Source organism: Castor canadensis, chromosome 11, assembly GCF_047511655.1.
Source record: "Castor canadensis chromosome 11, mCasCan1.hap1v2, whole genome shotgun sequence".
Lineage (NCBI taxonomy): Eukaryota > Metazoa > Chordata > Mammalia > Rodentia > Castoridae > Castor > Castor canadensis.
In genome coordinates this window covers 69,621,338-69,693,426 of record NC_133396.1, presented here as the reverse complement: position 1 = coordinate 69,693,426, position 72,089 = coordinate 69,621,338, and the positions used below count along the sequence as shown (strand labels likewise).

The 72,089-nt window shown below is 36.7% G+C and overlaps 4 pseudogenes; 3 read left to right on the top strand and 1 right to left on the bottom strand.

The window, feature by feature from the left end:
- Nucleotides 1-30,049: 30,049 nt before the first annotated feature.
- On the bottom strand, nucleotides 30,050-36,607 carry LOC109679714 (WW domain-containing adapter protein with coiled-coil pseudogene; annotated as a pseudogene).
- Nucleotides 36,608-44,913: 8,306 nt separating this feature from the next.
- Nucleotides 44,914-46,116, top strand: LOC109679715 (syndecan-1 pseudogene; annotated as a pseudogene).
- A 20,267-nt stretch (nucleotides 46,117-66,383) lies between these two features.
- On the top strand, nucleotides 66,384-68,425 carry LOC109679716 (survival motor neuron protein-like; annotated as a pseudogene).
- Nucleotides 68,426-68,474: 49 nt separating this feature from the next.
- The window catches only part of LOC109679717 (histone-binding protein RBBP7 pseudogene), a 12,912-nt pseudogene continuing 9,297 nt past the window's right edge, over nucleotides 68,475-72,089 (top strand).

Below are 72,089 nucleotides of genomic sequence, written 5' to 3'. Positions count from 1 at the left end.
GAACTCTGATCAAAGTCAAAATCACACATTTTGAGGAGCTAAAACTAATTTTGTCTTACAGTGATAGTATCACCAGCTGGATATGCAAGTCTGTACTTGACACACACATTTACATTTTTCTTTCTACTTAAGCTTTGTTATCAGTCCATTACCTTTGTAAAGAATGGTCAAATCCATTAACTTGGCCTACTCACATAGAATAATTCACATAAAAACTAGCAAGACAAAATGTGTACATATCTTAAAAATTGTAGTGAAATGGATAATATAGCTCAAAAAGAATGACCTAGGCCCTTCTGTTTTTCAATAAATAAATTTTGTAATTTGTTTTGTTGTGTAAAATGAACAGATCATTAGATGTAAAAGTGATTTACTAACGATTTATCTATCATCTATCTATTATTTTTCTGTGCAGCTATCAGCTCTCAACCTAGTATTATTTATCTTATATTCCTGTTTATGAGAATACTGCTGGTAGATATCCCTTAGTTCTCATCATTCTTTGGAAATTGCTCTTGTTGGAAGAAGCATCCTCAGGTAACAGTGTCTTCCTATCTCACTGTGACCTGGACCTAATAACTGACCTAACTGGGGTGAAATTCCTTGCCTACTTTCTCCTATTTGAGATAGTTTTCTTGGCTGATTTCTGATTCAGATTCCCTTATAAGACTATCTAAAGTCATCATTGGAAATTTGATCTCAGTGTTCCCAGAGAAGTCAACATGAGACAGAGGCCAGGCTTTTCACTGTAGACTCAAACCTAAACATAATAAACCTAGTCTGTAAGTTTTTACTGACTATCTGCAAGTGACCATTTAAGAGTCATATCCTTGTGCCTAAGGAAAAAAGTCACTAGTACATGCTTTCTCTGTCTCTCTGTCTCTCTCTTTGTCTCTGTCTGACGCTATCTCTCTCTCATTGTGTGTACATATTAGCTAAATACTTTAAGAAAACATATAATTTAGCAGTCATAAATAGAATAGTGCTGAATATTTCTTCCTGAATACCAGTGTAACTACTACCATAAAATTAAAGATACTTTAATGTTTTGATTAATTTTATTTTAACAAGAAAGCATAGATTCATTTTTTAGCATATGCCATCACAATCGAATTTCTCCTTTTAAAACTCTCTTGGATGATGGCATAGTGATATTCAGGCATATTTAATAGGAAAAGGTAAATTTCATCTTCTCAACTTTGTTAATAACTTTTCTTTGAGCACTCTAGATTCTATTTGGCTGGCTCAGTGAAAGGGTGGCAAGTTTTAACATTATGAACAGAAAGTCTTCATTTTAGTTGTGTAAAAATTGCAAATTAAAACACATACTCTTTGACAAACTCCAGGGTATTCCAGTGAGTCTTTAATGTTTCTACTGACTAGATAATTTCAAGTTTTATGCTATACATGAGGCAGTATTATCACTTTCTAATGTAAACCAAACTCATACGTATTAAATTCTGGGAAATCCAGGGAAAGACTTAATGTTTTCTACACCTTGATGTACAATAGGATAGTATATAGTATTTAAGAGTCTCATCAGTTTTGGGGAGAATTCAGCTAACAAGCATACTGACCTTTCTGCTTCCTTTCTCTCCTCCTCCAGTCAAGCATAAATCAGATTAAGGTAATGTGAAGACACTCCTTCACTCTTTCAGCATAAAATCCATACTAGAGACACTCAGAAGATTGCTGAATAGGGCAATTTAAAAATCTGATAATTGAAGACAGCATAACTTGAAGGTAAATGTACAAGAAGATCCCTTTTTCTCTCCTTTCTCTAGGACTGGAAGGAAGCTAACTGTGAGAAAAGACAGGCAGCTACTAGAAGAAAAAGTAGGGGAGGTATGGTGGACAGAGGGAGATAAGTGGACTAAGGAGGGAGGAAGAATGATGTATGACCTAGAGGGAAGAGCATGCTTTGTGAATCTCCAAGGTTTGTCCATAAGCAATGGTAAGGACGCTGATAGCAAAGAGAGACAAATCAATGCTGATTACTTATGTATTCCCAAAGTGTCTTTAGAGAATTTTAATATATATCTCAAACCCAAACTGACATCTTTTTCTTACATTCTTCCAGATTCTGTGGTTTTAACTTAACCTGAAGAAAATCTATTTGGGATACTGGCTGTACTTTCCTTATCCCACCCATGATAGTGATTTGTAGTCTTACCAGTCAATTCCGTAAGTTTACCTATCTGGTTAATTTAAAGTGGTAAGACATACAAATCCATTCACCTTGAAAGTTATAAACAGGACACTGGAAAGGAAGGAATGTTAGAGCTGAGTCTTCAAGTGGACTCACACTTTTCTAATTCTACAAATGATAAAAAACATTCACCACTGGCAGAAGCACAAGCATAAACAAAGAGAGATCAGAAAGTGTTTTCAGAAATGTCACTGACTGCACCTGCAAGAAAAACAAAATTGTTATCTAATCCTAGGAAGAAACCAAAATTATAGTTTTTGACATTATGATAATTACATATATTTCCAATGACTGAACCCTGGGGATATAAGCAACCCTAGACCAGTCCCTACACTATTTTCATCTAGGGCTCTATGAGAGGAGCCTAGCTTACAATCAGGACCAGGACAAATCAAATGAGTTAGCACAGGTATCAGCTACAAGGAATAGGATAAATTCACTTTATGAGGAGATGGGTATGGAGCACGGCAGCAGAGTGACCACTTGTCACCATTCCTGGGTTGTTTCTAGAGGCATTTGTGTTCCACATGCCCAGATGGTACAAATGCCAATATGGTACTCATTGAGTGGTTGGGATAGGACGGGAAGAGTCTTTGGGAAGTTCAGCTCTAGAATAGCCCTGCTTCTCTGGCTTCTCATCCTCCATCTGTCCCTTTGCAGTTATGTACTTTCACCATAGTGTTTATTTTTCACTGCAATTCTTCTAATTTTACTCTGGCTTTTCCAAGTTATTTCCTCCATTTCTCCTCATAGTATCTTCATAAAAATTACCTCAAGTTGAATGTTAGTTCATTTAAAATATTGTTCACAGTTTTCATCTTCTCTGGCAACACTTTTCTGGAAACAAGTTTTGCTACTGTTTCCTTCCTCCTCCTTCTTTGCCCGTGCCTCCTCCCTTTCTCTATCCTCCTCCATACCTGTCCTCCTCCTCCTCCTGTTTTTACTTATAGCAGCTTTACACAGATACTTCCTCAGTTCCTCATTTGTTTCTCAGGCATTCAAACTTCCTGTTAATAGCACTGAATTTTAGTTTGTTGATTTAATACTTCATGTACTTAAAGGAGGGTTTACATGTAATTTTATGGAATATTTAACAATACATTTTGTAATACTGAGTAATAACCAGGGGAAAATAAATGTCTTAACCTGTTAGTCATATTTCTTTGCTATCTTTCTACTTTCAGTTAGATATGAAAACAAATCTGAAAAACAATCTCACTAAACTTAATCACTTAGCTGCTTAATTTAGAATGTGGAGTAGTTTTTAATGATGTCAGAACAGATTATTAGGAAATAATAAACATAAGAGTTTGAAGAAAGTATATTTCTGACATATTGGGAATATAATTAATTTCAGAAACAATTTTGTTTTAAGTCACTGTATATAATTTGCCTCACAAATTCCTTTTTTTCCTGGAAGGCTGTTTATAGGTAGACATTTGGTAATACTCCCTTGGATGGAGAAGATCCAGCAGTGACAAGATTAAATGATAATTTAACTTGCGCAAATGATAATTTAGCATTGACAAGTTTAAATTACTTCAGTAAGTTAAACTTAGCAATATATCATATCTTTTTTTTCTATGGGTTCCTACTCTGGTCCACTCCAGAGTAGGAAGCCATATTTTCTTTCCTATCATTTATCCATAAAATATGAACTAACTTCCCAAAAATCAAGCAGCATAATTGCATGTAACTAAAAGGCCATTGTGGCTTCACCCAGACTAGAATACAATGAAGGAAGTGAAGTGATTTGGACTATCAAATGACACAAACAAAAAAGAGACAAGTTCAAAAACACAGTCTCTTGCCACTCTAGAAATAAACTTTAAGAAATCCAGGTACTGTGGACCAAGGATCTGGATTAAAGTTCATTTTACCATTGAATTGTTTAACATGAGCAGAAGCAAAGAAAGGAGCATATCCCAAATTCTTGCCCATCTCCTAAGTGGGTTGGGATTTAAAACCAGAAAGAAGTGTTTATGGACTCTGATAAGAAGTGACCAACAGGTAATAGACACACTTTTGTTATCATGGACTTTATCATGCAACCCCTTCACAATTAAAGAGACAAAATTTACATATATGATCCTGCTTTTATTTTCATTTGACAATGCAATCAATATTAATGCAGGTAGACTTTTATTTAGAATAGTAGGACAGCTCTCTCTGTAAGAAGATCGACTGCTAGAGTGGATTAAAATTTTTCAGGGAAATTCTCTGCTCATTTATATTAAAGTAGAAGAATTTGATTTTCCTTCCAACAGCAATTGCTGTTTATCCAGATTGTGTTCCTAAAGGGTATCCTAACAATATCATTCACTATATGCCATTCATTTGTTATGAAACACTTATCCAGCTTAATTTTATAGCTTATTTCCTATGGTCTCAAACAATATTTCCATTTCAAATTATCACAAATGATATTTTAGTAACATTTTATTCACAAATGGTAAACTACAAACTGATCTTTTATTCAAACTGTAAATCTATTTTCTTTTTCTTTCAAAAATATTACTATTTACAAACCAATTTCATAAATATACAAGTCTTTTTATGTTCCTTAGTCTTCATCCTTCAAAAATCTGAATGATGCTGAAATTGAGCAATCTCAATATTTATGTCAATATCACTCTCAAATTTTCATCTCCAGACCTTCAAATTTTAGAGAAAAATATACATTTGAATATAGGACCAAGATATAGGATTCCATAAAGTAATCTAACCTGGAGACAACACAAGTAAATTGAAGAAATCAAATAATTCTAAAATGAGGAAAAAGAAAGTTACATTTTTCTGATGTTCCTGTGTTTTGTCTAGTTTTTTATTTCCAATATGACATTTTGAAATAGTAACTACATTTATTTTTCTTTGTTTTTCAGGGGAGGTGGGTTGGAGGGAGCTGGAAACTAAAGAACACATAAGCACAGTTGTCATGGTGGAGGGTCTATGGGGAAAAGACCTGTGTTTCACATTCCAAACTTGAGCCTCAGAAGTAAAAGGTTCCATCTACCATTAACCCTGTCAGAAAACATGCTGAGATTAGGGAGAGTCACAGAGTAAGTTGGTAACCCAAAAAGTACACTTTAGGAAATGAAGCTTCATTATTCCCTGCTTTTCTGTATAATTTCCCAGTTTTGTAGTATCCTACTCCTTGGCCCCTGGTAGAGTCTCAGTAAATATCTGCTAAGTACATGAATAAGGTCTTCATTTCAGACACTGTGAAAGAGATTAGCTCTTGATAATTAATATGGAAAGCCGAGGTTAATCTTGATACCTTTTTCTAGGTGTGCTGCATTTGCGTGAGTATGTCATGGAGCCAGGGCAACCTGGCTATGAAACCCTGATAGGCATTATTCTGATAGGATAATGGGGGATTGCTACACCAGGGCACAGAGAAGACAGGGCAGAAGTAGAGCAGAATCATGTTGCTTTAGGTTTATATACTTCTTCAACTCCAGCTACAATTAGGTGTGCAGGATTGATGACTAGCTCACCATCAAACAGCATATCTCACTTGCCCACTACCTTAACAGAATCATCCTGAGAGGACCCAGAGAAAAAGGAATGATTCACATATGATAGGTAGCACAGTTGGAGGCATTGGCTATAAGTGGAAAATAACTTGTATTACTGCCAAATGCCAGTGGATAGTAATTGCCTGATTATCAATAACATATGGCAATGGGCCACCCTTTCCATTTTGGGTTTGGACTAATCTGATCCACAAAGCCCTCAAGCAGGGCATTTTTATTATCATGTCCTTATCACATAAGTTTGGTCTATACACATTTAGGGTAAAAATGTGCCAAACCCCCAGTGGTTTACATGAACCATTTGCATCAAACCAGGGCATCGTGCAATGTCTTTGTATGCCATTCTGAAATTATTTCCTCAACCCATGGTTATTGTCTCTTGAAGGGTGTGTTCCCTCTGATGGTTTGAGAAACACAGTTTGAGAATATTTTTGTCTATGTGTGATCTTGCATTTCCAATGGATGTGAAGTCTCTGGGGACTTGTTTTCTTTTGGACTCATGGGAAACCAGGAAGGAAAAACCATAGAGGAAACCAATAGAAGTTTGACAAACCCACATTCTTTTAATAGGTAACATGTAGCAAGTGGCCTTGTCTAACATGAATTTTCCTTCTCTGGTGGGGACTTATTTACTACCTCTAATGAATATCCAGTATGCTGGAAGCAGCAACTAAAGATGACTATATGCACCTTAGCTAAGAAAAAAAATCAAGGAAATATTTGTTGTCTTGGACCAATGGTTTAGATACACACTTACCAACATGGATGAATCCTTAGAAAAGTCTTGCTTCAAAACTTATGAGGTACACAACGAAGCAAAATTTACAGAGGCATCAATAAAAATATCCATACATAATAATAATTTGCCTGCCAAGAGTACAGTCTAATGAAAATATATGTTAAATACACAGAAATTATTGCTTTTATATAGGGAGAGGATAATGGGGGATTGCTACAAAATCAAATTAGTGAAAAGAAAGAAAAATTAAAAAGAGTGGAAAAATGAGCTAGAGATGAGAGGAGGGGGAAAGGGAGGAAAGAAGAGCGATTAAAGATTAAACACATTCTTTGCATAGAGTCCAGTGATTACAAGACATTATGAATTTTGAAAAATGTTTGTCTCAGTCCACACATCTGATACTCAAGGGAAAAACTCAATAGAATACAATTTGTTTTAATTAAAAAGACCCAGAGTAACAAGGAAGTAATAAGTAGGGTGGGGAGTGGGTATGGCCTCAGAGAAGTAGGCAATATTCTGCTCATGTAGGCTGTGATAACAAATTTGAAATCTATCTACTGTGATCTACTAATGATTATTTTATATATGGAAAAATGTTATCACACTTTGCCTAGATTGTAACGCTCTGGTGCTGTGTAAAAATAGACAGCAGAGAACAAAGTTAAAAAATGAAAGAACAACCATGAACCATTCATTTCCCTGAGGAGATTAACACTGGCACCAGGATTGTTGTACATGGGGTGCAGTGGGTGAAAGTGATACTGTTACAAACAGACCAACACATGTCCATCACACCCCATCATTTTCTCTTTAAATTCCAAAGATCCTGTAACGACATCCTTGGCACCTCAGAATTTTAACAATATCTACCACTCTTCACTAACTCTTATGAAATATTATCCTTTCCAAATACAATCCTTCTAAACAGTATTCTTTCTGAAATATTATCTGCTTCTTCTCTTATCTTCAGGCCTTTTCCCAAGTTGCTCTTGAGCTGGGGGGAAAACCTCCCTCCTCTTTTTTCCGTGATTGCTCACATTCATCTAAAATCCCTTCTTCTGCAAATTCCTCATAAACTGTCCTTACATCATGAACACTTTAGTTCAATGTTAGTATGTGATTTCCATTATAAAAATGCTTTTCTATTGATGTGCCTTTGTTGTGTGTATTACTTACCTGTGTGATTTAATAACTAGATTATATGATAAGCAAATATAACAGCTTTATATAATCATTGTATAGCAGAGCACCTTAATCCTGGAAGTTCTTAAATAAATATTTAATTTTGGTTATAAAAATTAATAACCAATTTTTTTATTTAAACTTGCATATCTCCTTTGGATTTTTTTAAATAAGCAGAACAATGGCAATACATAAATATGTTTATACATTTATGTTATGATTTCTATAAAAAATACAATATTTTAACATGGTAAGAGGTATAACCATATACTTAATCATTTATTTATTCATTAGTAATAATATCTGTGTACTCATAGCTATACAAGTGGTTCTGTCAAACATTCAAAGAAAATTCCATTTCATTCATTTTGGCCCACATTTTTATTATTTCTCTCCTTCTGCCTGTTTTGGATTTCACTTGTTCTTCTTTTTCTAGGAGTGTGAGATGTAGCATTAGGTCATTTATTTGAGATCTTTCTGTCCTTTTAATATATGCACTCATGGCTATAAACTTTCCTCTGAGGAATGCGTTTGCTGTGCTCCATAGCTTCTGATAGATTGTATTTGCATTCTCATTGAATTCCAGGAACTTTTTGATTTCCTCTCTTATTTCTTCTATGACCCACTGATGGTTGAGCAATGTGTTGTTCAGCCTCAAATTATTTGTGTAATTTGTTCTGCTGCTTGTGTTGTTGAGTTCTAGTTTTATTTCATCATGATCAGATAGAATGCAGTGGGTATTTCAAGTTTTCTTATATTCATTGAGACTTGCTTTGTGCCCTAAGATTTTAGAGAAAGTTCCATGGGCTGCTGAGAAAAATGTATATTTTGCTGTTGCAGGATGAAATATTCTGTAGACATCAATTAAGTCCATTTGATCTATGGTGTCATTTAGGCCTATGATTTCTTTGTTTGGATAACCTATCTATTGGTGATAGAGGAGTATTAAAATCTCCCACTGCCACTATGTTGGGGTATATATGTGCTTTTAAGTCCTTTAGTGTATGTTTGGTGATGTTGGGTGCACTGACATTGGGTGCACATATGTGGATAATTGTTATTTCCTTTTGATGTGTTGTCCCTTTTATTAGTATGACATCTTCTACTCATTTGTCTCATTTGACCAATGTAAGTTTGAAGTCTACTTTGTCTGATATAAGAATTGATACCCCTGCCTGGTTTCAGGGGCTATAAGCTTGGTAAATCTTCTTTCAGCCTTTCACCCTAAGCCAGTGCTTATTTCTGTTAACAAGGTGGGACTCTCTCTGGAAAAAAATTTGGAGGCCACTTAAAAAGCTAGACATTGATCTACCATTTGATCCAGCAATACCACTCTTGGGGATATACCCAAAAGACTGTGACACAGGTTACTCCAGAGGCACCTACACACCCATGTTTATTGTGGCACAACTCACAATAGCCAAGTTGTGGAAACAGCTAAGATGCCCCACCACTGACGAATGGATTAAGAAAATGTGGTATCTATACACAATGGAATTTTATGCAGCCATGAAGATGAATGAAATGTTATCATTCGCTGGTAAATGGATGGAATTGGAGAACATCATTCTGAGTGAGGTTAGCCTGGCCCAAAAGACCAAAAATCGTATGTTCTCCCTCATATGTGGACACTAGATCAAGAGCAAACACAACAATGGGATTGGACTTTGAGCACATGATAAAAGCGAGAGCATGCAAGGGAGGGGTGAGGATAGGTAAGAAATCTAAAAAATTAGCTAGCATTTATTGCCCTTAACGCAGAGAAACTAAAGCAGATAACTTAAAAGTAACTGAGGCCAATAGGAAAAGGGGACCAGGAACTAGAGAAAAGGTGAGATCAAAAAGAATTAATCTAGAAGGTAACACACATGCACAGGAAATTAATGTGAGTCAACTCCCTGTATAGCTATCCTTATCTCAACCAGCAAAAACCCTTGTTCCTTCCTATTATGCTTATACTCTCTCTACAACAAAATTAGAAATAAGGGCAAAATAGTTTCTGCTGGGTATTGAGGGGGTAGGGGGGAGAGGGAGGAGGCAGAGTGGGTGGTAAGGGAGGGGGTGGGGGCAGGGAGGAGAAATGACCCAAGCCTTGTATGCACATATGAATAATAAAATAAAATAAATAAAACAGCAGAAATTTCTGCAAAAAAAAGAAAGGTGGGTCTCTTGTAAGCAACAGACTATTGGATTTCCTTTATAACCCAGTTTGCCAAATGGTGTCTTTTGATGGTGTAGATGAGGCCATTGGCATTCAGTGTTAATGCAATGCCCATCAAAATTCCAATGACACTCATCAAAGAGATTGAAAAATCTACCCTAAAGTTCATTCAGAAACAAGACTGAGAATAGCAAAGGCAATACTGAGCAAAGAGGCCAAAATCATGTGTTCTCTCACATATGCAGATTATAGACCTAAAACAAATGCATTAATGTTATTGAACATGGGTCACACACTAAGGGGAGACTGCACATAGGAGGGATAAGGAAAGGGAAGGAAACCTAAAACTTTAATATAGTTGACATGTTCAGTGTATAGGAGTGAATATAATAATCTTAAACTGGCAGAGGCCACTTTGGGAAGGGGACTGGAAAGTAGTGAAGAGGTCTGGTAGAGATGAACCAATATGAGTTGTAATACACATAATCATGGATACAATACAAGAGATCTCCCTGTAGAGCTATCATTATCTCAAACTAGCAAAACTGCTATGCTTTTCTTTACATATTTTATGTTTTTTTTCAACAAAATTTGAGAACAAGAGGGTGCAACAAGTTCTGCCCAGAGGTGAGGAGGGAGAGGGAATTGTCCCAAATAATGTATGCACATGTAAGTAAATGTAAAAATGATAAAATAAAATTTTTAAAAACTTAAAATTTCTATTGTCATGGGATAGCATTTCTGAGAGTCCAGAAGACACACAAGTTCTAATAAAACTCATACTGATCTTAGAATAATGATAAATCCATGCCCTAATTCCCACAAAAAGGTTACAATTGAAACAGAAACCATGGCTAGTGAAGTTGCTCAAGTGTTAGAATACTTGCCTAATAAGTGTGAGGCCCTAAGTTCAAACCCCAGTACTGCAAAAAATTGTGACAAGAAGGAAACCACATTTATCCTTATTTATTGACTTATCTATTACCATATACTTCCCTTTTATCATAAAACTCAACAAAATGAGTGCTGTGCTACTAGAGTAGCCCAAGCTGTTACAGTAGATATATATAGAGGTTCAAACTTCATTCAGGAAATTGTTATTCCTCACTCACGTAAATTCCAGCTGGTTGTGAGTGTGATCAGGGATGGCATCAGACATACTGATGCAGACTGGACCAGAGAGTGCAATGTTCTGATGTTGTCCAGCCACTAGGTGGGGGATGAAACCAGCTGAAGGATGCCACAGGAGGCTCTGTGTGTCAGCCCTGGTGATTAAGCTCCTGTTAACCTGGTGACAAAAAGGTTCACAGGCCTGATAGATTCTCCAGTTATTGACACAGATATTCTTTGAGAAGCATGGAAATAAAAGTAACAAAAACAAAATGTAGATAAAGGATTTAATAAATACAAAATGTTAAGATCAATTTGTACTTTTATTCAACTTGTATTAAAAAAAGCAATTCAACAAGTTAAATATGATCAATCAAAAAAAGCAAATTCTGTTCAAATAGACATGAAAAAATCATGGGGAATTGATAAATTAATTTTGTGAAAGTAAATAAATTCAAAATGTTTCTCTAAATCCATATTCAAGGTATTAAAAATATGGTTTAATACATTTCCATATTTCTGTATTGTTACAGTTATGACAGATTTGATAGCACTCAAAGCAAAACTTAAAGTAAATTGTGAGGACTTAGCATATTTAGAGTGCTAACTGTATTATATCTATATGCTCACTTAAACCATTCAAAGATAGGGTAATATTATATCAAAAAAGAAACAGAAAAGATGAGATGATAACTGCTACAACAAATCATGAGAGAGTGTTACAGTGCAGACTCTTCAGTGTTAAACTACTGAGATGTCACTTGGAGATGCTCTGCTGCATTTCTCTGTTTTCTTCTGAGTTCCATTTTGACTAATGTTCATTAACTTTTCTCCCACTTGACTGAGTCTTTCCTCTTCTGTATACAGTATGCTGTATGGACAATGAATGCTTCACTGTATTGGCATATATTTTCACATTTCTATTTGTTTTTGTTTGTTTATTTATATATTTTGCAGCTCTGGGGCTTGAATTCAGGGCCTTATGCTTGCTAGTTGGGTGTTCTACCACTTGAGCCACTCAGCCAGCCCTATTTTGCATTGGGTATTTTTTGAGAAAGGGTCTCAGGAACTATTTGACTGGGGCTAGCTTCAAACCATGATCTTCCTGATCTTTGTCTCCTTAGTAACTGAGATTGTAGGCATGATCCACTGGTGCCCACCTCTATTTGCTTTTAAAAATAAAGCTCTGTTAAAGTGATCTATTTATTCATGCAGAGTCTACATTTCCCACAATGCCCTTAAAAATTTCAGTAGTTGTTCGAAGTATTGTTCATATAATTCCAAATTTTCAGTTGTCTGTTTTTTTAATTGACTGTTTCCATCCATGCCCACAGGTGTACATCTTTTTCTATATTTTGTATACATTATTTCTATTTCATATGACAAATTGTATGTGGAAGGATTGTACAGACAAAAGCAGTGAAATTTATATCCAGGATGTCAGACAATGGGCACCTATATTTGGGTGAGTCTAGTCTGTCATTGAGAAGTGTTAGGCATTGTTTCAGTTTTAAATTCAAGTTAATCACCTGCTTCAAATATTTGAAGGATGTGATTACTTTTCCTGCAGCAGAGCTTGAGTTCTGAGCACCTGTGAGGTTATGGAGACCTTTATGACTTATAACTCCATCTCCAGCTTTCCAAACTCTTGGGATATTTATTTCTATTTTATCTTTTGTTTACATAATTTGTGTACCTGTGTGTTCTTGAGCTCAGCAATCCTGCCTCAGGCTCTCACCACTCACCACGTGGCCCTGACTCAAGGATTCATTTCTCTGAACAATTCAGCCCTGCCTCAGCCATTGGGTGCTCACTGGAGCACATGTGTGAAGTCCTGTGGTCCTTCAGAGATTTCACTTAGACTTTCAGCAAGCCATTCATCCACACTTGGGGAAGACTATAAAAACCAAGAGCCTCTATTTCAACCTGTCTCCCCTGCCCCCGTCTTTGATTTGCTTTCGTGTGTACTTGTCAGCCCATGGGAAAGTATTGGAGGACAAAATTGGATGCAACATAGGACTGAAGCTATACAGGACATTTGTTATTTTGGCATGCATAATTACAAAAAAATTCAGTTTAAATAAAACATTAATTTTATTTGTGACACTTTTTCCCCTACAGTCATGCTACCATAGATGAAAGCAATCATGACCTCATCACAGGGAAGACATTGGAACTGTTGTGAGGTTAGTGTGTGAGATCTTAGGATTCTGAGCACTTTCATGGTTTTGTAAAACTATGATTTCATAGTGAAGCTTGAGTTTTGGACCCAAGGCCCAAATACCTGGGATTCTATGTGCCAAGTCCAGCTCCTTGTCCCTATATGCCAAGTAAAGAGGCATGGTTGAAGTCAGAGAAAGGAGATTTATTACATGGCTTGGGACATGCAATGGGAAGAGAAAGAGTAAGCACTCAACCCATCTTTAGTCATTTTCAGGGTATAGACATGAGCTACAGGTTTAAGTGGACTAAAGTACTGGACACAGTGGACAAGATGTGTACATAGTTAAATAGTTACAGGCACAGATGTGGTCCAATTGGTCATTATCTCAGTCCTTGTTCTGGAAGAAGCTCCAGAGTTGTTATCTGGAGAGTGATCCATTCTGAGAAGGCTCTACTCTTTGGGGGAGTTTTGTTTCCTTGTCATGAAGACGTTATCACTTTTGTCTTTCCTAGGATGCAAGTTGATTGCAAAATGACTGCAGAGAGAATGGTTTAGAGCAATGACAAACAAAAAATGAAGGAAAAATTCCATGCTTTTCTCATGGTTTTAATTAATTCATGGGCCTAAGTAAGGAGTCTTTGCTTTTCAACAAAAGCAGGCAAGCCCCTCTTAGGATAGCTTATTCTGCCTATTGTCTACCTAAATTAAAGTGACAGTATGTATAAGATTTTTAAAGTTTACTTATTCACCATTTATATTTTAAATTAGTTGAAGAATACCTATGGACACACATAAAAGATAAAAGATCTCAGTAAGAAATTTGCTTAATTAAGTGACCTTGAGATAGGAATTTAGCTAAATGGGCAATAAGAATGAAAATTAGTAATTTTAGAAGTCTAGATAAAACACATAAATTTAGATATATCAATTTATCCTATTGTGTATAAGCTACAAAACTGAGCTTTTATCTATGTCTTCAAAGTGGCTACTAATTCTCTTATTTTTGAAATATCTGAAATTATTAACCATTCATGCTTACAGAAAGTGATTTTACATTTGATAATGGAATTTGAAATCACTTATTGCCATGCTAAATATGCTTGCATCATAAACTGAATATTTAAAGTACAGACTACTAAAGTTTTTAAATCCAAATAAGCAACTTTCTATTTTGGGACAAGTGCACAATTTTCTAAAATTAACTGAAATATTATTATCTTCATGTCTGGTGCCAAGAATCATATCTACTGTTCCATCTTTCCTAATACTATTGTACAAACGTGAACACACACTATAATTTAAAGAAGATGGTGATAACTATTCTAAGTCCTTAGGTTAAAAATCACTGAATAGCACCCACTTAAGATTGTCATAGGAATTCCAGCCTTAAGATTATTTAAAATAATACATATACAAATTTATATTCTTACTTTCCAGCACAGACATAAACAGGAGACTCATCAATTTAGGGACCAGTAAATGAAGCTTAAGTCACACCAAGTGGCTTCAGTATTCCCCAGGAAATTTTGTCTGTTCATGTGCAGAATCAGAGACAGTCAATATGCCAGCATCACTTAAAAGTGATTTCAAACTGTTTTTGGGGGGAAAATATCAAGGACATGAAGCTACTCTTGTATCACATCCCCTTGTCATTTCACCAGAATAAATCCTACTTAGATACAGTTGCAATTTGCCCCAACATATTTTTCACTCCACCAATAACTGATAGAAGACAAAGTCCCTAAAAACTTCAACTGCCAAGTTTTAAAAAAAAAATGACTGAGTGATCATATCCTCATTACTGCTTAGAATTAATGCATCAAATGAAAATTCAAGGACTGGGTGCAAAGATGGCAGATGAGAATTGTGTAGGTGGATGGTGGAGTAGAGACACCCAAGACTTTCTTGAGTCTCCATAAGTGTGAAACAAAACATCAGGTGCATGACTGTGATAAGTGAGTGTTGTTTAATGACTTAGAAGTGCAACAGTAAAGAATAGCTAGGTAGAGATGAGGAGAAATACAGAAATAGTGAGCTTTAGACTTGTAAAGGAGTTGACCTTAAAATCACATGCTAGTGAAAATGGTAAGTAAGGTGTGTTTGGGGGTACACCTCAGTGGGGCTTTAAGCCAAAGAGAAAAGAAAACTCTAGTGATAGACATAGGCACAGAATATGGCACCCTACAAAAATATAGTTTAAGATGGAATATCTGTGATCCATGCAACAGATACCAGAGAAGGGTCCCTCTACACTTCCTAGCTTGCACACTGGTGTGGTAGTAGGGTATCATCTTAAGAGAAGTGTCATTGTCAAACCTCTTGGCAGAAACTCCTGCATATTTATATGGACAATCTCTACAGGGCCCCTTCTCTACTGGTTAAGTGAGCAATCACACCAAGAATGGGTGTGTCCCAAGGAATTGCTTGTGACCTGGACACAGAACTGGGAACACAGGTGTACTTGGAGGGAAGTTTGTGCTAAGTTGAGGAAGTAAGCAAAGCATGCTTATACCTGGGGAACACAGCCTAGGAAAAGGAGCTGTGTGTTAATGTGTGGGGTGTGGGAAGACAGAGAGCAGGGGATTCACGTTCACTCTGTCCATGCCTTGCTCCTCAAGCACAGATTGCTTTGGTCAGACTAATTTCTGCACTCTCAGAGCCCCAGAAACACTTGGTGGAAACATAGCCTACTAGACCATTTCACAAACCCATGCCTGCACTGGCTTAACACCTCTGGTGTGAGAGGATGTGCAACTGGGTGGACCACTGGATCCACTGGCAGGAGCAGCTTGAGGGTGATTCTTGCACATTGCAGGGACTGTAAGTAGGAAGTGTTGGTAGGAATTCAGCCTAGGAGGTGTCATAGTAGCATGCACCCCAGCAGGAAAGGCGGTGCAGGCTCAGCTTGAAAAAAAACCTTTCAGGTCTAAAGTGTTTGGTCTTCAGACAGAAATGGACTCAAAACCCCTTCACCCTCATACCAAATTAACAGAAAAAAGAAAAGGAAAAACCCCATGAAGCCTGTCGAACTTCTAACTCCTCAGCAAGGAATAAATTTTAATGGACTTTTTTTGTTTTGTTTTCTATTTTGTTTATAATAGTCTTGATTCTTCAGTATTTGTTTGTGTTTTCCCTCACTATTATTTTCTATGTCTTTGTCTCATGTACTGTTCCTCTCTGTTCTCTTGCTTCCCTCTTTTTTCCTTTTTCCACTGTACTTGTTTTTATTGCATAGTTATTAATAACCTTACCTTTAATAGTGTTTAAGCTTCTAGTTTATCCTATAAGTGTTCTAGCTCCTTTCTTTTCTATCTTTATTTGGGGTATAGTTGATATTTCCAATTGTTTTGTATGTTTTTATCACAGTTATAAATCTAGTTTGTTTGGAATTGTTGTTAGTGAGGTCTGCTTTGTCTTCTGAATAGTAGTAGAGACTAAAATCTTAAAAGAAGCAGCCCACAGAGAAGACCCCACACACAAAACAGCAAGAGATATTGAGATCAATACATACAAAAATCTTAATGTAAAAAAACAAAAGAATATGAAAACGTAGACAAAATGATTCCTCCCAAAGTTCGTAATTCCTCAATAACTGAACATAAAGATACTGAAATGGCTTAAATGCTGGATGAGCAATAGAAAAATCTTCTTTAAAAGATGATCAATCATCTCAAAGATGATTGAAATAGCAGATGAGTGAAATCTGGAAATCAATTTAAGACATGGATGAAAAATTCACTAACTTGGAAAGAAATTCAATCAAGAGATAGAAATACTTGGAAAATAATGGAAATCTTGGAAATGAAAAAGCTCAATAAATCTAATAAAAAATTGAGTGAAAATCATCACCAGTAGACTAGATCACGGAGAAAACAGAATATCAGTAATTGTCGACAAAGTCAAAAAATTATGACATTCAGTTAGCAATAAAGAAAAAGAAAACACATTCATGATACAATGTTCAAGAACTCAAAGACACAATTGAGAGACCAAACCTACTAATCCTTTTGGTACAAGGAGCTAAAATACAAAGTAAAGACAAAGAAAACCGACATAGATACCTGCTTACCCATGTTTTTTACTGCATCTTTCACAATAGCCATGTTATGGAATCAGCCTAGGTGCCCATCAACAAATGAATGGATAAATAAAATTTGGTATTATGCACAATGGAATTTTATTCAGCTGTAAAGAGAAATGAAATTATGTTATTTATAGGAAAGTGGAAGGAACTGGAGAGCATCATATTAAGTGTGATATGTCATTTGCAGAAAGATAATTATTTTATATCTTCTCACATGTAGAATTTAGAATAATAAAAAGAATACGAAAGTACAAAGGGGACTATTAGATATGCAAAGGCAAATGATAATAGAGGAGTTATGTATGATCAAAGTACATGATATGCATGTATGTGAATGCCATAAAGAAATCAATGGTAATGATTTGTACAAGGCATTGTACAAACAGTATGTGCTAATCAAAACAATTTATGGATTTGTGTATGTATTTATTTTTAAGTGAAGAAGACTGACAGAAATATTAAAAATTTTAATGATGACTTTAGAAGCTAAAAACTAAAAAGTGGGAAAAAAGATGTAGCAAAAGCTTACTTTTCTCATAATTCTCAAAAAGATAACATGGTGTGATAAAATCAAGTTTATAGACATCATAAATAGTCATTTTAAAAATTAGGAAAAGAAACAAAGGGATGCATTCAGGATAAAAAATTAAAAGTTCTTTATCTTCATTTCCAAAACAACATCATTTACATTGTTTAAATGTTTGTTTGATCCATGTTATTTGTGGGAATAACTCTTGCTGACCTTGCTGAAGGAGATGATGGAGAATAATAAGGATGAAAAAAATGAAAGAGTTAAATGGGAAATACCTGGCAGTCTCTTTTACAGGTGCCCAGGTCAACAAAGAAAATAGATAATAAGGTAGTGATTAACCTGCTATGAAAAAAAAAACTTAAACTGATTTCTATAATCAATAAATGAGGTCTTTCCATTGGTTACTCTGTCTTAACCTGTGTATAACATGATGAACTGCACAACACAAACTCTTCTTATAGGACAACAGATAGGTGAGGGTGGTTTATTATCTCATATGACTCTGGCCAAGAAAAGCAGATCAACCTATTGGGCCTCAAACTCTTGCTTGGTGACAACTGGGTATTAACTTTATGTGGCTGACAAATACTTTTGAAATTAGCTCCATTACACTTATCCAGGAATGGGACATTTATTGAAGTTTGAAATACATCTTCTACCAGAGCTATTCCCCTTTTCAGGAAGATCACTTCTTGAAATCTTGGTCAGTAAGTAAACATGAGGTCCTGGAAGGAATGCTTGAATTGTTTAATAACCAAGCATACATACTTTAATAGCTTGAAGTGCAGTTCACATTTACACTAAACAAAGGAAGTCTCTGTGTTCTTATAGATGAACCAAGGAGGAGCATTCAGAAAGTTCCATTCACTGTCATGGCAGATGTTAAGTGTTGCATAGAACTAAACACAGCCAGCATCTTATTGTCATAGGATAGGTACCAAGGCATTAATGAATGCACTCAAAATTCAGGTGCCAGAATTTGATAGTATTAAGAAAAGGGAACTTTAAGAGGTGATTAGGCCATGTTGATTCCCTTGTGAATGAGAATAAGTGCTTTAACAATGGCTTGACAGAGGAAATTATGTCCTCCTGGCACTTCTTTCTGCCATGTGACAAGGAACTCCTTTCCTCTAAAGAACATAGCATTCATGTACCATTCTGGAAGCAGACACTTCACACTCACCAGTCACTGAACCTGCTAGTGCCCTAATCTTTAGATTTTCCAGACTCTAGAATTATGAAATTTTTCTATTCTTTGTAGATTACCTAGTCTGTTGTAATTGTAGTACAAAATGAACTAATGTCAAAAGAGATCAAGAATTGGCTTCACTTTTCCCAATCATCTTCCAGTGTTTGAATATTTTTCTCAAAGTCTAAGACACAGTCAATTGTTAACAATCCATTTTATTAGGAAGTACTCACTGGTAGAAAGAACAGGCATGGCTGATGAAAAAAAAATGTGGCATGGGTGACAGTTCTCCCTTACTACATTTGAGGACACCTAGCATCTCAATAGATAAGCAGATGCAGTTACTGTGTTAAGAGTTCATAAAACAAATCAAAGACAGTATATTTTACAAAATTCTTCAAGTTCCAAGGGTATATCTTTAGCAGCCCATACCTTGCTTTTGGTATTTTCTGGTGTTACCACCTTCCTCTTTTTCTTTTCCTTTTTCTGGAAAATGAGGAGCATCTTCTTCCAAAATTATCTTTAGGTCTGGTACATGCCTTTCCTGATCACCTTGGGAAGGACTTAAGCCTTATCTGATTGTCAATACTCTCTTGAGTTCAATAAGGTCCTATAATCATTAAGTTGTACCCATATCAAAATTTGCAATTCAAAAGAGTGCTCTCATGAACAGGTGTCTAAACTCTGAAGCAAAATATCACCTATGACAGAATAATGGTGACATACACATTTAAATTTAATTAGTAAATAAACAATAACAGCTCCTCCAGCTAGGTCAGCACTCCTCCTGTGTTTGGGCTACAAACCATGGTACCTGACCCTATGAGTGTGAATGGGACCTGAGGGAAAAATATAGGAAAGTATTTTAGGGTTTTCTCTACAAACATCTCACTGACCTCAATTCTTAAGCCAAGAAAACTGGGAACAAATATGCCTTGGTGAAAGACAGTTGTTTTCAGCCTATATTAAGCTTTACTCAAGGGGTCTAGCCAGAATTATCCTGCCTTAAACCTCTTTATAATGGGAAGAACAGGGCTGATGGAGTGGCTCAACTGGTAGAGCACCTGCCTAGCAAACATGAAGCCCTGAGTTCAAATTCCAGTACACTATTTATATATATATATATATAATGAGAGGAATACCAGGCTTGCTTATTTGGTCCTGCTGGGATTAGGCATCCATCACTGCAGAAAGCACATGTCATTCAGGTTTACCATCTACCAATCAAGCATCTCACATCACAATTTCATCAGTACTACTGGTTTAATTCTCTATTTGGTAAAATCCACTTTTGCTTGGATATCACTTTCTACAGCCTCTAATAGCAGCATGCATTTCCTTCCAGATATCTATATCCCTTTTCAGGAGTTCCTTGAAACTTGAATTCATTGGAACTTCAAGGAGGTAGTGTCTGCAGACATTTGTTCTATAGGATCTACAGAAAGTGAATAACCATGGAGATTTAAGATACTGTTTGTTTTGCTCAGAGTGACTATTTACTCTTTTACCTTTTTCATTAGTTTGCTAACAGTAATTGTCAGGTGAGATGTGTTTGTACAACAATTACTAAGAGAAAGGAGAAACAATATTCAAGTAGTCTAAAATGAGTCCTCTGGACACTAGACATTAGGGAAAACTCACTGAAGCATAAGCAGTTGCAAGTATGTAGGTTTCTCAAATTCCCATAAAATTCTATGGTAATGCAGGCAGGTTTTGAGCTCTGAGTGCTACTTTTGTTGTTGCATATTTAAGACATACAAGATTGCAAAATAACCAGTTATTTCCCTTGGAGTCCAAGCTTTCTGATTGCAGCAATATGAAATGGGTGGACTTTATTCCCTATGGATATTCTGCCTCCTTGAAATTCTCTTGATTCAATACTAATCCTTCTCCTGGACAGAGCAAACACTAAGAGCTAAGTCTTGAAGCTGAGGGTCCACAGCAGCCTAGTGTCTCCCAGTTCTGGTATTCAGCCTCAATATTTCATCAGTTACTTTCCATAAATTAGAGCTGACTTTTGTGAAACACATCAGGCTAGTCACTTTTTGAAGGGGAATATGGTGGGAGTCAGTTTTGGACAACTACAATTTACCTTTCACATTGCAATGACAATCCTCTGTTTTGAAATTGTCTTCCAATATTGATTAAATCACAAGCTTTCATTTTCTCCTGGAAAACCTTCCTCTTGGAACACGCTTTTGTCAAATATCCTGAGCTAGTCTCCTTTACTTGACTCAAAGCATGGCTTTTACCCATGTTCTGTTGAGTTTTTCTCTCCTGAAATTTTATTTAAATTCCACAATATTTTGAGTCTGAGAGATTAAAGTCAATCTTAAACACTTCTTTCATGTTATTTGAACGTGAAATAGAATCTGTGTATTCAAGCACATATGTACACACACACAATTTTTACATTCAAATTCCTTTAATGAAGACTAAGCCTAATAGGATATGTTGGTAACTGTAATAACTTCTGTGATAGAATGTTCTTAAATGTAAATAAGTAGTATTTATTATTTGAAAGAAGACACATTGTTTATATTGCACCTGAATTACAGTTTCTCACTTCTTCATCTATACAGAGGCTGCAAAACACCATGAATTTCAATACTGTGAGAAAACAATCATGTCTAAAGTCATGTCATTATTATTGGCTCCTCACTGAGTCAGAATCATTTTCAGCAAATCTCTTCATCTACTTTTCTGAACCTATGTTGATCTGCTTTCCTCGTAGAGCAAAACACCATGGCTTAATTCTTCCTCCTCTAACATGTTATCTCTTGATCAATGCTTAGACTATGATATTTTATCTACCAGAACTATTTTTTTACAACACATGACTCCTTCTCATAAGACCACAAGTATTAACAGCCTCTCCAGAAAAAAATTTACTACTGTCCTTCATAAAGTAGCCTTGCTTCACTATCATATTCCATTTCTTCATAATAACCAACAATTTGTAAAGATAGTAGATATTTTCTTTATGGACCTTTTGAATTGTAAATGAAGAATATGACTTTTAAAGCAGTGACCAACTTTGAGTCCTAATGCACAATTTAAATAGGGAATGTGAGGAAAAGGCACAAATATAAGAAATGAATTAAAAGGGCAATTAATGGGTGTGAAGATTTTTGTTTTGTAACATGGGAAGACATGAAGCATATGATGGGCCAAGAGAAGAGGCTGTGAACTTGAGTGAGTTCTACTGAGTGGTTATTATGTGCAGAGTACTGAACAGTTCAAATGCTTTATCTGCATTCCGGATGTAACCTACTCATTTCTCTAGTAACTCTGGGAGGCAGCTGATGCCCAATTTCACATAGAAAAACAGAGTATCCAAGGTCACAAAGCTAACAGATGATACAGCTAGAAATTGAACACAGGTGGCCTGTCACAATTGCTTTAACCACTATTCCATGTTGTTTCTCAAAAGATATTAGGGTAATGAACCAAGAACCTAGCTGAGATTGGAGAGAATGAGATGAAAAGAAAGAGATTTTAAAAGAGGCTAATGTTCACAAATATACTTATTTCTGAAAACTGGAGGGAAGGCAACATCTACAAAACATTTATTTAGTTCCAACCGCATATCAATGAAGTTTTGAAAATAAATTAATAATTAAAAGAGAAAATGCCAGACCACAGAGACTCCTTTTCCTTTGTCTCAGACAAGAAGTGTATTATTAATGGCATAGAGAAATTTTTCTGCGGGTCATTCTTAAGTATGATGGGGCATCAGGAGCAAGTTTCAAGTACAAGTGAAAGAGAGACAAGGACCCCATGCTGAGAGAGTGTAAGGTGATCTTCAGGAGAGGTAGGACTGATGGAATTAGTTTGCAGGATTGCTACCCAGGGTTATCTTGCAATCTGTGGCTAAAGACAACAGAAACATGACTGATTACCTGAAAAACAAAGGTTAAATTAAAGATATGTCCTCATTAGCACAGTCTGTGGAACAGATGATTTTACAACAAACAATAGCCCCTTACTATCACAAGATGTGTCCTTTCCTATTCAAATATGTTAGAAAAAGCAGCTTAACAGTTTTTTGTAAAGTTGAAGGAAGAAGAAAATTTTGGTTTGACCTGCTAGTCCCTTGCCCTCTGAGTTATTAAATGAGCAGTAAGTCTATCAAATACTGATTTTCTGAAGAGCAACAGTAGTCCTGAGGACCCTCTAAATTGACATGTAATTTTCAAGGTTGGTTCTTTTCTCTTAAATATTCTAGGATAATTCCAGATTCATCACTTTTAAAGACATTAAAAGGGTACATAGTTTATTTTCAGTTTGTATATCATTGTTGGGAGTAGATATTGGTTGAACTTGTATTAGAGACACTAGGAATATTCATTCATATATTTTATGTTCTTTCCCAGATTTCATATTTATGCTACAGTTTCATCAAGCACATTTTTTTTGTATTGTTTGAACTCAGGACCTGCACCTTGAGCCACTCCACCAGCCTTTCTTGTGTTGGATATTTTTGAGATATGGTCTCATGGAACTCTTTGCCAGGCTGGATTCAAACCATGATTCTTCTGACCTCTGGATTTTCCTAATTTCTAGGATTACAGGCATGGGTCATCAGCCCCTGTCCACATTTTGATTTTTTTAAAGACGAATTATGCTAAATGCAAAGTGTACATGTTACCTCTTTTATATGTTCCAGTTTTTACTTTCTTGCTCAATCAAAATGAGTTATGTGGGTGGTGGGGAAGGTCTATGTCTGCAATTCCAGCTTCATGGGAGATATAGGTAAGAGGATTGCATCCAAGACCAGTCCTGAGCAAAAAGCATGAGACCCTATCTGAAAAATAACTAAAGCAAGAAGAGTGGGAGATACGGATCAAGTGGTAGAGTACTTGGCCCTGAATTCAAACCCCAGAACAGCAAAATAATAGTCTTGTGCCTGAAGACACTGAGTGGGTACATATCAATGAAAAAATAACCTAGCTAATTATAATCTCTCATCCCCATCAATGGTCTGAGTCCCAAACAGAAATTTCTCTTCTACAATCACATTTTCTCTGTGTTTCTCTTTCCACTTCCTTCCTTCCTTTTCTTCCTTTCTCTTCCTTGCATACACCCTGTGTGATTACTTACCCTTTTTGTGTAAATTGCTCAAGTAGTTTTGGCAAGTGAGTCATGAAAAACTGTGTTTCCTCTGCAAATCACCTTCAAGCTGCCTCCTTGCACACTGGGCTGTCTAAGCCAGCAAAGAGAGAACTTCAGTGTAAGATGTTTTAGGTCATATTCATAGGTTGACCTCTGCATGAGGCGCTCATCAAAGGAGCAGTTTTATTTACATGTTAGTCTCCCCACTAGAAGTGAGTTTTTTATAGAAAACATTTATTGATTATTATTATTTTTAATTTATATTTCCTCATACCCTGATGATCCCGTTTCTTTTCTCTGCCAGCTCAGATTTTTGGCTCGTGGCCACATCACTCCAGTGTCAATCTGTATGCCCTCACCAAAAGCAGCTGCACTCTGCATATTTTTACCAATGGTCTGAGGCAATTTAAGCTTTTGCTATTATATCAGCACATTTTTTCCAGCTTGTACCCATTACCTACTATCAAAACCAGTTCCACATTCTTAGTTATTTATTACAGCAGCATCCTAGTTTCTAGAACCATGTATTTAAAAAATATAAGAAATAAGAATGGCAGATTACCAAAGTGAAATTTCTGTGCTGCAAATCTGTAGTGCTTCTGGAAATAATTAAATTGGTTTGTTCTTTCTTTTTTACTCATTAAGCTTTTATTCAATTTTTTAAAGCTTTACTTCCTATAAAATTTCGTTACTAAAACCACAATAGTGTGTGCCAGTTCCACAAATCTGGAGAAGGGAGGTTGAAGAACTAGAGATACATGGTACTCCCCTGCAGCTCCACAAGACTGAAGCAAACCAACAGGTGTGCAGCTGCAAGGAGAGGGGAGGTATAATGAAGTCCTAGAAAGAATAGTAGATAGTTGGCGACCAGGTAAAACCCAGAAATACTGAATTGTAGAACAGTAAGAGAAACAATCAGCCTTAACAGTAAGCACCCTACACATACTGGGCAAAGGGGAGCATACCCCTCAGTGTGCTGAAGGCAAAAGAGAGAAGGAAAGTCTGGAAGAGTCCCATAGTCACAGACTCTGCACCTTGCAACACCCGAGTGTAAGACAGGAGATTTGTGATCTGTATGGCAAACTGGTGTGGAGAAAGGTCCCTTGCACTTCCTAGCTTAATCACAAATGCCATAGTGGGGAACATCCTAAGAGAGGTCTTATGGTCTGTTCTTATCACTGATGGAATCAGAAGCCACTGTATTTTAAAACTGCAAGTCCCAACATCCCTCATCACTGGTTCAGCAGATGATCACGCCAAAACCACTGTGGGTCCAGAAATAACAACTGTGTCCTATGCACAAGTTTGTATTCACAAGTCTACATGATAGAAACTGCAATTCACATTACAAAAAGAGGTAAAAGGTGTGGTGTGTCCCTTTAAAAGCATCAGCCCATCTTCTTAGAGAGGGAACAGGAGAAGCTTTGTGTGGATTTGTGTGTGTGGAGGGGAGGTGGACAGAAGGGTGTAAGGTGATTGCTTTAAAGAAGAGTGACTAGAAGCTGGCTGATGGAGTTAGATATTTCCAACAACTCCCAACTCCACCTTTACCTTAATGTAAATATTCCCTTACTTATTTAATGTCCTTCTTATTGAAATAGAAAATTGCTTGTAGGTAAAAGCAAGGATTTTAAGAGTGGGAAGCTTCAAAAGCAAATTGGTGAAGAAAGCACTCCCAGAAGGGAAATTTGACAGAATGTTTCCCAGCAGAACTAACATGACTTGTGCAAACTCCTTTTTAAATGACCATGTAATGTCTCTGAAAGCCATCCTTAAAACATAGTGAGATATACTCAGGAAAACCTATGAAATCTCTATGAGAACAGTGTAAATCAGTGACACTGAAACCAAAACAGTTCCATCCCCACCTGCTAACCAGCCCTGTTACAGAGAGCACAGCCAAGAAGGAGGACCCTCTTCCACTCTAGGACGACTCCAGGAGGAGTGGCAAAAGTGTTATTTCAAGCAAGAACAAGCAAGAGATGCAAAACATTCTGCCTCCAAGCAGCCCATCCCCACCCCTAACACTTTATAAGGTGCAGGCTCTAGACCACGCACCACAGGATGAGAATACTTTGTCCCAGCCACCCTCACCCAGTTCACTTTTAAGCCAGAGATTGCACACTAGAAAAGAAAACTAAGAGTAAGACCTAACTACCTAGATGTCTGCTTTCAGAGCAGGGTAGTCACAGGGAGAAGCACTTTGCTTTCCTCTCCCCATTCCTTACACAGTGGTCCTGAGTTTCTGCTACAGAAGGGAAGTTCACAGGAACAGAGACCTCAGCACCTCAGCAATCATCCAAAATGAGCTTATCTCTGCAAAATCAACAGAGGCAGTAAGCTTAACCGAGAGATGAGGGAAACGGTCAGAGAAAATACTGCTAAAACACTGCCACTGATATACAAAATTCAATTGTACTTCAATACACAAGCCATGAACAAGCCAAAAGACAAAAGTAAAAAACTAATTTGGGGCTGGGGGAATATGGCTCAATGGTAGAGCACTTGCCTAGAATCTGCATTGTTTTGAGTTTACTCTCTGCATGATCACAAAAAAGAAATGTATTTAATTTTAATAATTTAAAAGATTTTTCAATAATTTTTAAATCAAGAATGATTTAAAAACTATAAAATGCTGTTGAAAAATATTTCATTACAACTAAAATGTATCCATATATGTGATGTAATATGTGTGAAAATGCCAGGTGCTTCTTTTTTAGAGATTGATAAATTAATCCTAAAATTGTTGTAAATTTAAACAAATTTAGCATAGAACAAAGACAAAAGATTCACATTTACCAATTTTAAACCTTAATATAAAAAAAAGCAATCAGTAGTGTCATCCTTGTAAGGAACATGAGAAATAGATAAATTAAATAGAATTAATAGACCAAAAATCAACATTTGTGCCTATGTCCATTGATTTTTGAAAAGAGTGTTGGATTATTCAATGAGGAAAAAATCTCTTCAACTGGTTTTGAAACAAATGGACATCAACAGATAAAAGAACAAAGTTGGACCCTTCATCATACAATAAGCAAAAATTGACTCAAGAGGAATTAGGCCTAAATGTAAAAACCAAAATCATGAAATTCTCAGAAGAAACCAAAAGAGTAAATCTTTGTGAACTTTGTTTAGGAAAAATCTCAGAAAACAGACCAAATTCTTAATCAATAAAAGAATAGATAAATTATATTTCATCAAATCTAAAATCCTTTGAGATTTGAAAGATACTTAAATAAGTCCAAAAGAAATAACCCATAAAAAGGGAAAATAGTTTTGGAAGTTATATGCTTGGTAAGAGAACTATGTTCACAATAAAGAACTCATTTTTATTTTTTTGGTTGCGCTGGGGTTTGAACTTAGGGCTTCACACTTACTATGCAAGCACTCTATTGCTTGAGCCACACCTCCAGCCCAAAAACTCTTATAATTCCATTTTTTAAAAAGATTTAAAAATGGGCAAAAGGTCTAAATAGACATTACAGCAAAGAAGATATACTAATGGTCAATAGGCATATGAAAACATGCATGACGACATGAGCCATAAATAATATGCAAATAGAAAACACAATGAAATAGCACTCTGCACCCACTTGGCATAATTATAATGAAAAATAAATCAAATGACAAGCATTATGAGGATAAGAAGAAATCTGAACTCTCAGACACTGCTGGTTGTAATGCCAAAGTGCAGCCTTTTTGGAAAACAGTTGAGCATTTCTTCAAAAGGTCAGACAAAAATTTCTGTAGGATCCAGCAGTTCCACTCCTGGTACATGTTTGAGACAAATAACAACATTCAAGGTAAACAAAATACTAACAATGCCCCAAACCTTGCACATATTTTCATGCTGATGTTTTTGCTCAGTGTCAAAATAGGAAATAGTTCAAAATCTGTTTCACAAAGGAATGTTAGGCAGCAATAAAAATGAAAGAAGTACTGAGACCTACATGAGCCTTGCAAATGCTATGTTAAGTTAAAAAAATCCCACAAAAGATGAAAAGTTGTAGTATTGTATGTATAATGCAAAGTCGAGAATAGGAAAAATCCCAGAAAGAAAGTATATTATTAGATATTTCAATCCCAGGTTTGGGAGGCTGAGGAGGACTAGATAATGTATGTGAAGTATGAGCTTTCTTTGTGGGTTGATGGTGGTATGAGCCTGTGATAGACTGGAAACTATACTGCTTAACATTTCAAATCTTGGAAATATTGCTTGCATATCATGTATGTATATGATAAAGCTATAAAAATAATTAAACTAAATTTGCTAAAAAATATGAGACAAGTCTTCATTGAAAAGAAGTATCAGAGATATTCACTTCATTTCATTATCATAATACAATCAGGTAAATTATAAATATACCTCACCATAACTTTTCCTGTCATGTTTCAAACAGTTGTATTTTAAGTCTTTGGATATAATGCAAGTTCCCTTACAAAACTAGAGTCATGTAGAGACTATTTCTTTATATATAACTAATAGTCTTTGAAATCTTCAAAGGTTTATTTATGAATACCAAAAATCTATGACTATTATTAAGTCTGTAGGACCTGTTGGTAAATGGAAAGTTTAGAGATACAAAATTACCAAATTTATACCACCTATACAGCCTCAGAGAAACAAGCTAAGGCTAAAATTGTTCTTCCACCCATTGACTTTTGGCTGTGCAATGAAAATATAAATATTCTTTCTTATGCCAAAATGAATCTTCCACTATTCTAGTGGGAAAGATGCTGGGCTGAGGCACCCAGCTGGGTACCACTTGCATGTGTACACTGGACTTTAACCCTGCAACTATTTTGCAGGAAAAAAATCTGAGTTATGATGTACCCACTGTAGTGTTTAACTTTCAGAGGGCAGCCATTGTCACACTTCTCACTTTTATCATTTGGGTCACATATGCTCTTCCCACATGAGTAGACTGAAGGATGATTGTGCCAACTCTAGAATCACAATTCCCTTTGATAACAGACTTCCTTCACTTTTGTAGGTCTGCTACGGATTTCTACAGTGAGGGATAAGTTTTTCAAAAGAGCAGACCTCCCACAGTCGCCTGCACATCACCATTGAGGACAGTGGGCTTTTGATTCTTGAAGTACCACATTTTGCTTTGATATGGCAATAACAAGAAACTACTACAACAAAGAGGGAACTGATAAGCCAATATAAATACTGTTAAAATGTGATGTGTTTATAAACAAAGGTAACTTCTAAAGCACCATAGAGTATGACAAAGGTAATTACACATGTCCTGATAGCAAATGGAACTAGGGTGTTAATATAAATTGCATTTTAATGTCTATTTTCCTACCCTGCAACTTGAAGACTCTTACAAAATAGCATGATTACTTCCAATTTTAAATATCACTACATTTTCTATATGAGTTAACAGTTTAACAAGCATGCTTGAGAATCAATGTCTTAAAAGTGAAAGAAATTACCAAAGTAATGAGGTGCTTCTCATTAAATGTGTATACACCTGACAATCAGAAACACTTATGGGGAAGAGGGAGTGCAGTTATTTAAAGCACAACAGTATATCTATGATAAATTAAATCTATTTAATTTAGTAATATGTTTTGGCCAAATATATAATTACTGAGTCTTATTTTTCTTTTTTTTTTGTTTTAACATGTTTATTACAACAGATACAATTCACATCTGACTAGTTTTGTTTCAACTTTTCCCTCCCATACCATGTTCATTGGGCCATTTCCTTATATTTGAACAATCAATGTACTTTGAGCACACATGCCCAGCAGTACTTTTAAGTCCATTCTTACAGGGAGCAAATGGATTTCAATAATTTATACAAACATGTGGGTTATGCTCAATCACTGCAATTTTAAGCTACTGTACAAAGGAATGAAAAGGTTATAGAAAAGTGCCATAGCAACAGTGCCTTAAGAAAGGAGAAAAGGGAACCTTAAAAAAATGGATAAAATCAGTCAAGGATTTCAGAGGGAAATGAAACACACAGGAAATGAAAAATATTTCTTGCAAAACAAGTAAGAGAGGTGCAAGTGTGGAAACAGTTGTTTCATGATATTTTGTACACTGCCCATATGGTCAAAAATTGTATCCTTAGACACAGATCGCCCGATGCTTACACTGAATTTTTGAAAATGCAAGATTTCTGAATGATAAATTAACCCCCCCAAATTTTTTTTTAAAAAAAGCTGATTTTGCAGACAGGTTTACATGTAAAAGGCTAGGTATTTAGCCACCTCAGCATTGATTAGTTTTGGATGTCTAAGCTCTGTTACTCATGGCTTCCCATGGCTTCACTCTACAAAACATATTTACAACGAGAACAATACATCTACAAGAAATCTACATTTCAAGGGTTTTACAAATCAGTCTTGTATCTTTCCCCTGAATTGACTCACAGACCCCCCAACCCCTTGTCATTTTGTTTACACAGCTTAACGGTCCAAAATCTACTTAAATGCAGCTCAAAAATGTTAAGACTGGGCAACAGATTTACAGTTCCTGTACTCAAAACCATGTGCAATTATTCACATCTTCAAACCATGAAGGAATTCTGATTTCTTAGCTTTTCAAGTTCCTTAATCTGTTGTCTCAAAAAGAGTATCCTTTGCTCTCGTAAAGTTGCTTGAATTTCACATACTCTGACTAAAGATCTTAAATTTTTTAATTCAGTACAAATTTCTGACATGTGAACACTTCCCATGTTATGGGCTTCTTCTCGCAATCTCGAAGCCTGCTTCTCTGCATGATCTGCGGGCCACCCTTGAACGTGTTTTATCAGATTTTCATTGAAGTGTGCTGCTAGCATAGGTTTAATAAGCATGTAGGTCGGACAGATGAATTTTGTGGTACAACTGTTGCATTTGATGCATTACTACTAGAAGTATGATTTGGACCAGGTGATGGACTTCCCTGGCTACTTGAGCGCTGAAGACTTCGAGGAGAGACAGGTTCATGACCTTGTTGTTTGTCAGCAGTCACAGGCTGCTGCATGGCCGATTGTGAAAGTGGTCCTTGTTTAACCACTGGAGTACTAACCTTTGGCTGTGATGAAACAGGAGGAGTACTAATCAAAGGTTTGATAGGGACTGTGTTAGTCTGAGGTGTGCTTATTCTTGGAGACACATAGGATCTTGGGGATGAAGCATCAGACGTTAAAGATATAGGAGACTGATTTGATGACTGGGCTTGTGTAGACAGCTGAGCAGCCTGAGAAATCAGAGATGTTGTGTTGAAAGCAGATGGCCCAGCAGTAAGAAACTTATGAATTATAGACTGTAGTGAAGCTTGTGTCACAGCCACTGTAAGAACTTCATTTATTTTGGATATGTCCATATTAGAATTATTAAGCTGTAACGGTGGCTTGCAAAGCAGGAAGCAACTGTCTGAGAAGATTTGGGTCCTGGAGTAATGGAGGTATTGGTGACTGTGGAACAGGAGAAACAGGTACTGCTGAAACAGATGTTGGGGGGCAGACATGGGATTCAGTCCAGAAGCAGAAGAAGTGGAAGGAGTTGTGCAAGAATGTGATACCGATTTGTCTCCTGATGTAGATTCTTTTCTTTCGGTTTTCTGTGCAGGGACAGAAGATGTGAGTGTAGGCAGTTTTGATAAAGAAGATGCTCCATTAGCATCAAATGATTTCTTTGGCTGGTGATCAGACTGTAGCGTAAATGGACTAGAAGGAACAGTGCTTGGGGTAGCAGTTGGATGAACCACTGGTTTGATGGGGTGCTGTACTGGCTTAGAGCTACTGTGAGTCTCTGCTCTTGGCAGTCTGTAGTCTCATTGTGTCTGCTTGTTTGAGACAAAATATTCTATGGGAGCAAACTACTGGCATCACTGGACTGCTTGTCTTCCATTCCACTGGCAAACCCACTAGTGGCAGTTGCTTGCATCACCTCTCTTCGGTAATCCCTATCTTTTGGGAAGCTATTAACTGCCATCTTGTTTGCTTCTTTTTGCCTCTGTTCTCTTTCAAGCCACTCTTGGTTTTTCCCACTGTGAAAAACCACAACTGTAGTAGTATTTTTTCCCAGAAGAGCTAATGTGCTCAGACCAGTCATCTGCAGAATCAAAAGGTGCATCTGAAGTTTTGCTTGGATTATTGCTTGGATTAGAAGAATGTCAATTTGAACTATGAAGAGCACTGTGGTTGTGCGAATTTTCCTGTGGAGAGTAACTGGTCCCACCTTCCCTCTCTCTAACTCTGTGAGTATGCACATTTTTGGCCTTATTGTGACCTGTGCTGTCACTATATTTGTTTTCAGGACTATCAGATCTCCGCAACATTTTATTCGGTGGTGAAGGATCTGCAGTGTCTCGTATCTTTTCATGTCTGTGATCACCACTACTGGGGTGACTCTTCGATGAAAACTTAAGTTCCTGGTAAGGCTGCGAGTCCCCCCTCTGGTCGTGACAGCCATCACTGAGCCTCTGCTCAATGTCCGGCCTGTGAGTGTGGGTCGGGGAGAGGGGAGAGCGGAGAGCCGCCGCGAGAGGCGGGCGGGGGTGAAGCCCCGGCACCAGGACCAGATGAGCCCTTGACGACTCTTAGCACCTCCCCGTTACTGGGGCCGGCGCTCCCGGGCCATCTCCCTCTGTCTACACCACGCTCACTCAGCCAGGGCAGCGGAGCCAACTACATGGCGGCAGCGCGAACCAGGGGGAGCTGGGGGGTAAGAAGACGCCTCCGGCTCAGCCCCGCTCCACCCGAGTCTTATTTTTCTTTAAACAAAACACAGTGAATTCTCTCATTTCAAATGATGTGTTTACTGATAGACTGAGATACACATGCAACACAGTTATCTAAGTGATAAGACAAAAAAATTAAAGAAAAAATTGGAGCTGTGCACGACTGTCTCTGTCTCTCTAAACAGATAGTTGTAACGCATATGTGTCTATGTGCACATGTGCACACCCATACATGTTTATAAATAGCTATATGCATGGCTATCATATATGTAACATGCACATAAGATTTTATGTAAAATAAATTATCACAAAGTATATTACAAAAATGAGTTATTTTAATTATAAGCATTACCATTAGAGGAGTAGCTCTTCTCTATTTTCTTTCATGTATATACACCAGGCATTGTCACAGGTGGTCATCAAAGGAGACCTTGAAGGCCACTGCATAATGTACAAGCTATTTCTCACTTGTATCCATGCACTTTCTTTTCTTCTAAGTCATCGCTGTACATTTCATCAGCCTTAGCTGTTATTCAAAACACAGGGGGTTAATCTACAGAATGTGCTGAAAATATTATCAGATTTTTGTTTAAAAGCATAAGGGTAACCAAGTGCCTGCAAAAAGAATTATATTTTTTGGATGCCATGCTATGCAGGTGGTAAAAATGCAGTCAGATATACATTTAAAATGTTATTTTTCCCTAGTACTGTCTTTAGATTTATTGAATATAATACATCGACACAAGTTGTTTCATGATGTGGTTATGGGTATTACAATATCTGGCTTTCTTAAATTTTAAGATAGAGTTCTTTTTTTTTCATTTTTCTTTTATTATTCATATGTGCATACAAGGCTTGGTTCATTTCTCCCCTCTGCCCCCACCCCCTCCCTTACCACCCACTCCACCCCCTCCCTCTCCCCCCTCCCACAATACCCAGCAGAAACTATTTTGCCCTTATTTCTAATTTTGTTGTAGAGAGAATATAACAATAATAGGAAGGAACAAGGGTTTTTGCTGGTTGAGATAAGGATAGCTATACAGGGCACTGACTCACATTGATTTCCTGTGCGTGGGCGTTACCTTCTAGGTTAATTCTTTTTGATCTAACCTTTTCTCTAGTACCTGTTCCACTTTTCCTATTGGCCTCAGTTGCTTTAAGGTATCTGCTTTAGTTTCTCTGCGTTGAGGGCAACAAATGCTAGCTAGTTTTTTAGGTGTCTTACCTATCCTCACCCCTTCCTTGTGTGCTCTCGCTTTTATCATGTGCTCAAACTCCAATCCCATTGTTGTGTTTGCCCTTCATCTAATGTCCACATATGAGGGAGAACATATGATTTTTGGTCTTTTGGGCCAGGCTAACCTCACTCAGAATGATGTTCTCCAATTCCATCCATTTACCAGCGAATGATAACATTTTGTTCTTCTTCATGGCTGCATAAAATTCCATTGTGTATAGATACCACATTTTCTTAATCCATTCGTCAGTGGTGGGGCATCTTGGCTGTTTCCATAACTTGGCTATTGTGAATAGTGCTGCAATAAACATGGGTGTGCAGGTGCCTCTGGAGTAACCTGTGTCACAGTCTTTTGGGTATATCCTCAAGAGTGGTATTGCGGGATCAAATGGTAGATCAATGTCTAGCTTTTTAAGTAGCCTCCAAATTTTTTTCCAGAGTGGTTGTACTAGTCTACATTGCCACCAACAGTGTAAGAGGGTTCCTTTTTCCCCGCATCCTCGCCAACACCTGTTGTTGGTGGTGTTGCTGATGATGGCTATTCTAACAGGGGTGAGGTGGAATAAGATAGAGTTCTTTAAATTTTAGATAATACTAACTAGTAATAGTTGTTATCATTTTTCTAAATGTCTTATGTATGTGCATATATCTAACTATGGACATATCTGTATTGTAAATTAACATATTCCTTCCAATAATTTAATGAAGTAAGTACTAACACCATTTTCATTTGCGGATGAAGATGTTGAGGTTTAGAGAGTTTAGGTGATGTGCTCGCGGCTATACAATAAAGCATCTCCACTTTAAACATTTATCTTGTTTCTGCCTCCCAATATTGAGTTACCTAAAATAAACATACTGAATCAGAGTATCCGTGTGTAGTCAGTTGAAGTAGACTCTAACTCTCTGTAATTATGACAACTAATTGTTATAGCTGTCACCTTAAAATGAATAGTTCATACATAGTAGGGCTAGGGGCAGAAGTAAAATTATTCCCAGTTTTTTTCTTCAAAGAACAAATGGGAACAACACTTGAGTGTCATTGCTATACAAAATGCTTTTCTTAACAGAAAGGAACCAAGCACTACCATTCTTTATCTCCTCTAATTATAGCACAAGCCAGGTAGTAATTTTTTGAGATAGTAAGCTTGTCATTGAACTCTTTCATCTCAAAGACAATAGATTTCACTGCAGAAGTTTGAATACACAGCATCATTCTACTCTTAGTAGAGTGGGGCTCAATTAATAAATATAAGCTTGATGGCTGGGCTACCATATAAAACACAGAATGATATTCTACCATAAAAATAATGAAATTCTGTCATTTGTGACAACATGCATGGAACTGAATATCACTGTTTAAGTGATAAGCAAGGTGCATAAACACAAGTACTGCATGATCCCATTACATGGCAAATTTAAGAAATTGATCGCACAGAAGCTGAGAGTAAATGGCAAGAACTGAACACTGGAGAGAGTAAGGAGGAGCTGGAGAAAGGTTGGTCAAAGTATCTAAGCTGTAATCAGATAGAAAAATGTTCTGTGTGCTGTGGGGCAGCAGGATGTCTACCATTAGTGATTGTACACTATATATCTAGAAAAGTTCAAAGAAGGGATTTTGAATGTTTTCTCCATATTGAAATGAAAAATTCTTGAGGAAATAGACTTCTTTCATCTGATTTAAACATTATATGGTGGTTTGTGTATTAGTTCAAATGAATTTCCAATCACAAAAGAACTTGTTTGACACTTGTCACCCCATCTTTACCTTGCATGAGGTTTCCCAGGGTATCCTAAGAGAGAAGATAAAGCAAAAACATCTGAAGGCCATAGCTTACATTTCAGCTCCTTACATTGACATGGATGTAGTCTCTGAAAGCCATCTGTGTTTTAGTTCAATGTCTCTGTTCGGCAATTTTTAAATATGTCTAGTACAACCTTAGGTTTAACTCCAGTGATCCAGGCACTTTTTCATTCTTTTGCTGGTCAATTTTTCATACACCAGGATGTCATTGACTAGCTGTATAAAATGTTAATGCACAGCTCTTTGAAGAGACTATTTTAACCAACTTGCTTGAACTTCTATATCCTGAGGGAAGACGATTTCAAAAATGTGTAATAGAAATTCAAGGAAAAAATTCAATGGTAACTCTGGAGTCAACAAACATTGTACATTTTGTGAGATGTGTCAGAAGTTAGATGCATGGAATAAGGAAAGTTTAGTCATGTCTATTCCAATCTTCAGTATTCAAAATTCTATATCTACTTTTGATCTTTCTTCCATATCTACCGTACATAAATATTTTTGTCATCTGTTTAAAATTATTTCTGTTTTCCATAATCTCATGATCATAATTTTAATTCCATTCAAGCAAGTCACTGTGTCTTTACTTTCATGGCAAAATCCTTTCAATAGACTTCTTTATGCCATAATAATAAGATTATGGCCCTGTTTAAGTAAGATACAGTCTATGCATTTTCCATCCTAAGAAAGCATGACCTTACAATATCATATTTAAAGTTTTAATATGCCTGTTTTAGATATTTTGAAAGTTGCCTTACTCCTGCCTTCCAATCTTATTTCTTCCTATTGTGAAACATAGGCCAGCGATTCCCACACATTACGAAGTCACTCGCAATGTGCTCAACGCTGCCATGTCCGCTCCTGTCCTCACAATTTGTATTGTTTTAGTCTTTTATAAATTATTGGATTATTCAAATATCAGTTATTATTTAAATTATTTGTGACATTTAATTATTTAAATTACCAACCTAATGTTTTCAGAATCTTTAAAAACTTTTATCTACATGGGTTCTATATGACACTGATAATTTTAGAAGTTACACCTGAAAAAAATTATTAATACATCTAGACAGAATCTACTATATATTTCAAAAACAATGCAATTTTATTGTGAATGTATACTTTCAAAACAAAAAGAATAGTGACCATTGTTTTATATTTGCAATTCCTTAACATCATTCTCATATCTACTTCTGCACTCTGTGTATTACAATCTATGGTTTTGATTGCATATGAAAAAAATCGAGTGTCACACAGAATGCAGTGAGAAAAGAGAGTTGCCTGCTGATCCTCTGAAATTCTGTTGGCTCTTGGACTGCTCTCCAGGTCTCACTTGGGCTCTGCTACCAGAAGTTCCTAGTCAAGGCTCACTCCACCGTGCTTTGCTACTATTTTCTAACTTCTTGAAAACATAAATGTGTGTAGTGCAGGCATTGCCATTGAATAATGATTCATGTTTCCACTTGTTTATACTGCATAACTGATTTTCTAAACTGTAAAATATACTTCATTCCATTTCCACAGGAAGCAGTGACAAATGCTGCTTCAATACTATGCTTACATTGCAAGATGTCCCAAAGTTCATTCTAGTTCTTGCAAAGCAATTAATTAACCATAGGGAAAACATTCTCAACTACCTATGCCATAAATTGTTCATCCACTAAAGGGTAATAATTATAGTGCTCTTATTGTAGACATTTTCTTTAAAATGAATATGTTTTTAAGTCTTGGGGGTTTTTGTTTGTTTTGTCTTGTTTGATTGTTTTTTATTAATTATTCATTTGTTCACATGTACATACATTGTTTCAGTCATTTCTGCCTCCTGCCCTCTCGCCCATTCTCTCCCCCAACCCCTCCACTTCCAGGCAGAACCTGTTCTGCCCTTATCTCTAATTTTTCTTGAAGAAAGGACATAAGCGTAATAAGGAAGACAAAATGTTTTTGCTAATTGAGTTAAGGATAGCTACACAGAGAGATTCCTAGCATTGCTTTCGTGTACACATGTGCTACAACCCATGTTTATTTTTAAGACAAGGTCTCACTAGGTAACCCAGACTGGTCTGGAACTTATGAGTCTCCTACCTGCACTTCCCACCTGCTAGAATTATACACATGAGCCTCCATGAGCTACCTAAAATAGTTACAATTTTATAGAAAAACTGAAGAGAAAGTATAGAATTCCCATATATTACATCCCTCACAAACATAAAGAAAATTTTTCCTATTTTTAATATTATTGCAGTGATGTGACATATTTGTGGCAATTCATTTGAAAATATTGATACATCATTATTATGTAATGATTATTATATTATATCATTATTATATTATTATATCAGCTACTGATATTATCATATCAGCTAGTGTCCATCTTTTACTTTAGTATTCATTTTTGCATTATATAGTTCAGTTTTTAAAATTAACAGAATAAAGTATATCCACTTACAATATACAACCTTGTTTGGAAAACTGATTTTACATTTAGCTAGTATGTGTGTGCATATGTAAACACATGGACAACTGAACTGCTTTTTTGCTGTTTTTTTCCTGTCATTCGTTATATGTTTAGGAAATCACATTATGCTTTTCACTGGTAAAACAACAACTATATTATATTTGAATTCTTATTTATAAAATTAAACATCAGAGGCTAATATTCACATCACATGAAACTTGGAGAAAAGCAAGAAATTAGAAAGACAGTCACATTATAAAAATGTTTTAAGATGGAGTTATTTCTGCACAATTAAAGACAAGTGATCATGTATTTACTAAGTCACACTCAAGTAGTTCATTTTAGTGGCTTTTCTTTAACAGGATCTACATTAACTATGATTTTTATCATTATGTCACATGTGTCCAGTTCATAAGACAATTAAGGAATTGCTTACAAAAGACAGCTTCTTCAACAAAAACTGCTGGGAAAACTGGTTAGAAGTCTGCAAAAAACTAAAACTAGATCCATATTTATCACCCTATACCAATATTAATTCAAAATGCATCAAGGACCTTAATATCAGACCCAAACTCTAAAGTTGGTACAGGAAAGAGTAGGAAATACTTTGGAACTAACAGGTATAGGCAAAGACTTTCTCAATGGAACCCCAGCAGCTCAGCAACAAAGAGATAGCATAGATAAATGGGACTTCGTAAAACTAAAAAGCTTCTGCTCAACAAAAGAAATGGTCTCTAAACTGAAGAGACCACCCAGAGAGTGGGAGAAAATATTTGCCAGCTATACATCAGACAAAGGACTGATAACCATAATATATAGGGAACTCAAAAAACTAAATTTCCCCCAAATTAATGAACCAATAAAGAATGGGCAAGTGAACTAAACAGAACTTTCTCAAAAGAAGAAATTCAAAAAACACATGAAAAAATGCTCACCATCTCTAGCAATAAAGGAAATGAAAATTAAAACCACACTAAGATTCTACCTCACCCCTGTTAGAATAGCCATCATTAGCAACACCACTGACAACAGGTGTTGGCAAGGATGCGGGGGAAAAAGGAACCCTTTTACAGTGCTGATGTAAACTACTACAACCACTCTGGAAAAAAATTTGGAGGCTTCCTAAAAATCTAAATATAGATCTACCATATGATGCAGCAATCCCACTCTTGTGGATATATCCAAAAGAATGTGACACAAGTTACTCCAGAGGCACTTACACACCCATATTTATTGCAGCACTATTCACAATAGCCAAGTTATGGAAACAGCCAAGATGCCCCACTACTGATGAACGGATCAAGAAAATGTGGTATTATACACAATGGAATTTTATGCAGCCACGAAGAAGAATGAATTCTTATCATTCGCAAGTAAATGGATGGAACTGGAGAACATCATTAGTGTGGCCCAAAAAAACAAAAATCATATGTTCTCCCTTATATGCGGACATTAGATCAAGGGCAAATACAACAAGGGGATTGTACTTCAATCACATGATAAAGCAAGAGCATACTTGGAAGGTATGAAGATAGGTAAGACACCCAAAAAACTGGATAGCAATTGTTGCCCTCAATGCAGAGACTCTAATGCAGACACTTAAAAGCAACTGAGGCCAATAGGAGAAGGGGACCGGGAACTAGTGAAAAGGTTAGATCAAGAAGAATTAACCTAGTCGGTAACACACATGCACAGGAAATCAGTGAGAGTCAACTCCCTGTATAGCTATCCTTATCTCAACTAGCAAAAACCCTTGGTCCTTCCTATTGCTTATAATCTCTCTTCAACAAAAGTAGACATGGGGCAAAATAGTTTCTGCCTGGTAGCAAGGGGGTGGGGGGAGAGGGAGGGGGTGGGAGGGTAAGGAAGGGGGTGGGGGTAAAGAAGGGGGTGGGGGAAGGAGGACAAAATGACCCCCCCAAAAATAAAAAGTTCAATCCACAAAAAAAATTCATTAAATATAAAAGAAAAGAAAAGAAATTGCCTACAAAAAGGAAAGAAGCACTTAGAATTCTTATGTACAAGTTAGAAAATGTGTTTGTTAAACTTTGGCAAAAAGAAAATCATGTACCCAAATATCTCTAATATGGAGATTACCTCAAAATACAGTTTGGAAAATGAAACATTATAGCTGAGTTAATGAAAATAAGCTAAAATGCTGTTGTACTACCTTCAGAAATGCACACACACACAGACAGGCACACAGGATTCCCATTGTTATTTGCCATGTCATGTTGCCAGGGAAGCTCTCCCATTTGAATTATATACGTGTATATGTATATATAAGCTCCAGCAACTCTGGTTTCAAAATGGAAACTTGAGGTGAGGATGGCAGGGTAGAGTCATTTGTTATGGTTTGTTCTTTTCTATCAGATCACCAAAGGTTAGCTCCATCCTTTATTAAATGAATCTCCAAGTATCTGCTTTCCTGGTTCTCAGAACTGTTTCTTCTCCTTTGACTTTCAGAATCTTCATCAGTAATAATTCTGGAAATGTACATGTGCATGTATTTTTTTGTTTTCTTTCAAATTTCAATAAACTGAAATAAATGGTACAGTTTGAAATGTTTCCAAAATTTATTTCATGGTGAATGAGTTCCAGCTTCTAGTAGGAATAATAACCCTCTAGTCCGTGGTTATTAAAAACAAAATTAAATAAAAAATTAATAATTCACTATGCCAAGTACTGTAGTAGAACTTGAGGATTAAAAGCTGTACATTGTGCTTGTATTTCAAAGGCTCATGATTCTTAAACTTCATTATTGCACTAATAGTATAAAAACATAGTACATTAAACATTTTGAAAGAAAATTGAATAAGCTACACATTCTAGTATGTAACAGAATGTCTACATTTTTGTCAAGACAAATTCAGAAATGAATGAACCCACAGATTGATATATTTCACAAGCAATATTATAATTTTATAGGAATTTTACTTAAATACCTACTCAAAGGGAACTTTAATAATTTTAAAGCAACCAAAGAAAACACAGAATATTTCCTTAGACTTCATTATCTAACATAGTTTCCCAGGAAAATATGTAATAGTACTGTGTAAAAAATTACCACTAGAAAAAAAAAGAATGCTATCTTTACTTGTTAAGTTTAGATTGCCAAGAAGGTCTTGTTCATATATGTATTTTGAAAGATAGCCTGTAAATTGGATTTAATAATTTTCAAAGTTTGTTTTAGTTCTCTCAAGTCTGCCCACATTTTAGATAAATTAAATGCCTTTTGTAGCTGGCCTTTAAATAAATGAACACAGCATATTTTTTGTAAGCTGTGGACATAAGGGAAATGGTAGACACGACATTGAGTATTAAAACTATGCACATAAGCCAGGAGCCAGAGGTTCATGCCTATAATCCTAGCTACTTGGAAGGCTGAGATCTGGAGGATACTGTTTCAAACCAAGCCCTGCCAAAAAGTTCACCAGACCACATTTCAACCAATGGCTGGTTCACAGTGGCTCATGCCTGTCATCTCAGCTACATGGGAGGCTGACATCAGGAAGATTATAGGTCCAAGCCAGCACAGGCAAAGAAGTCTGCAAAGCCCCATCTCAAAAGAAAACAATCTATACTCTCTGAGGTGTGCCTAATATCCAAGCTACTGGTGGAGGTGTATAATAAGAGATAGTGATCCAGGGTAGTCTGAGCAAAAAGAAAAAAACCCATGTCCAAAATAACCAGAGGCATGGCTCCGGTTGTGATATTTACAAAAGTTCCTACAATATATCATAGGATATTTACAAAAGTTCCTACAATATATCATAACTGGGTCCAGTCCCTTCATCATTCTTCTTTATCCTTCCTCCCTCATTCTTGGAATAGTTTCAACAGGCTTCATTTTTCCATTTTTATACATGTGTACATAATATTTCCACTACATTTAGCTTCCTTCACCCTTACCTTGTACTCTTCCCCATCCAACTGGTACCAACACCCCCCAGATAGGAACTGTTGTACCTTCCATTTTTGAAAACAAAATTCATTTTTGTTTGTTGAAGATAGGTCTACAGGGAGTTTCCTTGTGATATTTCCATGTATTATAACTCAAAATGGTTCCTTCCTACCTTAGTCTCCTTCTTATGGTGATTTTAAGAGATTTAAAAATCATATGTTCATGGAAATGTCACAAGGAAACTTCTTGTGAAGCTATCTTAAACAAACAAAAATGTCATTTTTTTTCTTCTACAAAATCAGAGAAGAGCAGGGAAGAACAAGTCCTGCCTGGGGGAGGGTTGGTGGTAGTAGAAGGGGGAGGAGGTAGAGAAAGGATGTGAGAGGGTGAATACAGTGCGAGTCCTATGCACACATGTAAGCAAATAAAAAATGACACCTGTTGAAACTGTTCCAGGAATAGGGAGAGGGAGGAAAAAGGAAATTGATAGAATGGGTGAATTCAAGTGTGATATATTTGATATATTGTAAGAGCTTTTTTAAATACCACAATGCACCTCTACCCAGCTCAACAATAATAAAGAGGAAAAAATTAAAAAATAAATAAAATTCTATGTTCATTCTTCTATCGGAAGCATATCACCCATACTCATCTTATTAACTTCCTTCTTTTACTCTCCCTCTCTTGCATGTGACCTCTCCTTAGCATAACCTGTTTTTCATAATATTGCTTATGTTTGTATTGGTAACACAGATACTTGTATGAAAAAGAAAAATGGATTCATGTGACTAGAAACAATCAGATATCTCTCAGTCTTGAGTCATGTGCCTAACTATGATATTTTTATTCGCTTTGCTCATTCCTACTTAGGAATGTCTGAGGTACCTGCTTCACTGTTTTCTAAAATGCATCTCAAATACTACTTGTGAGTATCAGAGATCTCTTTCTCAAACCTCCATTTCTGATTACTTTTCTGAGCATTTTACCACAATGCCTCCACGTTTCCCTAACATCTTATTGTTATCCTTATCTTCTCACCCTGGCTGTCACAGACAGATAACTGAAGATGCCTATCTATATTACTGAGGCATTCCCAGATCATTTCTGTTTACAAATTTGAAAAATTATATTGTCAATCATGATTTTATAAAGTTTGAAGTACTTCAATGACCTACTTTAATTTTTTCATCCTCTGTTAGAGAAATGTAGCTCATACCTAATATGAAAATACTTAAAAAATAATAGTGGGATCCAGCAAGCCCACTGGCACTTTTATCAGGTGTCACTCTGAAGCAGTACATCAGCATAAGAATATTCTGCTCTTGCAATGTCTCAAATGTTGAAAATTTCTTTCTAGTCTCAGATCACTCAGCAGCAACTTCAAAACTTTAAAGAAGCATCATAGTACTTACTTCACAACCATGTATTTTATTCAAATAAGCACACTCCAGACTGCTCCTCACCTATAGTTCTATAAACAAGTCAAACAGACAGCTATGCTATTATCCATTAAAATGCAGTTACTGAAGATCCAAAGGGGTCATTCTAATTTTCTTTTCTTTTGTTTAAAAGTGCCCCATTTTTGTTCAAGTGTTCTGCATTTAATTACATGGATTAAAATCCATCCTACTCCCCCCAAAAATGTCAAAAGTTAAAATCAGAGAAAGGTATTCATGAGTCAATCCAAATTGGAGGAAATTGACACACCAAATCCAAGAATGTATGGGTCATGAGAAGCATGCAGGATTAGTGAAAAGAAGAGATGAAAGACCTAAAATAATGTGAATTCAAATGACAATTCTAAACAGACCTTCAGGCAGGAAGGATAGATAACCATTAGGAGAGATGTAGGCCATCAGATAGACCAAGAGAGGTTGAAAACACTCAAAGAATTGCTGGTCTTGATCTTCTCAGTAACCTGGGAGGACAGTGTGTATGCTGCCTGCAAAGTGGCTGAAAGAAGATGAAGAGTTTGAGGGCAGTTGAAAAAAGTAATAATTGGCGCTGTAGAAAGTGTGCAAAGAAGCCAATTAGGAATAAATACAAAGATTGCTGAGTAGGATTGAATACCAATGACCATACATTTTGATGAGACAATCAGCATCATTATAGGATTTCTCCCTAAGAGGGCCTAACTGCCAGGGGGTGAGGACACTGACCTAATGAAGGGGCAGTCAGTGGTAATGAGAGAAATCACATAGGGAAAGTGTGAGAGGGTGGACTAAGGTTGGCTATTTTCAGTGTGTCAAATTGTGCTTCAGGCAATCAATTTAGAGTGTCATTAGACTGATGATCATTTTAAAAAATCACAATGTATGTTAAGCTTCTGTTCCACACTTCACATTCTCTCCTCTCTCTCTCTCTCTCTCTCTCTCTCTCTCTCTCTCTCTCTCTCTCTCTCTCTCTCTCTCTCTCTCTCTCTCTCTTTGGTCTCTTAAGGAAATTGTGGCAGGAATAACACCCCTTTAGAAATGGCCACATTGACCTTTGGAAGGTTAATCAGTAGTCCAATGTGACAGTCACTAAGTGGTACATCTTGATTTGACCACAAGTTTGCTTAATGCCACAGCCCAGGATCAGACAATGATGTTCTCCTTTTGTGAGCTAGCAGTCTCCACACCTGACTTTGACATTCAGGGCATGCAATGGAATGAAGGGGTGCTTTCACACAGGTGTATTGAGTCCGTGAAAATGCAAATGGCCATACCATTCTTATGTGTAGACTTGTCTAAGTGCATTCTAAACTTCAATACAAAACTTTAAAAAATAAATTAGAAATTTGACGTTGAGGGTGGTGGGGATGGGGCTGTCCGAGAGACCTGGCGGAGCTGAGGGTGGGGGAATAGTTTTTGCACCTGCTAAGGGCCTGTGGGTTTAATTGTAAGGCGGAGCTCGGCGGGAGAGGTGCGGGTTAGAACAGAGCCCGTCGCAGAAGAATCCCGCAATCTGGAGCAAGACTCCAGCTGGCGGACCCCGCAGCCCTCGTCTAGGACAGCAGCGCGCAGCACAGCCCACAGAGTCAGCACTGAGCCTCCCAAGCAGCCCGGACCCACGCAGCCCGCCGAGCTCCTGCCCCAAGTCTGGGCAGCGTGAGGCCCGCTGCGTTCTGGCTTTGGCTCTGCACACTGGCTCTTCGCCTGCAGCCGGCCATGACGCAAATTGTGTCCCCAAATGTGCCTCCTGAAGGTCAGGATGGCTCTGGGGACCACGCTGACAACTTCTCTGACTCAGGTGCAGGTGCCTCGGAAGATACCATCCTTTCACAGGAGCACTCCTCCACCTGGAAGATGTGTGGCTTCTAACAGTCACACCTACAGCTGCAGAGCCCACTGGCAGGGATGCCATGGTCACCTCCACCTCCATCCTGACAGCTGAGAGAGGCCTGAGGAAGGAGAGGAAGTGCTGCTCTCAGAAGCGGAGCCTGACCTCACCACCCGGGAAAAGCAGGTAACCCCTGAGCCCAGGGAGACCACACAGCTCCCAACTACTCAGCGGGCCTCAACAGCTAGGCCCACCACAGCCTAGGCACCTGCTACTTCCCCTCCCCACAGGGACATGCAGCTTAGCCACCATGAGACCTTAGCTCCTGCAGAGCCTAGCCAACCTGATCATCACCCTCCCAGTGTGGAGGATGGGGGTCCTGGCATCGACAGGGCTGCCGAGGACTGAGACTCCAATCAACTCCCAACAGGAGAGGGCTCTGGGGAGCAGGACATCACGTTGGACACATCTGGGGAGAACACCACTGAGGTTGCAACGGAGCCTGACCACCAAAATCAGCCCCCCTGTGGATCTGGAGCCACAGGGGGCCTCACAGGGTCTCCTGAACAGGAAGGAAGTACTGGTAGGGGTCATTGCTGGAGGATTCCTGAGGCTCATCTTTGCTGTGTGCCTGGTGGGCTTCATGCTGTATGGGATGAAGAAGAAGGAAAAGGGTACCCACTCCTTGGAGGAGCCAAAACAAGCTCAGAAGCCCACCAAGCAGGAGGAATTCTATGCCTGATGGAGAAGCGGTTCTTGCCTTGTCCCTGCCACTCACTAGGCCCCTACTTGCCTCTCTGTGAAGAACTGCAGACCCTGCCTCCCTGCCACCATACCACCTCCCCATCATTTCAGCCCCTCTGGCTGCTCCTGCCCACTTGGTCCTAGGGTGTGCTGGGGAGCTCACTCTGCTTCTCTGACTTCTAACTAAAGGCTTGGGCACAAAAGGTTTCTAGCATCTGACCTTTCCACCACAGCCACACCTGGCATCCCACCATTCTGACTTGGTTTCTCCACATGAGCACCTCCTCCCAGACACAGGTCTGGAGAGAAAGGGGACCCCACTGCTTTGGACAGTATGGCCTGCTGTGGCTGGAGGATCTTTGGTGGGAATGTTCAACTGACACCATAGCACTTACTGTAGAGACCACTGGGGGGTGTGGCTGTGCAATGGCAGGGGTGGGCATCTGGGGATCCTCAGAATTCACTTTGTGTTGTGGGGAGGTCTACTTTAGATATCAACTTGTTTTTGCACATGTTTCCTCTAGTTTCTCTGTTCATAGTCCCAGTAGACTCCCTTACTTCCAGGGTAAGTTAAGTCAGTTGATTGGTGTTCCCCATCTCACTTCCAATCTACATGTGGGAGACAGAATCATGGTTAAGAAGACTTTGTTTCTGTTTTTATTTTTTTTTAACTAGAAGAACCAAATCTGGAAACCAAAACCTAGGCTTAGTTTTTGTGTTGTCTCTGAGTTTGTCACTCCTGTATGCAACAGGGTATGAACTGTTTGGTGGCCCCATTTTTGGTGGTCCCATTGGTGGGCTGACCTGTCCAGGCTGCCATGGGACAGACACCTCTTTTGAGCAGTCATGCCAGTGTCCATGAACTCAAGGCTACAGCCATGGCTTGGGCCACTGTGCTGTTGGAGTAGTCTGTGTGAGAATTGAATCCTGGCACTTAGGCTGGGGATTGACTGTAGGGTGGGTGAAAGGGTGGCAAAGAGCCCAGAGACTCTTCTGCTTTTGGCACCATCTCTGGGAATGCTTTCACCTGGAAGTAGAAAGAAGTGTCTTGGGCACAACTAGTACTGGTTTCTCCATCAAGAATCAAGTTCACCTTTAACTCCTGTGGCCCTGGGCTGGAATCATAAATGTTTTCCAAAGAGTGATAGTGTTTTGCTTTTGGCAAAACTCTACTTAATCCAATGGGTTTTCTTTGTACAATAGATTTTCCAAATGTAACAAACTTTACTATAAAGGAGTCATGTGAACTTTGCTGCCTTTGCATCTTCTCTGGGCTGGTTGTGTGGATGTGTCCAGCCTTTCCCCAAACACTGATGGCTTCAGAAAGTTTGCCTAGAGGATGTATATCTTCATCTCTCCCAATGGGACAGATTCTGGGTCCAGAGTCTCTCTGGCTTATTTGGTTTTTGTTTTGGGTGAAGGTTGGTGGGTTCAGCCAAGGTTTTGCAGGACCTGATGTCAGTCCTATGTGGCTTAAATAGCTGGGAATCCCTCAGAGCCTAAACCAAGGCCACTGGCCTTGGTAGAGGAGTGGATTCAGGCCTGCCTTGCAAATACCTCTGACAGCCCTCCTCCCACACCTGTGCTGGGACTATCAGCCTGGCTGGGGCTCTGGGGATTCCTGCCCTTGCTCTTTTAACTTGACAATGTTCCAGCTGTTCTGTTGTCTGCTCCCACAAGTGGGCTGGTCTGTGGCTCAGAGAGATGCACTGTGAAACAAAAAGAACCAGTGACCTGTGCTTGATCCTGGGACTTTCAGTGTATGGCTGAACACTGTGGGAGTAGGGGTGAGACCCAGGTCTGTGCTCAGCTTCGGATTCCTGGGACAGTGCCCAAGCCTCTGGTTATAACTGTAATAAACAATACTTGACCTTTTGAATAAAAAAAATTGACATTGACAATCTGCCTAAGAGGTTCTGAAAAAATTAGGTTACATTTATGAGTAGATGTCATATATAACCGTTTTTGCTTGTATTACCAAAGATTTCTCAGAGCCTCAGATTCCCTGTCTGTAAAATAGTTTAAAATTGTTGAATTACAAGGAGACTTTGAGCTATATAATCCTACTGTGCTTTTGGTTTTCATTCCCCCATCCTCAATTTTGATATTGCATTTAGAAAGGTGGATGAGAGGGCACTAGAGCACTCATGAAATGTGCAAGGATGATTAAAGTTTCAGTGTTGGGAACAGAAGTTCTGCAATCAGGAGAATTCTCTGACCATAAAATGAAGGGTCTCAAGCACTAAACATAAATGGTTTTCTTTTAGAGACAGAAGCAACAAGGCTGTATGTTGGGAAGTAAGATGAAAGGCTAGTGTAATAACGGGACAGTAGATTGAAGAATGCTTTACCCTAAATTCAGCCTTTTTATCCTGAAGCAGGTATAGAAGTTTGGGAATTGGAGCAAGGAGAGTATAACTTAACCCAAGTTTAGTTGATGAACATGTACCATTGACAAGAAGTTAAGCTGATCAGTTTTGAAGCAAAGAATGAAAATTGGGTCATCTTCGCCCTTGCTGAGGGTAAACAGAGGGGGCATCCATAGTCTTATTCAAGTCACATGAGGAAGGAGCTTGATTGTAATAAGCCATTCTCCAGAAAGAGAGGCTGGAGATTTTTGTCAAATATATTTTATTGTATTTTGAGCTAGCATACATTAATAATACAAGGGGTTTTTATTGTGGTAATTCCATATGTGTGTACAGTGTACTTTGAACAAGATCACCCCTCCATTATATTCCCATTCTTTTCAAGCAGTATTTGGTGAGTTTCATTATGCTATTTTTAAAGGTATACATGCAGAGTATTTCAGTTCTTTTCCCCCTAGTATCTTTTCATTTCCTCCTCGTCTCACCTGTTGAGACCCCTCAGAAAGCCCCCTCTTCACATTCATGTCCCGTTATCATCATCATCATCATCATCATCATCATTTTAGGTCTAGGGTCTATGAATGAGCAAGAACATGTGTTATCTAGTTTTTTGAGTTTGGCTTAGCTCACTCAACATGATGATCTCATGTTGAGATCCATCTATTTTCCTGCAAATGAAATAATGTCATTTTGCTTTTTGGCTGAGTAATAGAGTCTGGGATATTTTTAAGCCTTTGGCATTCTTCAGGATCACAAGTCTTGAGTAAAATTCAAGACTGTCAGAGATATTATATAGGCAATCTTATTTGAACAATATAATGGCAATACATAATTATATTCTCAAATATAGCTTATTGTTTAATCTTTATGTTGCAATGACTCTGAACAGGAAACTCAGATTCACCACATTTTTAAACATCAACTACAATGATATGAAAGAGAGCACTGGCTTAGTCTATCCTAATATAAGCTAGAGTATTGCAATAGGATGTTATACTGAAAGAAAAATGAGCCCCACATTAAACAGATTATGGAAGGGAATGGAACTAGAACATATTTTTTCTATTTATATTTACAGTAAATATATGTATATTGAAAATTAACTAGAAAATATTAGCATTAAGCTACTTGAAAAGGAATTTCAATTTTACACATATATTCTTTTAAAAGGCATTCAAAAATTTTAGTCAAATAATTTTGTTTTAAAATACCTACCTTCATAGCATGTATTCATACCTTTTTCCCAAAATGGGCAAATTCGAGAATTTTTTCCAGATAGTTGTGCTGTTGTGTTCAAACCGAAACAAGACAAAAATGTGAATTAGGTAACAGAAAGCCTTTTCATATCCATTTTTTAATATTTTTCATGTCATACATTTTTTCCCTTTTACGACTTTAGATTATAGTTTTCCTAGTAAGTGAACAGTTTCATTCTGCATTTACAAAATAATTTCTGCCTTCGTTTATTCCGTCAAATGTGGCCAATATTTTAATGACCCATTTGTCAGATTATATTCACAACTCTTCTTTGTAAGAGTTGACACTGATTTTCTTGGGCTTATCTCCTTTATATCCTCAAAATATCACAGATAATAGACAATTAACAAAAGCACTCTCTGTGACTGAATCTATTCCATATATATGATCCCCAAAGTTTCAAAGTACATGTCATTAGCTTTCATGGTAAAGCAAAATATACTTAATGATGAAAATTCAGTGACTATAAAGAGAAACATTAAAGGGAGATAAGTATTTAACATCTAATCACCCTTAAGTTACTATAGTGTGTTTTAGTTGCAACAGAAGGGATTTTTAGGTTTTTAAATATCTTTTAGTCACTAACTATTGTTGTATATTTGATTTTAGCAACCTCACAATTTGAGTCTATGAGATTGAAATTATCAATCTTAGTTCAAATAAGCATATTGAGGATGGGAGAGATTAATAACCCTGCACTCTCTGAGACTTAGAGCACAGGCTGAAGTCCGGAGCTCTTCCATGTGTGATCAATGCTCTGAATCCACTGTCGTTTTTCTTGTGCATCTTAGCTTCATCTAGACATCTGTGTTGTGTTTGCCAATGCTACTTATATAAACAAACACAGTATTTTGGACATTATTTTAAGTACAAAACAGCTATCTTCAAGCCTCACAGTTCCCTTGGGTGTTAGTACCATTATTTTGCCTCATTTTGCAGATGAAAAAGTTGGTATGGAAGTTAAATTTACATAGCAGATGAACACTGTAGGCCAAGAAGTTTGACTTTACAGCCCATACTAAATCACCACTTAATGAAATGGCACTGCAGGTAGTGATAACTAGTGAGCAGCGTAATTGTACAAAGAATAGGTATGTTATCTAGCCAGTGAATAATAGGGGAATAAAAGCATATACAACAATGATGGAGGGACTCATCTTGGTCCAAGACAAAATGAGGATGTATGTATTCCTCTATTTCATCCAATGTTTTATAAATCTTCTGCCATTAACACACATACAATTTTAGTGCACAAACCATGCATTTCTGCTTAGTATGTACATAGGAGTGGAATTGTTAAGGCATAAGTGACCATGTCTTCAGTTGTAATGTATTTACAAGGTAATAAATCACTTGGCAAACTAAACTTTCCTAAGGTTTTCTGCTCTACACAGTGTTACCAGTTTTTCATTTCCCCAGGAGACTCAACTGCATTCAAATACTAGCACCCAAACATTCTCCAAAAATGATATTTGTTGAAATCCTGTTGACAATAGAAAATTCACTAAACTCAGTAGAGTAAGTAAAGTTAGTAAATTTATATTTACAATGATAATTACTCAGACAATTGGGTATACAATTACAAGATAACTAAAGCTGTATGGATTGCTGTGCTTTAGGTTTGATACAAAGTATCACTTGTTGGCACATTTTTGTAAGCATGTTCTATTTCCTTCACAGTATGCTAGGAGCAAGAGATAGAGTAGCAAGTAAAGCAGACCTATGAATCTTCTTGAAGTCAGTGATGTAGACAGATTTTGTATTAACTGTGCTACTTGTATCCATATTGATAGCTATGTCATTCATTAAAGGAATACAGAGGACATTAAAGAGGAAATCCTGGGAACATAGAACTTAAGAAGGGACAGACAAATTAGTAACCTGGAGGAAGAATTTTCTAAGAAAATTTATTCTCAGGTTTTTCATAAAATATATCTTTGATTTCAAACAGGGACTTGAAATAGATGTTTTCAGATACAACCCCTATGTGCATAGAAATAAAGGAAACCCTAATAAAAACAACCACGTATGTGTTCCTGTTTGGGAAGCAGAACTAAGAACAGATTTGAAATCTGAAAGTTTATCATTAATCTAATCATTTTCCCCTTTATATTGTGTTCATTTCAGAAATATCTGCTAAGATCATAGATGTATATTAGAATAGTTTCCCAGGACTAAATGGTCCCAATTTTCTGTTTTATTAAACTTCTGAGTATGCTTCTTTCAGGGAATTGGTCTCTTTTCCCATGATGTTGGCTCTTTCACTTCATTTTCTTTTCTCACAGCTTACTTGATACTACTCTGTAGAACACCACACTTAACTTCTAATTTACTAATTCTACATTTATAAGCCTGGAATTCATTTCAAAGTCTCATTTATATGTGCATTCATTTTAAAAAACAACTATTTATTAGGTACATTTCCTTTATCAAGTATAATATAAAGTATTAGTGAGTCTGAAAGGAACATATTTTGCCATCCCTGAAAAAAACTCATGGGATTCACATCAAAACTGTTAGCACTACTAAAACTAGATAAGTAGATGAGAATTTTTAACAGCTAGATAAACTGTCATTATTGAATACATTAACAGTTTTAATTAATATATTATTGTTTAATGACACTTGTGCAGCAAATAACACAAATTGGATAAATAAATTTTCACACAGTACACACAGCCACATAACTGAAAGCCAGATATGTGATTGTGTGTATGACATGGTAGCCACCATAACTGCTCTGCAGCCTTCCCCAAGTCACATCTCATCACAATAACCCCTCTTTAACTTTTATGCCAGTGGAACTATGTAATATGAGTTTTATTATTTCTATTGCATTTTATGATAGTTTCTATACATTCTTGTACTCACTTTTTGATGCATACATGTAGATATTTCTGTTGAAGCATGGATATACAGATTTTTAAGCTTCAATGTATTTACAGAACAATGTTACAACAACACAAATTATTTGCTGTTCTGAAGATAACTGGAGTTTTCTTATCCACTATTGTCTCTCTACAACAAAAATTTATCCCCAGGCATCATAGAATGCCATAATTATCTTTATTAAGAGGTCTCTTCATGCAAAATAAAGCATACTTGAAATACACTCTACAACATTTATACAAATACTTTGCCTGATATTTTATGGATGATATACATATGTATTTGATCACTTTATTGAAGAAGTATTTAATCATATGCTGTGTATTATATCTTTTTCTGTTTGTATTTTTATTTTTATTATCATATTATTGTACTGAGTGTACATTGTGACATTTACAAAAGTGCTTACAATGTATCTTAGATAAATTCACCCCTGCCATCATTCTCCTTTATCCCCTCTACCCCCATTCCTTCACCCTTTCCTTATATCCTTTCCCATCTCACTGGTACCAACCCCCCAGACAGGACCTGTTTTACCTTGCTGTCCTTCAGTTTTGATAAAAGACATTTTTTGTTTGTTTAAGATAGCTATACATGGAGTTTCATTATAACATTTCCAAGTATGTATATATTCTGAATTGGTTCATCTCCTCTATTTTTCTCCTTTCTACCTTTTATCTTTTACAGTAGCTAGTGCCAAGAAACAAAGAATGATGACAGAGGAAATGATATTAACACACAACGCAATACTTTGGTTTGGTTTGGTTTTCTTTTCTTTTTTTAAAACAATGCAGTGAGCCAGCTGTGGTATCCTATTCCTGTAATCACAGCTACTCAGGAGGTGGAGACCAGGAAGTTCATAGTTTGAGGCCAGTCTAAACACAAAGTTAGCAAGACCTCATTTCAATCAACAACACAAGTTTTGTCCACACTTGCTATCCCAGCTATGCCGGAGGCCCGGGTGAAAGAATCTCTTTCTGAGGACAGCCATGGGCAAAAATGAGACTATCTGAAAAAATGTGTAAAGCCTAAAGCAAAATTAAAGGGTTGTAGAGTGCCTCAAGTGGTAGAACACCTGCCTAGCTAGAACTAGGCCCTGAGTTCAAACTCCATTACCCTCCTAAAGAAATCAAATGTAGTGATTAAATTATAAGGTATTACTAGATTACAACAAAGGCAGTGCAGAGTCCTTCCTGTTCCTCCTTCTGTACCTCACACTGAGCACGTGGACCTTGTACCATCGTTATCACAGGAAGGGAGCAGAACAGCAGCTGCTGCTGAAGTCAGAAGACCCTGTAGGGAGGCAAAAAAGCCTTCATTCAATGTGGAACCTGACTAGTAGAAGTAAAGGAATTCTTCTTTTCACTTAAGTTTTAGACACATTACATAAAAAAATGCTCATTTTAAGTCAGTTTTCCTCTTCTTGCAAGTGCAAAACAGAAACACACCCAGTATCTCTACACATGACTTTTCCAAAACAGCCTTCTTTGACTTAAGTATGAGAGAAAGAATAAGTGTATAATGTACCAAAATTTCTCTGGCAGGGTTTGAAGAACAGAATTTGAGTAAGTGCATATTTTCTTAAAAAAAAAATAAAAGCCTTTACAAATAAAAATGATTCACACAATTTTTCTGTACCAAAGAGTCCCTGAAAAGTAGGCACATTGAGTTAAGAGCTGGAGAGATTGCCTTAGGTTCCTCATTTTGAGCTTTGATATGCTACAATACTTTGCCATTTTTTAACTAATAAAGAATTTATGAAGAGTTTATGAGTTAGAAACTCACAGGGAACATGGAATAACCTCAAAAATATTTTTATTGACAGCACGCTAAACCATTAGTGATGGGTTGCTATTTTTTCAACTCATCAATCTAAAATGTATAAGGATATATTTTTTATTATAATTCTTTATTGTCAAAAATATTTATTTGGATATCAAAGTGGTTTTGAGAATATGATCCCCTAATCTCCTTATCTTTAAAATAAAGTTTAAAGAATACTTTTAGGTGGCCTTATAGGATATAAGAGTAAGGAAATTCTAGTTTGAATACTGATTCAGCCATTAATTGGCTGGGTATTGTTAAATAAAGGCAAATTGCAAATGTCTAAAATTTCTTAGACATTTGCATAAGTCCCTAGAAGAAGATGATTTTAATAGTGAGATCAATTTGTAGGCAGAAATGTCAGTGTTTATAACTGTGATATGATATGGCTTCACTGCTAAACTTACCAGAATGGATTGTAAGCAAACCAGTCAAAGAAATGCTCAGAATTTTCTTTTTGCATCCTCATCCCTTTTGACTCCCTATACCTCAGAAGATGCTGTACCTAGAATTACAAGCTATTTCATCTGTGATGTTGCTTTCTTAGCATAAAATTATTTTTAGAAGCCTGATGACTGTAATGTCAAGAATCCACACTGGCACACGCTAAGTTAAACTTTAATTAGATGCCAGCTATAAACTTTTTTCCTATATTTCAGTGGCCAGAAGAATGTAAGCTATCTACCCTTTCATCTGTATATCCATAAAGGCTCACCATCCTTTTCTATAAACCTAGCACCTTTGCTCTTTTTATAACTACTAACTAGACTTGATGCATTTATCTTTACTTATAAAATAAAGCCTTCAAAATGACATAATGTAATTCTTCTTTATGACTGAATAATACATAGTATATATATACTGAATTATCTTTCTCCATTCATCAGTTGACGAACACCCAATGAAACCCATTAAAATTGTTTTAAAAAAGGATGGAGGGGGATAAGAAAAAAAGGAAGTAAATTTCACCAAAGTACACTATATACATGTATGAAAATATCACAATGAAAGCCCTTTATACAAATAATAAATACTAATGAAAATAGAGAAATAAAAAAAATAGAACTCTCTTCTGCATTCTACTTCTGATATGTTTTACCCATTCTACACATTAGAATTGAAAAGAAAAATAATGTCTATTAGAGCTGTGTATCTTAGATCAAGTGAGAACATTTACACAGTTATCTGGTAGAAATATAGCCCATATTTGTGATCCAACAAGTGTATGGCCTTCATAAGTGGAATTAAGCACTCATGGCCCAAGACAAAAATGTGGTGGTGAGTCTTTGCCGCTTTCTTCCCTTCAACTCTCAACTTCAATCACTGAGCATTATCTCAAATTCTCACAAATGTCTAATTTATACTAAGTGCCCATCAGTCTTCTAATATAATTTATAGCACGTGTCACTCAAATCACTGCAGCAGACACTCTTTCTCATTGCATGTCTCAAGTTCTCCTTAGAGTATTCTAGCAAAAGTCACAAATGGATTTCTGTGGAAAAACGCTCACACTGTGGCTGACCTCAAACTAACAGTATGCATATGGAATTGGAAAGAAGTGTGCACTGGGTAAGGGGTGGCCATAACCTTTGCCAGCTCCAGCCACCATAGCAAATCTAATGTCAGGAATCAACTGGAAGAACTTCTACGGCTTTAAGGATACTGACATCTGTTGACTTATCCATGTCAGTTTTCCTTGCTTTCTTTCTACCTTCCAGTTATACTAGCCTTATTTCAGTTCTTTTTGTTTGTTTTTTTGGTTGTATTGGAGTTTGAACTCAAGGTCACATGCTTGTGAGGCAGGAGTGCTACCACTTATTTCAGTTTTTATATTCTTCCATCTTTGACCCTTACAGAATTTCTCATACGTAATTATTCTACTTGAATATAAAACTCTCTTACCTACTATTCCAGAAATATTTAATGATTTCAAGTCACAAATCAAAATGTGTTTCCCTGGCCACCTTTTCTTGCATTCAACAACAGACATGATATTTTTTTTCTTTAAAATTCATTATTAAGAAAAGTGGTTTCTTGGATAAAGACTTAAATGTAAGAGCCCAAACTATTAACAACAAGAAGAAAGCATGGGGGAAACACTTCAGGACTCAAGAATGAGCAGAGATTTTTAGATAAGACTTCAAAGAGCAAGAAATAAAAGCAAAACTTCAAAAGCTTCTAGACAGCAAGTGAAAATATTGAGAGTAAAAGGACATACTGCAGAACAAAAGAATATATTCATCTGACAATGGTTTAACACTCAGAATATATATTAGCAACTCAAATTAAAAAAAAGAAATAATCTCATTAAAAACATAAGCAAACCACTAGAAGACACTTCTGAAAAGAAGTCCTGTGACTTGCCAAGAAATATGTGGCAAATATACACACCATCACTAACAATCAGAAAAGAGTAAATCAATATACATATATATATATATGTGTGTTACACAAAGTTTATTTGTGAATATATATGCATATATGAATGCAAGCTTTATATAAAGAGATCGATAGATGATAGATAGATAGATGATTGACAGATAGATAAGTAGATGATAGATACATAGATACATAAATAGACAGATTGACAGATAAACCCATATACTTGAATGTAAGTCAAGTCATACACTTCCATTAACCTAAAACCTTGTTTGACTTGTAGCTCCAACCTCACAAAAATTTAGTTAAAATCTAAAGAAGTAGGTCTGCTGGCTGGTCAACTGGGAAGTCAACTAAATACTTACTCATAAATAGCCTATTCTACTAAATAGCATAATCAACTGAATATATATATATTCATATATATATATATATATATGCCTACAAAAGAAATTATAAAATCCTAAGAATAATAATTAATTAACTGAACAGTACTATACTCATTTATTTGCAAGAGTTTGGATTAGGAAGGGATTTTCACACCTGTAGTTTTTGTTAAACATCTCTTACTTAGAGTGATACCTTGGACAACCTCTCAGAAATGTGTCTGATGACAACTTCATTGAACATCCAAGAATGTGTGTGTAATATGCATCACACTGGTACTACTCTGAAGTCAATCTTAACAACGAGGCACATAAATCTCAGTCAGATACCAGTTAGATATCATATCAGACACAACCAAATAAATGCAATAAATAATTAAATTATAAGAATGTTACACTATTAGAAGAGTTGCATGCACATGCTCATGGAAGTTTAAGTACTACCCAGATTATTCACTGGTTAATGGCACTTTTTCCTCATCAGTTGTATTTTTAACCAAATAATAGATTCTCATTTGAAATAATCTATTATTTTAACTTTGATTTTTAAGGGCAGTCCAATGTCAAAATCAGAAGGTCTTTGCAGTCGCTTGTCCTCTTCTGCCAGTGAAGCTATATTTTTCCTTCATCCTTTCTTGAGCTAAATGCATTAAAAGGGGTGAGTCCCTCTGTTTCCCACATGCTCTGTATTACACCTCTATGGCTTCGTAATTTATTTGGCATTGGTTTTTGCAAGCGGACAGTTGGTAATTGCAACCTTCCTGATTTTGTGTATTCAGTTTGAAAGAGGCTTCTCTTTTTTTTCCCCAAAATCAGCTAGCTGTGAACAGAAAGGAAAAAAAAAGATTTATCTTATCCAGCTCCACCTCAAACAAGGTGCTATGCTTCCTGCAGCTTCAGTTTGACAAGTAAAGCCCTGGGCAGGCATAGAGCATCACAGCTTGTCAATGTGAAGCAGCAGTGTGGAAAAGACATGAGACAGTGTAGAAATAAGCAAACAGCAGGTAACTAATTAAGATTAGGGTGAGTGGAGAAAGATTTTCTAAATCCAAGAAATCCAATTCTGCCATGTCTACCATAATACAAAACATACATAACCTCCAGGTACTTAGTTCATCTTGGGAAATATGAACGTTTTTCTGTAACTTGGTAAACATTGTAGATAAAATTAAAACTACAAATAGACGAAAAAAACCTATATAATAACTATCTTTGTTTCACAAGATTGTCTCATGCAGAAACAAATATTGACTTATTCAAAGTCAGGAGATCAAATATTACTGTTCTCAATATCAAAATCTCTTCCTCTCTCTCCTTGTCAGTATAATATATGTGAATATATATATATGTGAATATATATATTTCTGTGAATAAAATAAATATATGTTATTCTTAATATATATAGCTACTTTTAATATTATAATATTAAATTATATTATATATAATATATATAATATAATTATATTATATATATTATAATATTATAATATAATGAAATCCAAAATGCTATGGAATTACATGTAGTCTAATACTCCTTTGGTAAATATTTTTCGCATATTTACCTTTCTAAAATATTTTCCCACATTTGTTCTGTTTTGTTTCTTTTTTTTAAAATTTCTTTTATTCATATGTGCATACAATGTTTGGACATTTCTCCCCCTTCCCCCATCCTCTCCCTTACATACCCCGACCCCTCCCTCTCTGCCCCACCCCCTCACTACCAGGCAGAAACTATTTTCCCCTTATCTCTAATTTTGTTGAAGAGAGAGTATAAGCAACAATAGGAAGGACCAAGGGTTTTTGTTAGTTGAGATAAGGATAGCTATACAGCACGTTGACTAGCATTACACTCCTGTACATATGTGTTACATTCTAAATTAATTCTTCTTGAACTAACCTTTTCTCTAGTTCCTGGTCCCCTTCTCCTATTGTTCTCTGTTGCTTTTAAAGTTTCTGCATTAGTTCCTTTGCATTGAGGACATCAAATGCTATATTGTTTTTTTGGTGGGGATTTCTTGCCTATCCTCATACCTCCTTTGTATACTCTCACCTCCTCATGCGATCAAAGTCCAACCCCCTTGTTGTGTTTGCCATGATCTAAAGTCCACATATGAGGGAGAACATATGAGTTTTGGTCTTCTGGGCCTGGATAACCTTGTTCAGGATAATGTTCTCTAGTCCCATCCATTTACCTGCAAATGCTAAGATTTCATCCTTCTTCATGGCTGAGTAGTATTCCATTGTGTATAAATATCACATTTTCTTAATCGATTCATCGATAGTGGGGCATCTTAGCAGTTTCCATAACTTGGCTACTGTGAATAGTGCTGCAATAAACAAGGGTGTGCAAGTGCCTCTGGAATAACCTGTGTCACATTCTTTTGGGTATATCCCCAAGAGTGGTATTGCTGGATCATATGGCAGATCTATGTTTAGATTTTTAAGAAGCCTCCAAATTTCTTTCAAGAGTGGTTGTACTAGTTTGCATTCCCACCAGCAGTTGTTGGTGGTGTTTTTGATGATGGCTATTCTAACAGGGGTGAAGTGGAACCTTGGTGTGGTTTTGATTTGCATTTCTTTAACGGCCAGAGATGATGAGCATATTTTCATGTGTTTTTTGGCCAATTGAATTTCTTCATTTGAGAAAGTTCTGTTTATTTCACTTGCCCATTTCTTTATTGGTTCATTAATTTTGAGAGAGTTTAGGTTATTGACTTCCCTGTATATTCTGGTTATCACTCTTTTGTCTAATGTGTAGCTGGCAAATATTTCCTCCCACTCTGTGGGTGGTCTCTTCAGTTTAGAGACCATTTCTTTTGTTCAGCAAAAGCTTTTTAGTTTTATGAAGTCCCATTTATCTATGCTATCTCTTAATTGCTGAGATGCTGGGGTTCCATTGCAAAAGTCCTTGCCTTTACCTATTAGTTCCAAAGTATTTCCCACTCTTTCCTGTATCAACTTTAGAGTTTGGGGTCTTATATTAAGATCTTTGATCCATTCTGAGTTAATACTGGTATAGGGTGATAAACATGGATCTAGTTTCAGGTTTTTGCAGACTGCTAACCAGTTTTCCCAGTAGTTTTTGTTGAAGAAGTTGTCATTTCTCCATTGCATATTTTTAGTGCCTTTCTGAAAGACAAGTTGGTTATAGTTGTTTGGCTTCATATCTGGGTCCTCTATTCTGTTCCACTGGTCTTCAAGTCTGTTTTTGTGCCAGTACCATGCTGTTTTTACTGCTATTGCTTTGTAATATAGTTTTAAGTCAGGTATTGTGATACCTCCAGCATTGTTGCTTTTGCTGAGTATTTCCTTGGCTATTTGTGGTCTCTTGTGTTTCCACATAAATATAACAGTAGATTTTTCAATCTCTTTGATGAATGTCATTGGGATTTTGATGGGAATTGCATTAAAAATGTAGATTGCTTTTGGGAGTATAGCCATTTTTACTATGTTGATTCCACCAATCCATGAACATGGGATATCTCTCCACTTTCTATAGTCTTCCTCAATCTCTTTGTTCAGAAGTTTATAGTTTTCTTTGCAGAGGTCATTCACATACTTTGTTAAATTTACTCCTCAGTATTTGATTTTTTTGAGGCTATTGCAAATGGAATTGTTTTCATATATTCTTTTTTAGTTTGTTCATTACTAGTGTATAGAAATGCTAATGATTTTTCTATGTTGGTTTTATATCCTGCTACCTTGCTATAGCTGTTGATGGTGTCTAGATGCCTTTGAGTAGAGTTGTTTGAGTCTTTAAGGTATAGGATCATATCATCTGCAAATAGGGATATTTTGACAGTTTCTTTACATATTTGTATTCCTTTTATTCCCTCTTATTGCCTAATTGCTCTGGCTAGGAATTCCAGTACTATGTTGAATAGGAAGTGGGCATCTTTGTCATATATAGCTTTTATAATGTTGAGGTACTTTCCTTCTATTCCTAGTTTTCTTAGAGCTTTTATCATGAAATGGTGTTAGATCTTATGAAAGGCTTTTTCTGCATCTATTGAGATGATCAAGTGGTTTTTGTCTTTGCTTCTGTTAATGTGGTGTATTACATTCATTGATTTGCTTATGTTGAACCACCCCTGCATTCGCAGGATGAAGCCTACTTGGTTGTGGTGAATGATCTTTTTAATGTGTTGTTGAATTTGGTTTGTCATTATTTTCTTGAGGATTTATGCATCAATGTCCATTAAGGACACCTCCTTTTTGGAGGTTTTGGGATAATTTTAATACTGGCTTCATAAAATTGTGTGTTAGGCAGTTTTCCTTCCTGTTCTATTTCATGGAACACTTTAAGGAGGTTTGGTATTAGTTCTTCTTTAAGGGTCTGATAGAATTCAGCAGAGAATCAGTCAGGTCCTGGACTTCTCTTTTTTGGGAAACTCTTGATTGATGCTTTCAATTTCATTTTGTGTTATCGATCTATTCAGGTGACTAATGTCCTCTTGGTTCAGTTTTGGATGATCATAAGTTTCTAGAAATCTGTCCATTTCTTCAAGATTTTCAAATTTATTTGAATATAGGTTTTCAAAGTAGTTTCTGAATTTATATATGTTTTTAAGTCCTTCGGGATATGTTTAATGAAATTGGGTGCATTGATATTGGGTGTATATAGGTTGATAATTGTCATTTTCTTTTGGTCTATTTTGCCTTTATTAGTATGAAATGTCCTTCTTTATTTTGTTTGATCAATGTAAGTTTGAAGTCTACTTTGTCCAAGATAGGTATTGCTACTCCTGCCTGTTTTGGGGGAACATTGTCTTGGTAAATCTTCTTCCAACTTTTCATCCTAAGCCTATGCTTTTTTCTATCAATGAGATGGGTCTCCTGTAAGCAACAAATTGTTGGATCCTCCTCTTTAATCCAGTTTGTCAAATGGTGCCTTTTGATGGGGGAATTAAGTCCATTAACACTAAGTGTTAGTACTGATAGGTATGTGGTGATTCCTGTCATTTAGTATCTTAGTAGTTTGAGGGTTTGATTGTGTGTAGCTAAATTGATGTTACTCTCTACTTTCTTGCTTTTTCTTTTCCTGTAGTTTGGTACTGCCTGCCAAACTTCCTGTTGGGTTTCACTTTCTGTGGGCAGAATCCTTTGAAGAATCTTTTGTAGTCATGGCTTTGTGGTCATGTATAGTTTTAGTTTCTGATTATTATGGAACACTTTTATTGCTCCAGTTTTTTGAATGACAGTTTTGCTGGGTAGAGTATCCTAGGGTTGAAGTTATTTTCATTCAGTGCCTGGAAGACCTCACCCCACGCTCTTCTTGCTTTTAATGTTTCTGTTGAGAAGTCTGCTGTGATTTTGATGGGTTTACCTTTGTATGTTACTTGTTTTTTTCCTCTCTTACAGTGTTCAATATTCTTTCTCTAGTCTCTGTACTTGTTTTAATGATAATATGTTGTGGGGTAGTTCTATTTTGGTCAAGTCTGTTTGGTGTTCTGGAGGCTTCCTGTACCTGTATGGGCATAGTTTTCTCTAGATTTGGGAAATTTTCTGTTATTATTTTGTTGACTATATTGCACATTCCTTTTGCTTTCACATCTTCTCCTACTTCAATGCCCATGATTCTCAGATTTGGTCTTTTGATGTACTCAGTAAGTTCTTGCATTTTCTTTGCACAGGTCTTGAGTTGTTTAATATTCTTCAGTTTTTCCTTTAATTAGCATTTCATCTTTGAGTTCTGAGATTCTGTCTTTGGCTTATTCTAGTCTGCTGGATTGGCCTTACATTTTGTTTTGCATTTTTGTTTCATTCTTTCTTCTGAGGTTTTCCATATCCTAAATCCCTTCCTCTTTAATATTGTCTCTTTTCATTCTGAGTTCATTTATCTCTTTATTTTTTGTGTTCTTTGTTTCACTTTGGTGTTTATACAGTGCTTCTATAGTTTCTTTTATTTGTTCTTGTGCTTTTTCAAATTCTCTATTTTTTGTTGTCTTGGAATTTCTTGAGCATCTCCTGCACATTTTGATTGACCATATCCAATATCATCTCTATAAAATTCTCCTTGAATACTTGCAGGATTTCTTCTTTCAGAGTATTCTTGTGGGCTTCATTGGGTTCTTTGGCATAGTTTATCTTCATTTTGTTTGAGTCTGGATCTGTGCATCTGTTTCTACCTTTCCCTCTGGTTCCTGTACCAATTTATTGCTGGGGGGAAATTGGTTTCCCTCTTTTTTCCATCTTCCCATCATTGCCTTTGCTACTATTACTGTCCCTGTACTGTGTGCAATTCATTATTGTCTAGCTTATAATAATAACGATGATGATATTTAGAATGGAAGGATGAGATGAGAAGGAAAGGAAAGAAGGTAAAGAAAAAGGGAACAAAACAAAACAAAACAAAAAACAGAGCCAAAGAAATAAACAGGGAGTGATAGTGTACTAATCAACAGTGAGCTAAATAGGCATTAGAAAGACAGAGAGAGGATTAAAAAAATAATAAGAAAACATAAAAATAAAAATAAATAAATAAAATTTCCCATGTTCAAATGCAATAAAGTTTCAGTCTTAATAGTTTTGGTGTTAGTCCTTCAGCATCCAGTTCTGGTGTTGGTGTCTGAGTGCTAGTTCTGTCATTGTCTCATCAAAGGGGAAATAGAAAAAGAAAGAAAATATCCCAAGTTCAAATGCAATACAGTTTCAGTCTCATCAAAGGAAAAAAAAATGGAGTCTGGAGACAGATTTGTGAATGTCTATCTGAGGCTGTGGCTCACCTGTCACCTACTGTCAGCCATTTGCTGCTTCAGGCTGTATTTATGCAGATCTCAGGAATGAGCTTTACAGTCACCTGGCTCCCCTGGCTTTGTTTATTTAGAGTTCTCCTGGATGCATGTCCCTTTTATTTTCTCCAGTATACAGCCCTACCCTGTTGCAATTGCAGTCCTGTATTATTTAGAGTTCGTGTGGGGAGGTGCTCCTCCCCCACTTTCCAGTGGACCATGCCACACTTTAGCTGCTGTTGGAAGCCTTCTCTTCTGCAAGCACACTGGGGGAGGTGGTGACACACCTGCCTTCTCTGGTGGTGAAGTTCAGGTGGGAAAGTGACGTTCCCCCTCTCCCATGGAGCTTTGCACACCACAGCCACTGTTACAAGCTTTCCCCGCTCCAAGGTTGCTGGGCAAGGGTCACCAGTCCTGCCTTCTCTGGCTGGCTTGTTTATTTAGTTTGCGTGAGGGAACTCCCACACCCTGGAGCTTCCGGTGCCCTTCCCTCTTTGTTATATGTCTTTTTTTTTCAGCTGCTTGTTTATTATTCAGGGTTTTTTTTCTTTTTTTACCTGGGTGGGGGTCAATCTGTCCAGGGGGCTATGTTGATTTGTCCCAGAGAATACCATGTTCCACTTATTTGCTCACCTGGTGGTCCACTAAGCAGGGTAGGAGCTGGCCTCTGGTGGTGTGGGAGCCCTCCTGGTTTCTCTGTTTAATGTAGTGGGGGGATGCTGTGTGTAGGCTGGGAGTGTGGAGATGTCAGAGTGTTGTCTCTTCTTGGTGGTTTTTCTGGCCAGGTGTATCTCCAGCATCTCACCAAGAGTTTACTTTAGGAATCACACTTTCTGCTTCCTCCCTCTAGTCACCATCTTGGAATCCCTCTGTTTTGTTTCTATCACTTTACTTCCTTAACATTTTCCCATGTTCTAAAATTCCATTGTTCTAAAATGATTTAGGGGCTCTTTTTTTGAATCAGGCTTTTTACGCAGAATATTTTACAAGGGAACCCAACATAGTCAAGTAATTATATGTAAGGTGTTTTCTGAAATCAGTTATTAAGATTGTGCCAAGAATGAAAAATGGCTAAGGACCAATTGGAGCTTCTTTCTTTCTCCCTATTCTTCTTTGCACTTCTTCCCATGCGTGAATTCGTTCACAATTCTAATCCTTTCCTGATCTCTTGGACTATTTTCTATTCTGAAAATTGATGTTGAAACAGTAAGTCTTCTATGTGCTGAAGTTTCCACATTTTTCAATACACTATAGACTCTTTGCTATAAACCACTTGTGACTGTGCTCAGAAATTAAGACAAGGTAATAAAACAAGATCATTCCTGTCCTCCAAAAATTATAATGCAGTGGGAAAAACTCACAACTGTTTTATCACATATTTTCATTTCTTCTGAACTTCCTGGCCAGTTAACTGAGAATCCAAGACGCAACTATGCTTCTACCTTTTGCAACAACTGAAGCTCAGGGAAAGAAAGTATGCCGAGGTGAAAAAGGATTATCTGAGCTTCAGCAATTCCCTGTAGGAATTCTTCATATAAAGCATTCATGAGTGCCTCCTAATAAAGAGCATTTTGAGCTGAAAGATTACACTCACTTTTCTTTTTCTAAAATTATACATCTAAGCACAGAACACTGACTGATCTGCACTGGCCTTGTTACTGATATTGCATCCATTGTATTCACATATAAAGTTGCCTTGAGTTTATGGAATTCTTTCTATTGTGTCTCAAAAATCATGTTCAGCTATAGATCAGAAGGCATAGATAATTTATAGTCAACATGAAGAGACTTTTTAAACCTTAGAGTCCATTTTCTTATGACAATGCTTATTGTGTTCATTTTCCATAGTGATTCCACTACCTTGAATGCATCTTGCCAGTGTCCAACCTCTAAACAAGCAGGTGGCCTGATGTTACAGTATGCTTCCAGTTTCTTTTAGATCCAGTGTTCTTGCAAATTTTGTTCCATAAATGAAACAGTGAAGGCATTAACTCAATAATACTGCTTAGGAAAAGGAAAGACTGACTGTGGACAATTCTTGTAATTTCCAAGCATCACTGTTGGTGATACAACATTAAACCAGTCTGCACATGTGTGTTACTAATGAGAAATAATGTAAAATATAAGCCAACAACCCAATTTTCTACAATGTCAGTGATTTTATTAATTTTTACCACCACCACTATCTCCTGGTTTCACTTGCTTTTTTTCTATATTTTTTTGGCTATGTCATCTTTCCTTGTCAGTGTTGAAAACTTTCCTCATAGATTCTGAACAGTGCATTTTGTATATAATTGAAGTACATTTCTGTTTCTTTTCACTGATGGGAATGGCAGCACAATGAGGAAACAGAGCTTATTGGCCTCCATACATAAATCCCATGGGCTCAAAATATCCTGTAGTTCTGGTCACTTCTTATTCTGTAATGGCATGAGGACCCTTAAGTATCCAGCTAATGGTGTTCCTAGCAGCAGTCACAATGCCTCCAGATCTTCAATGCTCATGATTCTGGACATCAAGTCACCTATCTTAAAGGTGGGTAATTTTATCTGGTTGAGTGTCACTAACTCCAGACCTGTATACTCCCATGTGCATTTGCACAGCATAACTGAATGTGTGAATCACTCAGACAACATACTCTTCACTAGAATATCTGAGATTAAAACACAAATAAATAAAAGAAATTAGAGCTTTCATCACATCATCAGCTTCTGAATAAGAGCAATGGGCTTCAGAATGCACCACTTCATGGTGTCATCTGTACACTAGTGTGGCTTTTCTCCCAGCACATCATCCAACACCCACAGAAGTTCAGTTCCAACTTGTGCCATCATGCCACATGAAAATCACATAGAAAGTGGTATTGGGTTTTGTCCACATTCACTGGTAGAAGGGATAGAAAGCATAATCACACATATGTGTTCGTGATAAACTTGATTGTGGATCTTGCTTATACTTTATGAGATTCCCATGCTTGTTTCCTTATTTATTGTCTGTTTACTGATGGACTTTTACCAAGAAAGGGGGGAATTGTGATTTGTCTGCTACAATTTCATTTTACTTTATTTTTTTATTTTATTGTTTCTACATTTTACTTTAAAACCATCTGTTCCTTTCTATTTGTTTTGATTATCACAATTTCTAAGGTAAGAGACACCGAGTTATTGTGAAATCTGGATTTCCTAACAGGATATTCCTTTAAAAAATGAGTATTTCCTAAGTTACATGATAAATCAGTCAAATAAATATACCACCTCCATAATTAAAACAGAAATGTAAGAAGCTGGCATGGTGGTCAATGTCCATAATTCCAGCTTCTCAGGAAGCAGCAACTGGGAAAATTGCAGTTCAAGGACAACCTGGGCATTATGGTGTATGCTTGTAATCCTGGGAGGTGTTGGTAGGAGAATTGTGTTTTGAGGTCAGTCTCAAACAAGAGACTGCATCCAAATGATAAATAAGCAAATACAGCTGGGGAGATCCCTCAAGTGGTAGACCTCCTGCCTAACAAGTACAAGACCCTGACTTCAAATCCCAGTACTGTCACTCTGGAGATATAGCCCATGCCCACCATGCACCCTACAGCAGGCTCACCATGGTGAAGGCAGTGGCTCAGAACTAGAAGAGTCTGTGCTGTTCCATTGTGGCACCAGCCAAAGTGATGATTCTGACATTTGGGATGGTACAGCACTGATAAAAGCTTATGATAAAGCTGTAGTTTCCTTTAAGCATGCTCTAAAAAATGGTGATATTTGTGAAACTTTAGATAAACCAAAAGGTACACCTAGAAAAAAACCCATTAAGAAGAATAAAAGCCAAAAGAAGAATAGCACAACTCCCTTGAAACAGTAGAAAATTGGTGACAAATGTTCTGCCATTTGGTCAGAAGATGGCTGCATTTACTCAGCTAACATTGTTTTGGTTGATTTTAAGAGAGGAGCCTCTGTTGTGATTTATACTGGATATGGAAATAAAGAGAAGCAAAATCTGTCTGATCAACTTTCTACTTCCCCAGCCTCTGAAGTAGCTAATAATATAGAACAGAATGCCCAGGAAAATGAAACTGAAAGTCAAGTTTCAACAGATAAAAGTGAGAACTCCATGTCTCCAGGAAATAAGCTAAATGATAATAAATCAAAAGCTACTCCATGGAACTCATTTCTCCCTCCACCACCCTCAATGCCATCATCCAGATTGGGACCTGGAAAGCCAGGTCTAAAATTCAGTGGTCCACCACCACCACCTCTACCACAGCCTCCACTGCCCCACATCTTGTCATGTTGGATGCCTCCATTTCCTTCTGGGCCATCAATGACCCCCCCACACCTCAAATATGTCCAGATGCTCTTGATGGCTCTGATGCTTTAGGAAGCATGCTGATCTCTTGGTACATAAGTGGCTATCACACTGGTTATTACATGGGTTTCTCACAAAATCAAAAAGAAGGGAGGTGTTCACATTTCAATCGATGAGTTCAGTGCTCTCCCAAGGGGACTGGTGATTTGATATTCCCTGGCCGATATGAACAAAAGTCTTATTCTTGTCATAGACACCTGGCTGAGTGGCAACATCATCTGCACTCTTCCCTGGTTCCATGTGCTCCAAGCCTGAAGAGCTAGCAAAGTGCTGTTATGGAAGAGTCAATTTGAGTAACTCAACAATGGAATGTACTTACAAGAAACTCAAGATTACATTCAGTATAGAAAGTCTATCTGTCAAATTGTAATTAAGCACCTTTATATAATACTAACTTTCTTAGTATGTTAAGCTTTTTATTAATGCCTTTGAAAATAAATGAAAAAAATTTTGAAGAAAAACCAGTACTGCCAAAATATAAAAATAAATAAATGAAAAGTCCCCTACCATACCTGTGAACATCAGTGGGCCAAAGGAGTTTCCATGTCCTATTGGTGGTAAAAGATCACCTTGTTGTTACTCTCCTTATCATTTTTTTGAATATCTTGTGGACCATCATTTTGTTTATAACAAAAATGAATCATTAGAATAATGTTACACATATGAACCTCAATGTTCATCAGGAGGTTCAATAAACCTTGCAATTCTACAAATGTAACTAGAGTTTATTTGTGAAACAATTTCCAGTTCCATATTGGTGCAGCACACTCTGAACAGAAGCACTACTGCTCACACTTGAAATCATCAGTCTTCTTGACTTTAGCCATTCCAGGGGGTAATAGTATAGTATCTATACTATATAGTGCTTTTAATTTTTCTTTTATATCTCTTCTTTTCTTTAGGGATATAGCATATGTTGTGGCTAAATAGTAGACATGTATGGAAATAAGATAACAAACTAGAGACAGACATTTTATCATAAAAATATACTATTTTTCTGTCCTGTTGTGCTCTGACGTAATTTATTTCAAAACAGCACAAGCTGTTTCATTTGCAGGAGTGGGGAATGTTATAATGAATCTGTGTGTGTTCCCATGCAGAATTCTTGGATGAAATCTAAATATTACAATAAGGCTGAACACTATGGTAGAGATAGAAGGATTGCAGCTTGAGGCCAGCACAGGTAAAAAGTTTGTGAAACCCCACCTCAACCCACGCTGAGCACAGAGGTACACACATATCACCCTAGCTATGAAGAGAAGCACAGATAAGAGGATTGCATTCTAAGCCAACATAGAGAAAAGGTGAGACACTAGCTCAAAAATAACCAGCTCAAAATGGGCCGGTAGACTGGCTCAAGTGGTAGAGTACTCACCTAGCAAGAGCCAGACCCTGAGTTCACCCCCAGTACATAGAAAAAAAATTACAATAGTCTATCATAGGCTCATACTACATAATTTAATAATCAAATAGTATTTTAATTTCTATAGATAATCCAATAAAGATTATTTGCTCCAGTTTTATGGGATTGCTAAGCATCTTCAATTCATTCTGAAGAAAAGAACTTAATTAATGTACTCTTGTTATTGTCTATGGGCTACATATTAATAAGACTCCATAAACATTCAATTACTAAAGTATAAGGCACACTGAGATAATGCAATAAAGCAGGAAGGAAATTCTGTAGGAGGTGAGGGAATGACACATTTCTATTATATGAAATAAATTTTCTTTAGTGCAGTGCCAACTGGCAGGTTATTCATTTTTAGATGTAGTTTGAGATGAAAATGAAATATCTTGCAGTCTTTGATACTTTGTCCTACTAGAATTCTTGTGCTCATGGAATAGTATTAGAACTATTTATCTAGACATGCAATACACAGGCAGAAGTTTGGAAGTAAGGGTTCAAGTGTAAGATATATACTATCTATAGAATAAAATATATTTATATATGGAGAAAAGTAGATAGATATATGTCTGCATATGAGTATATGCAAGTAATTCCTATGCATGCAGTGTGGAAGCATATATGTGTTTTGTCTGTTTGTTCTAGCGAGGCAAGTTACATGATCAGATCTGTCTTCTGTGGAAAGATGTAAGGATGTCAGTGATGGCAACTACTTGTTAGGTTGATTTTGAAGACACGAAAATTATGAGCACTTAAAATGGCTAATTTCATAGCCTAATAGGGTTAGAACCAATGGAACAAATATGGGGGAGAGGAAAATGATTATAAGATAGCAATGTTATAACTTAATGTATACTCTGTTGGTTGAAGAGCATATTTTAAACTACAGTTAAGTGATGAGTGCTGATAAGGACCTTAGGGAAGCACATGACCTCTGGAGATACAGTGGATGGAGATACGGTGGGATAAATCTATGTGGACATGCTGAACTTGTGACAGATAAGAGAAAATGTTTAGCAGTCAATTTAAAAAGGAGACATGGTATCCATAAGAAAGGTTGATGAATGTGGGCATAAGATCACAGGAATATTGCCTGGAGTCATTAGAAGAAATGATTGCTCTGAGGGAAAGAGACCCATGGGGTTAAGGGGGAGATTATCAAATATGTGCATTGATGTGGTTTATTTTCAGTGACTAAGGGCAGATGATTCACTCAAGGAGATGTAGAGCAAATGAAAAGATTAGATGAACTAGATGACTTAAATGATTTGGAGGCCAGGTTAGTCAAGGCATAAAAGAAAGAAAATATCAATTTACCCTCTCATCCTTTGATAAAAAAAAGTCATGAATCATAATTAATATTATCAACTTCAAGAGGAGGCTACCAAGAAGTAGAGATAATAAAATATCTTTCCTCGGCTAAATAAATAATGAAACTAGGATTTTATTAAAGTTAAATAAGACCCTGGAATGGACAATAATGGATCACTGGTTTATTAGGATAAATTTAATTGTATTGCACTAACAGACTAGCCCTTTGAGCACCATTGCTTATCACAGTAAAGATTTTCTTGGACTTATAACTGCATGTGTCATTGAAGGGTTTTGGAATGTTGGGCTCTGATCAATATATCATCTCTAAGTCAGATGGAGGTTGTATCTGATGGACTGGCTACCAACAATGGTTGGCATGGAAAATTAAGTTGCATTATTCTTCATTGTCTGTTTTGTGAATTAGCCCATAAGTAACACAAATCCATTGGCAATACAGTCCATTCTGTAGAACCTGTCACCAAGTTATAACATTGAAAAAGGGAGTGGAGAAATGAGAAAGAAGAAATACTGTATATGAGAAATTTTACTGCTTACCTCCATTGCAAAGTAATAGTAAGGGAGAAAGTGACAAATTTGAACCAAACAGTAGGGGATAATTTTTATGTTTACAGATCAGGAAGAGTAATCAAAACAGAAAAATAACTGAAGACACAAAACAGGCAAAGATAAATTGATGAACTGACATTGCAAATAAGACTGCTCTTTTCCTCTTTCTTTAAAAATAAAGTATTGACTTATTTGATAACATTTAGCTTCAATAAAGTTTTCTTGTGTCTAATACTTCAGATACTAAACATATCCCTAGTCTATAATAGACCCTCAGTAGTATTTTTCAAGTAAGTGCATGAATTATCTAATTAGGTTGAAAGTGTTTTAGTGACCCATTTCCTATATACACTTGTATGCAGGAAATCAGAATTTTTTCAGAGTGAGGGAAGATTTCTCAAAGCTTACAAAGAAACATGAGAAATGCTACAAAAATTGTCATCTATTCTAATGAGTCTTAATCATATTTTCTAGAAACAAGCTATAATAGC